General features: G+C 48.3%; 5 protein-coding genes and 1 non-coding gene across 7 annotated transcripts; 4 read left to right on the forward strand and 2 right to left on the reverse strand.

The window, feature by feature from the left end:
- The first annotated feature begins 13,606 nt into the window (after positions 1–13,606).
- col1a1b (collagen, type I, alpha 1b) lies at positions 13,607–26,557 on the forward strand. Its single transcript, XM_029134603.3, has 51 exons — positions 13,607–13,823; positions 14,964–15,161; positions 15,639–15,664; positions 15,832–15,867; positions 16,499–16,591; positions 16,897–16,965; positions 17,062–17,106; positions 17,196–17,249; positions 17,431–17,484; positions 17,590–17,643; positions 17,739–17,792; positions 17,873–17,926; positions 18,041–18,085; positions 18,176–18,229; positions 18,330–18,374; positions 18,489–18,542; positions 18,856–18,954; positions 19,058–19,102; positions 19,188–19,286; positions 19,395–19,448; positions 19,549–19,656; positions 19,821–19,874; positions 20,002–20,100; positions 20,225–20,278; positions 20,385–20,483; positions 20,586–20,639; positions 20,729–20,782; positions 20,865–20,918; positions 21,038–21,091; positions 21,222–21,266; positions 21,357–21,455; positions 21,554–21,661; positions 21,914–22,021; positions 22,173–22,226; positions 22,335–22,388; positions 22,520–22,627; positions 22,745–22,798; positions 22,898–22,951; positions 23,074–23,235; positions 23,349–23,456; positions 23,541–23,648; positions 23,795–23,848; positions 23,969–24,076; positions 24,163–24,216; positions 24,315–24,422; positions 24,519–24,572; positions 24,766–24,873; positions 24,971–25,250; positions 25,339–25,529; positions 25,633–25,875; positions 25,992–26,557. Exons 1-51 carry the CDS (start codon positions 13,742–13,744, stop codon positions 26,136–26,138), a joined length of 4,353 nt encoding a protein of 1,450 aa, XP_028990436.1. The 5' UTR covers positions 13,607–13,741; the 3' UTR covers positions 26,139–26,557.
- A 1,413-nt stretch (positions 26,558–27,970) lies between these two features.
- On the reverse strand, positions 27,971–30,735 carry sgca (sarcoglycan, alpha). Its single transcript, XM_029133536.3, has 10 exons — positions 30,480–30,735; positions 30,170–30,298; positions 29,934–30,085; positions 29,766–29,832; positions 29,480–29,678; positions 29,240–29,408; positions 28,946–29,154; positions 28,834–28,860; positions 28,532–28,711; positions 27,971–28,310 (listed from the first exon to the last, which is right to left on the reverse strand). The coding sequence occupies exons 1-10, from the start codon at positions 30,574–30,576 to the stop codon at positions 28,280–28,282; spliced, it is 1,260 nt and encodes a 419-aa protein (XP_028989369.1). The 5' UTR covers positions 30,577–30,735; the 3' UTR covers positions 27,971–28,279.
- A 1,061-nt stretch (positions 30,736–31,796) lies between these two features.
- Positions 31,797–45,526, forward strand: LOC114845479 (neurabin-2-like). The gene is made up of 11 exons (XM_029133534.3): positions 31,797–32,132; positions 32,361–33,783; positions 40,083–40,215; positions 40,810–40,930; positions 41,237–41,341; positions 42,399–42,531; positions 43,291–43,443; positions 43,541–43,594; positions 43,717–43,946; positions 44,024–44,120; positions 44,199–45,526. The coding sequence occupies exons 2-11, from the start codon at positions 32,479–32,481 to the stop codon at positions 44,247–44,249; spliced, it is 2,382 nt and encodes a 793-aa protein (XP_028989367.1). The 5' UTR covers positions 31,797–32,132; positions 32,361–32,478; the 3' UTR covers positions 44,250–45,526.
- A 2-nt stretch (positions 45,527–45,528) lies between these two features.
- LOC114845477 (histone-lysine N-methyltransferase PRDM9-like) lies at positions 45,529–50,090 on the reverse strand. Of its 2 annotated transcripts, none has more exons than XM_055504249.1 (7): positions 50,072–50,090; positions 48,938–49,043; positions 48,778–48,867; positions 48,321–48,598; positions 48,162–48,229; positions 47,886–48,076; positions 45,529–47,795 (listed from the first exon to the last, which is right to left on the reverse strand). In XM_055504249.1, exons 2-7 carry the CDS (start codon positions 49,032–49,034, stop codon positions 45,733–45,735), a joined length of 2,787 nt encoding a protein of 928 aa, XP_055360224.1. In that variant the 5' UTR covers positions 49,035–49,043; positions 50,072–50,090; the 3' UTR covers positions 45,529–45,732. The 2 variants fall into 2 exon arrangements, with proteins under 2 accessions (XP_055360224.1, XP_028989365.1); XM_029133532.3 differs by lacking the exon at positions 50,072–50,090 and adding an exon at positions 49,313–49,440.
- trnag-ccc (transfer RNA glycine (anticodon CCC)) lies at positions 49,665–49,735 on the forward strand. The gene has a single exon. It is a non-coding gene; the product is annotated as a tRNA-Gly (tRNA).
- On the forward strand, positions 49,744–56,725 carry fbxw10 (F-box and WD repeat domain containing 10). Its single transcript, XM_029133533.3, is given in 13 exon segments — positions 49,744–50,268; positions 50,270–50,459; positions 50,655–50,801; positions 50,947–51,077; positions 51,166–51,267; positions 51,354–51,460; positions 51,539–51,742; positions 54,853–54,974; positions 55,045–55,199; positions 55,278–55,420; positions 55,495–55,653; positions 55,724–55,950; positions 56,018–56,725. Coding segments are annotated over 13 exon segments (2,577 nt in total). The 5' UTR covers positions 49,744–49,881; the 3' UTR covers positions 56,521–56,725.
- Positions 56,726–60,948: the final 4,223 nt, after the last annotated feature.

Consider the following 60,948-nt stretch of genomic DNA (forward strand, 5'->3'; position numbering starts at 1 on the left):
AGTATTAGTATTAGTATTAGTATTATTATTATTAGTATTATTATTATTATTGTTGTTGTTATTTACATTACATTACATTAAATGTATGTAGAGAAGCGAAGGAAGAGAGAGCAAGCAGTCCACTGCCTTTGCTCATCTACAGAGATCACAGCGTCAGCATGAATGTTCACCCTCAATGCTTTTACATTTGCAACGAGACAAAACAAGTAGTCGCCAGGTGCTAAACCACAAAGCCACAACACTGTATGATGGTTTACAGTGTTGCAGAGGATAAAGATCTAGCTCTAATCTGTGTTTAGATGGTTTTTTAAGATATCTGCATCATGCGCATCATGCATTACTGGACTGAAACCTACGCACAGTACTACTACAACCTAAAAATAACCGTATACGACAGTTTGCTGTCTTCGGCCTTTCACATTCATGTGCACTGTGTCTGGAGCTCCTCCTTCCCAGCAAATGCTTCAGACATGACACACGGTCTCACGTTTCAGGCCTGGAACCACCCTCCCCCTAGCGCCGGCCCGGCCTCCTGAGGCGTCAGCAAAGTGGAGCATCTGCAGTCGTCATCACTGCCGCGTCTGACCTGGACCTACACGCAGGGTCACTGTGTGGAGTGGGGGGGCCTAAACGGGGGAGTCAGCACTAGAGGGGGCTCTCGTGTGGCTGCATTCAGGAATGACATGATTTGTGTGCAAACACTAACAACAAACCCGCCGCTTGTCGTTCTAACGTCCTGCTTACACCACTTCTCAGGGTGAGACCGGGTTCACACTTTGCTGACATGTAGTCAGGTCCAGATCTGCGTTTACCATCAAGCTTAGCACAGATACAAGAAACATTTAGCTGAAAGGTGACAACACTGGAGAACTCAGTTCATGTAAAAGCATGGCATTTTATATCAGCTGAACAAATAGACCCTGATGAACTTTAACATCACAATTGTTTTTATTCTGAGATAAACCCACAGACTCCATTGTTCGATCTTGTCCAGCTGACTGACACTAACGCCTCAGTTCTCAACGCCTGTGAAATCTCAACTGTGGCTTTTTCTTTCTCTTCGGGGGGAGGGTGTTTTTTATGGCCTCGGTGGGACACGCTCTCACAGGGTGATGAACCCAGAGGTTCCTACTTCTATGTCCTTCTGTCAGCTGAGGAAGGTGGTAGGTGGTAATATCTTTCTGTATTGATCAATGGAATATTTGCCCATGACAACATAATTTAGACTTGTGTCCTGTCTATTCAACACACAATGTGAGATTAAAACAGGTAGTTGTTTCTGAGTGGGGATGATTCATCCTCTCTGCCCTTTCATTTCCCAGCAGACTAAATGTGAATAAAGTCCCCTGAGTGAAAATGTGTCACACACACACACACACACACACACACACACACACACACACACACACACACACACACACACACACACACACACACACACACACACACACACACACACACACACACACACACCTTTATTTATTTTATTCCTACAACAAAAGCTGCCAAATCAAGCTTCTGTGACTTCTATCTCATCAGCTTTGATGATGATGGGACGTCTTATTGCATGAAGACTGTCCATTTAGTTCAGTAGCTCCAGGTGAAGGAGTCTACATGCTGTGACCTGTGCTGCCTTAAAGGTACAAGAGGAACAAACACAATCACTTTCTCTCTCAACTATAAAACCGAACATCAGACTTTTTTAACATTTTCTGTGACTAACCAAAAAACAGTTTCAGGTCTGTTTTCATTTTTCCTCCTTCAGGGTTTGTTTCCGAGGCTGAAGTCACAGACTTGAGTCTAATGCAGCGAGCAGCACAACTTAAAGTGATTCCAGATGTTGGGAACTGAACTTGTCCAGGAACAGAACAAAAGATGTTCCCTTTTGACGATTTATCAAACTTGTTCCCTGTTTCCTGACGCCGTATACTTCTTTTGCGTTTGAGGTGGGATCAGGGCATTAAATGTTAAAAAAGGGTCTTCCCCCAAGCCGCCATAGTGGATTTCACAGATATAGCTCAGAAAAGTCTGAAACAAAGGCAGCTAGAAGTGGGAGGAGCATCTCAGGCCTATAATATTCTCTTATACTTTACTGCTGTGAACTAGACAATAAAAAGCCTCTGCATGCGACACAAAAACTGCACTGAGTCGCTTTAACCAGTGTGTCAATATGTGATGGTCTGAGGAGAAAGGCTCATGGCGCTGCATTTGTCCCCCTTCTGTGGGAGCGTCTGGGTGGGACACGGGCGGGGGAGGCACGTGGGAGGAGGTGGAGTCCACACTCCCACCCTCTGAACGCTCCCGTCGCCCCGGGGCGGCTGCTCCTTTTAGCGCCGCTACAGGGGGGGGGGGGGGGGGGGAGGACACGAAGAACTCCAGCAATGCACGAGACAGGTAGCGACAGGACAGAAGCAAAAGGCAGAGAGAGCGGAAGAGTCAGTGAGAGTGAAGATGTGGCAGGAAAAGATAAACAGATGAAGCATGAGCGGCTTTGGAGTCAGTTTGCTCATCTGTAATAAAGTAAATGTACAAATATGTTTCTACCGCTCTGCTGGTTCATAACCTCATTGTTTCAAATCTATAGTCTGAGAAAATGCAACCTTTTCATTATCTACATGTTCTAAAGTCAGGACAGGGCCAGTAGTCCAGGTGGTTCTGCAGCTCAAGTGCAGTCATTAGAGTCACAGGAGGCTGAAGCTGTGGCTGTGGGTGGTTACTGTCATTATCAGGTCAAGTGCAGCCATTAAACCCAATGAGAAGCCTCACCTCCCAACCAGCCGCACGCGCTGAACCAGGATCTGTGTGGAGAAACACTCACTGCACCCAGGTGTGGACGACAGTGATGGAGGACGCGAGCGTACAGGATGCGGGAGAGGGAGCGTGAAAGTCTGTCAGTGCAGCTCACACCACCTTCAAATTCCTTCCTGTGCTCGATCATGTGTTGGAACTGAGAACATCTGTTTGAAATGAACTCAGATATTTGATGCAAGATGATTCAGTACGAGCAGATTCTGCATCACGAAAAACATCAGGAACAATTCAGTACATGTTCGTGAATAAAACCGCTTGTTTCAGATTCTGTCTTTATCCTAAATGTTTTCAAACACCTAATCTGAGAAAAGTTTTCTTAAATGTAAGTCAGAACCAAGGCCCGGTGGTGATGTCAGCACAAAGCGGCTCCTTCCCTCCTGTGGACGCGTCCCGCGTTCTCCGTCCTGACACCGGTTTGTTCCTCCTCTCTGCACTTTGCCAAGTCGACTCCCTCTGTTGATGTGGCAGCCCTGGGAAATGAGAAGTTTAGGCTTCATGTTAAGCAGCAAAACGCGCCTCCTCTTCTTCTCTCCTTTTTTTTTTTTTTTACATGAACTTGTAAACGTGGACAGAAAAGAAAAAAAGCATCTGTGAAGACGAGATAAAGAAGACGTCCAGGCACAGAATCAGCTCAGACTCATGACTGCTTTGTTTTACACTAACATGCCTGTTTCTATCTGTCATGAGGAGAAACGTGAGGGTACGATTTGGTCCCATTTCCCAAACATTGTTTTTGCTACAAGGACAAACAAACTCCTGCTGATAAATGATCTGCTTTCCTTCTACTTGAGCAGCTGTGACTTTCGTGGTCCAACGGGGAGGCAGCTCATAAACGGCTTCAGCCGGTGAACAAGATCTCCCAACGAGTTTCCATGATGTGATGTGGACACAAAGCGCCACCAGACATCTTGCCTTTCATTCCAAAGCACAGCTGAACACAACCCAGGGCGGGCGGGACGCAAATCTAAATATGGGCAACTGGCCGGAGCCAATCAGAACCCGAGCACCCGTTGGTGCCGCCCACTCAGCATCTCACTCTCAACTCTTTGCCAAGTGCTTATTGAAGTTAAACATGTGACGTGGAGACCTCAAAGGCTGCTCTCTTTTCTTACCAGCTTTAACCCGCTGGGTCCCTGTCTCTGTATCTTTCATGGCACTTCCTCTGACGACTCAGGATCAGAATCTGTGTCGCATCTGAAACACTGAGTCTCTGCTACGATGCACAAGGTCCGTAAAAGCTGCTGACAGCTACCTAATAAAACCAGCCTGGTTCTGTATGAGCTGCAGTGCTCAGAGACATGCAATGATCAGTAATAGTCCGATGGCCTGTTTGATACCGATACCAGAGCGCTCCGTCCTCCTAAGCTGTGACGTGGAAACCTAACCCAGAATGCAGAGTTCCAAGTCTGACTGGAGCCCAAGACCTCGGCCTTGCATACGAACGTCTGGCTTCAAAGGTGGGGTTTTTCAACAGCAGGAGGAGTTCCACAGTCCGGGATGCGGCTGTCACCTGTGATGGGTGGACTTCAGAGTCACGGTTGGTGGACACATGCACACATCTGGACATGTGTGTAGTCCTGTCAAGGCCCCTGCTCACGATTCTCTACTTGCTCTAATGAATACTTTCAATAGCAGAGTTTACAAAATACAGGTTTAAGGCAAGAGATAACAACCGTGACTTGTTCAGCAGCCACTGAATGTTGTACATTTGCCTTCAGTGGGGAAGATTTCCAACCAAAACCTTGTTTCAGTCTATCGATCACATAGTTGGCGGCTGCAGAGACAATGTTCGCTCAGGTTGCAGCTCCAGCATCCAAAAACATCTGGTTTTGTCGCTTTTGGACAGATTCAGGGCTCAGCCATTAAAGGTGTTTTACTAGGATGTGACTGCTGAAGAGTTTAAGGAGAAGGCAGCGTTTGACAGGGTCCTGGGTGATTTCTGTACATGCATTTCACTGATGTTCCAGTGACCAGTATTGATTTATTGGGTTGATATTGTTAAATAAAAAGCAGAAACAACTCAGAAACCTGAGCTTAATATGAATGTATATTCATTATTATCTCCCTAGTTTCCTACTCTGTCATTCAGCTTTTTATTTAAACACTGGTCTGATCAGAGAGAGGAAAAAGCCAGTCTGCTCTTTATCCGTCCCCTGCCATCGCCTCCGTCTTCCTCTGTCCTCTTTGACTGCCACTATCTTAACTCTGTCTCTTCCTTCTCATTCTTTTTGTCTGTCCCCCCCGAACCAACCTCCTTTGACTCATCCAGGCAAAAGACCAGAAATAATAGGAGACAGGAAAGAAAGCTCTGCAGCAGCTGAGTGCGTGGGGCCAAGAACCAAGCCCAGTTCTCCATAGTAGAACCCTCTAATTTTGTACTTATTTTGGGATGCGAGTTTACTGAGATCGAGTCTCAGTCCACTGCCAGAAGCCAGAAGCCAGGCACTCGCAGCGATAATCAGCCATGCCTCCTCCACTCGCGTCCTGCACATTTGGTGCTAAATATCAGAGTTGTGTTAAACAACGGTATCTAATTTTATGACTTAATACATTTTTGTCTCTATTTTAATGGAAATGAAAGAACACATTATATAATATTTCTTCAGTAACTGAGATTTATTTGACAAGATCTGCTTAAATACACAGGAGGCAAAGCTCCTGTTGCTGCGAGACATGATAGAAATAAGAGAATCTTAACATGGAGCAGCAAATTCACCTGCTTTTAGAACTGCATGCAGAGGAGCGTAGAGTGAAGCATTGAAGCATGCCTGTGGTTTCCAAGCACGGCCTGGTCCCTTACTGGCACTGAAGGTGTTTTTTGTGTCGTCTAAATAGTCAAGTGCAAGATTTTATATATTTTCTGTGAAATGAAATAAAACGTTGGACGAGATATGTTGGTTCATCTTTGTGTGTTGGAGGGAGCGGCAACACAGCGTTATCATATACGTATGTCGGCTTGGCCCCAACAAGGCTGAGAAGTCATCAGTTCTATATATTAAACAGCAATATATAGAACTGTATGACTGTATTGTCTTCAATCACTACAGACTTTCCCTGCAACGTAGCACTGCTCCTCACTGTAAATGTGAATGTGTACAATTCCATAAGTTTATATCATTACTATAGCTATGACACAGTGACATACTCATCCATCCTTCCTCTCTACAACATCTGAAAGCTGCTAGTAGCTTCAGGGTCACAGAAAACGTAGGCATAAATCTGAATTCCTCCTCCGGCACAAGGAGTCCTCTTTAGTATGCAAAATTCTTAAAGGGTTTTTGCTTAAACCTCTATGGAGCAAACTTAACACAACAAAGACAAGACGGAGAACAGAAACACCATGGACACTCATTATGTCCAAGAACATTGACTTAAAAGTGATATCTGAGCAAAATGAAGAAGAAAACAGGGAAATATTCTCTGTGCTGGTGTCAACTACAACACAGTGACTAGTGTGTGTTTATGCTGAAGACGTCTGCCAGCAGCAGTGACAACAATCGCAAAGGGATAAAGAGGAGGCCTTTAACGTGGCAACTTTACTCACATCCTCCCTGTGAAAAGAGGAGGTGAAAATAAGGGAGCAGGGAGAGTTAGGAGAGAGAAGAAGGCGGCTGTGGCCATTTAAATGGCTCGCCTCGTATACACTCCCTCTGCTAAACAGCGGGTTGAGAGGAGTCATTTTTGCCCGTGCTGGATGTTAGGGGAGGGAAAACAGACCACACATTCTTTTGTATTGAGGTCACTTTTCCTTCTCAACTGTTCTGAAGCACTCAGCAAACCTCGGGCTGGACTTCAAGCTAGATCTAATGGATTACTGAGGGATCCACTGCACATGCTCAGTAGCAACACTGCTTAGCTCTACCCAGAACAGACAGACGTCTCCAAAAAACACAGCAAAGTAATTTACCAATTCCTACTGATCATCACCCCATTATTCCTTAGATTCCCTGCTTGGTCTTGAAGGCACCAGGCACCTTCTGTCCTTTACTACCATGTGCTGATTGATACATCAAGCAGTGATGTCCTGACAAAGCATGGGCACAAATGAGTCTCTCTCAATGAATTGAGAGATCGCTATCGGTGATTCAAACCTTGTAAGCGGATGAGAGACATACGTAGAAACAAAGGATTTAATAAATATTATATATATGAATAAAGTAGCCAATGTGTAGTAGAACCTGATGAGGAGACTTCTCAACTTTCAAGTACTATGTAGTTATGCATAAAATTCTCCATATAGTTCATGTCTCCCACATATGGTGCACAGATGAATACTGGTGCTGGACTGTGTGTCCTCCTCGAGCAGAGGAAAAACTAAAGTACTGGAAAACGTTTATCCTTTTTAAACGTTGATCTTCCATCCAATGTTATTGTGAAAGACCTCTAAATATATATATGTATATGCATATATATTTATATATGTATATGTACACACACACACACACTGTTGTGGCCTCTAATGTTGATAAAACATGCGTGCTAAAACAAGGACAATGTTACTGTAGCAAAATGAGTATGTGTCAATAAGTAAAGTGTCATTGGACGAATTAAGCAGTAGTGACAGAACCACCCCCTCTAGCTATGATGCCAGAAAATAGTTAAGATGTACAAGAACTATACTAACTAACTGATTACACGAATTACTGCAGCCTAACATTTGATTAATGTATTAACTAATAAGCATAGCTAGTAAATAATAGTAACTAATTACGAGTATTGGTATTAACTAATACTATTGTTAATATAATTAACATCGTAAAATGTTACTGTATTTAGAATAAAATAATAAAGCTTCTACTTACAGGAAACAAGTCCTTTATGTCCTTCAGCTAATCTGAATATTTGTGTATAATTGACCATATTTACCATTTTAAAATTATATTGTATATATATTGTTGTTTACTATTTACCTATAATGTATTACTTTCTGTGAAAACACACAAAAATAGAATTTAAGTATTTAGGTAAGAATCTGAATTCCAAAGGAGTCAGGGGCCATAATAGACCTTATAAATGTTATTTATAACATTATATAGTGTATTGAAATGATATATCATAATATCATTGTCCCAGCAGAACAAAAACTAGGACGCCGTTCATTCTGTTTTTTAGCTCAGGGGAGAGTATGACTCATCCGACAGATGGGAATGTTTTCCCTGCATAGTTACAGGCTTCCCTGCTCCCATTTCCAGGCTGCTTCAGTTTGAGGTTACCTGTTGTCCATATTCCTGCTGTTTTAGACCTTCTGTGTGGATACTAAACTTCTACCTCTGCTTTTCTACCTCTGAGGATCTGCGCCTCCTACTTTCCCCAGCGTTTCCTCACGTGTGAACATCTCTGCGCTGTCGTATTTATGAGAGGGGGCGGCTTCAGCAACAACATTTCCAGACGGCTTCTCTGAGCTCATTTGCCCTCAAACCTTTCCTCGCAAACTTGCCGTCTTTAGCCTGGAATCATGGCTTTTAGACACCACTCACAAGCAACAGCTTAAAACCGGTGGCGTAAATGGGAAATCAAAGAGCTGAGTAGAAAAGCCTGGGATTGTTCATAAACTGCCTGATGCTTCAGCGTTAGTAGAATAAGCCTCACTAATGTGCTAAACAAACTAGGGATAAACGGGCAAAAGTAGTAACTTTCCCAGATGTTACAAAGCACTGACCTGTAACCACCCTGAAGAGGTCAACTGGGAAAACTGGGATAGGAGTGGGTGAAGAAATAGATGCATGTCTCCTTCGATGAGACAACAAACCAGAACCTTAAAATACAACACATTTTACAAGCAATTGGAGATTAATAAGAAAAAAATCTATCCATTTCCACAGACACTCTTTTTTTGTTTTGTCAATAATGGACATAAATGTAGTCAGTCTTAGTCTCAGCGGTCTCATGGTTGGACATTAGCAGAGGTGTTGAACTTCTCACTATCCTCCCCCCTACCCCCTGCTTTTAGTTGTGCCAGCAGCCTTGCATATTATCTGAAGTCAGGGAAGGATCCAGTCATATTTTCCACCCGAGCTCTGTGTCTGACTGGATGTCTGCACTGGAGGGGAGTGGACGGACGAGAGGAGAGAGAGCGGGAGGATGGAGAACTGGAGTCTGCATGGGGGGCTGGGGGGTGGAGAGAAGAAAAGCAGAACAAGAAACAAGGAAGAGGGGCCCTTCGCTGAAGTGACAAAGCCAGCAGCAGGAAGAGGAAGCGAACCATCTGCCTTGACAAGTATTTAACCATGAAGTTGGGCTTGAGTTTGTAGCGTTGCCATCATTTTCTCTCACGCCCCAAACTGAAGGTGACCGGTCGTGGGTGGGACTCAGTGGGCTGGATTTGTTACACAGCTGAACTGAAAGAAAACGTTCCTAAATGTTGTGGAATACTGCACACCCTGTGAATATTTTATATTCTAATGCTTTTATAATCCAGACTTCCACCTTCAAGAGCACTAAAAATGACAGTCCTCTCCGTAAATGACTAGTGTAGTGGTGAGAGTGCTCAGGCAGCACACAGCAGCCTTATGAGATGATCACCGCTCACACAGGGCTCTGCTTCAAGCAACAGTCAGATCGGGCTCAGGCGCTCCCTGTAATTGTACATTACCCATAATGCCGCAGGGGAGTCGCTCTTTACTGATGCTGCTCCTGTAAATGAATGTGCAGCGACTGGGCCGGAGGCGACTCCATGGTGGAGTCACAGCAGTCACCCCCGTAAACTGTGGCTTTACTGACTATGAATGAGCAACTGGATTCATGAACAACTGAGCAACCGCAGTAATAACTGCAGGGCCAGAAAACGGCTTCTGCACCAGGAGTCAGTAATTCATTTCTGTCATGGTTATTCCCTTAATGAGTGCTTATCGTTTTGGAACGCTGTGAAGGTGAAGCATGACGCTTGCACATGATCACTATTTAGTATGTAAAGGTTCCCTGTACTGTGACCAATATTATTCTACATACTGTACAATTTTCCTCCTCAGACCCTGTCATTTGTCTGAAGAAGGTCTGCGATGGGCTTCTACCTAAACAACACGTGAAACGTCTGCACAAAGACCGTAATTGAAAACAATGAACAAACATCAGAATGTTTGATGGCACATAATAGTGGTTTTATTGCATAGTTTACAGTCAGTGAGTCAAAAGAAGAGTAGTTATTTATTATATATACAGCAAATAAAGTGTATTTTAAACTAATAAAACATTAATAATATAACTGAGAAAAGACTAATGAGAGCGTTTGATTGGAGAAGCAACAGCTCAGAAGCACACAGGTAGAAACACAAAGAGCTTTAATTGACATATGACTGACTAGTTCTTTGTGAGAGAGTTTGTGGTAGTGTGTTGATGTGTGACTATGTGTCTGTGTATGTGTGAGTACGTATGCGTGTGGTGCTGTTGGTTTGTTGGGGGTCCTGTTTTCTGCTGGGTGGTCTCTTTTCTGTTGACCCCCACCGCGGGGGGGGGGGGGGGGGGGGGGGGGGGGGGGGGGGTACGGGGGGATATGGTCAGTCAGGCCTCGCTCTGCTCGTGTAGGACTGGTGGATTGGGAGTGGTGGACTGGGAGTGGTGGACTGGGAGTGGTGGACTGGGGGTGGTGGACTGGGGGTGGTGGACTGGGAGTGGTGGACTGGGAGTGGTGGACTGGGGGTGGTGGACTGGGGGTGGTGGACTGGGAGTGGTGGACTGGGGGTGGTGGACTGGGGCTGGTGGACTGGGAGTGGTGGACTGGGAGTGGTGGACTGGGAGTGGTGGACTGGGGGTGGTGGACTGGGAGTGGTGGACTGGGAGTGGTGGACTGGGAGTGGTGGACTGGGGGTGGGCCCCACTCTGGGCGCCGGGGCATCTCCTGTCAGGCTCCCTACGGACCGTGGGTCCTCGGGCTCCACTCTTTCAGGCCGACCCTCCCAGTGGGGGGAGTGTTTGCCCCTGGTTCTCATGGGGTGGACAGCGTTGACCCACGGTGGCCCACTCTGACCTCGGGTGCTGTTTCTGTGGCTGCTGCAGCTCTGTGGGGGGCTCTGTGTGGGCGGCTTGGGCTTATCACCACCAATATCAATAATGTGTGAATATGGTTGCTATGATGTGGAACGTCATGGCTATTATAATGTAGTATGAGATATGTATAACAATGCATATGTGTATGTATATGATATATGTATATGTTTGTATGAGTGTGTGCACATACATGAACACTATTGTTAGTATTAGTATATTAATCGCCACACGGACAGCTGTGTTCTGCAGACGTTCTCTGATGAGTCTTCGATCGTCAGACTGATCACTGATGATGACGATGCAGAGTACAGACGACTCACTTAGGTCTTTGTGGACTGGTGCCAGCGGAACCACCTCCTGATCAATGCAGGGAAAACGAAGGAGATGGTGGTGGATTTCCGCAGACAGCAGCCTGCTGTCATTCCACCGATGCACATCCAGGGAAGGGACATTGAGAGAGTGGACTCTTACAAGTACCTGGGAGTGCATCTGAACAATAAACTGGACTGGACTCATAACACGGATGCACTGTACAGGAAGGGTCAGACAGACTCTACCTGCTGAGGAGACTGCGGTCTTTTGGAGTGAGGGGCCACTCCTGAAGACCTTCTATGATTCTGTGGTGGCATCAGCCGTCCTGTACGTGAGGTCTGATGGAGCAGCAGCATCACAGTGAGGGACAGGAAGAGACTGGACAGGATCATCAAGAGGTCCAGCTCTGTCCTGGGCTGCACTCTGGACACGCTGCAGGAGGTGGTGAGAGAACTCACATCCATCCTGGACCAGGACTCTGAGCCACCGGAGGAGGAGCACTCACTGTCTGCTCTGGAGCAGCTTCAGTAGCAGACTGATCCACCCTCACTGTGTGAAGGAGAGATGTCGTAGATCTTTCCTACCTGCTGCATCAGACTGTACAATGAACACTGTTAACTACCTTCCACAACTGATAACTCACTCACTGCATCAGTGGTTATGTAGAAAATGTACACTGTGCAATAGTTATATTATGTTTAAACAATATACAATAACCCTTCCTATGACTTTATAGTCACTCATACATTTTTTGTACTGAGCCTAAACTCAACTTAATTTCCCCACTGTGGGACTATTAAGAGTTTTCTTATTTGCATTCTTCTTATTAGAAATGGATGCTTGTGAACATGAGTTTGTCAAAATGCTTATTTCAGCCTCTGTCCAGTGCTGTTCTTCCACTGGAGGCCTGTGAGGATGCATTTGTAAAACAGGTTAACTTCACTGACAGGGGAAAAGCAGATAAAACCGTGGAGACACCTTTTCCCACAACTCCTTACATCCCGGGCTGATGCACATCCATAAGCTGCCAATGACAACGGCGGAGTTTCCTCCCTCAGGTCTGAAGTGCTTTGGTTCTTAAAGACATGACAAGGGTGGATTTCTCGTGATTACCTTCGCTGGCCTGTTTCAAATTCACTTGGCTGGAGAACCTGGAGTCTCTCTGCAGAAATATGCTGAATATCTTCTCCAGCAGAGGGGAAACATGCAGCCTCACGCTGCGACTCAAAGGACATCTGAATGCAGCTAAAAGGCCATCGGCTCTGAGAGCTTCCACCCAAACCACCAGTCTGAACCCTCACACACTTGCCACAAAGAAAATATATTATACATTGCAGCAAATGGAGTCCAAGGCAAACACCAGCAAATTACCGGTTCTATTTAAACACAGGCCTGTGAGCTTCGGCTTCATTTCACTCATGGAAAAGTCTGTGCAAGTCACAGCCTCTAAGTCTGAGTCCATTTTCATCTGCCAATCAAAGATGCAACTTCCTCACTGTGCATCTGACACAAGTTAAAGTACTTTTACGTGCCTCGAGTCGCTGCTGCTTGAACCTGAATATATTCCACTGCAGTGGATGTTAAACAGCCTCATTCTGACTCCAGCTACTGACGGCTGGACGCACACTTTGGGTCAAAGGCAAATGAAGAGTAAATGAGAGGTCAAACTGGGCCACGCTGCAGTTGCAGAAGCTGCAACGTGTCCACAGTGCAACCAGACGGTTTTGTGCATCTGCCACATTTCTTCTTCCTCCCTCCCTGTCTCTAACATCACCAGATGGAAACGCCTCTTTTGGAGAGGATCCCTGGCTGTTACACACGCACAGACCTTTAACGTCTAACACAATAATACACCGATGCATTATTAATGAGACATTTAATTAGACTAAACATGACAGTGGAGGTGAACGAAGCTGAATCCTTGCACTATTTCTTAATTCTATGTTACTACACGTAGCATGATGTAGTGGGAGTCTCTGAGGTGCTTATTCGTTTGCAAACTGTAGATGCCTGAAACTGAAGAACAGATCACGAGCTCATGACGTTGGAGCGTTAAAATCTACGTTTTCCTGTGCGTAAACGGCGCGCGTAATGGTTCCTATGAACAAATCAGACATCATATTAACCATTAAACCCACGAAGTCCCAGATCAATAGTCCTGGACTCTACGCGTCTGTAACGGATCTGATCCTAAAATAATCATCCGGTCCAAACGACTACATTCACAGCGACTGCGCCTCGGGTCGGTGGTCGGAACTCATACGTCCACGGCGCGCGGGAGCGCGGCGAAAGGAGCCGGCGCGACGGGGAGCCGCGGCGGCACTCGCGAGCCTCCTCATCCTCCACGTTTGAGCTGAAACGTGAACTTGCCTGACATGTTTTAAGACGGCCCCTCGTTCCCGACGAAGGAGGGGACTCCGCGTCTCGAACATGCACAAGTTCTGCTCTGCGCCGCAGGACCTCCCCGAATGTTTGGCGTATAAAAGCCGAGCCAAGGCATTTATTTAGGCAGTAGGGAGTTTCTGCTGGGGTCTGGATTGGAGTGAGACACAGACCGGACCCTACCGTGTATGAGTGGTGTCTGAGGAAAAAGAGGATCCCTGCCGCAAAGAATCTACATGTCTAATATTTAGACATGTTCAGCTTTGTGGATATTCGGTTAGCGCTTTTGCTCAGCGCAGCAGCGCTTTTGGTCAGAGGTCAAGGCGAGGATGATAGTAAGTATCCCTTTGAAACGTTGGTTTGAGTTGTTTTGGGATTGTGGAAGCGTCGGGATGCGGACAGCCCGCAAGGATGCTGAGCCCTGACTCCAGAGGGCAGAGATGGGGAGAGGTGTGACACAGGCGGGAGTGCTTCGCTTTTTACGGATCTCCGGAAACGAATAGGACTTCAGGAGATGGACTTTCTTTGTTGGCTGCCGCTCCCGCACAGGCGCACATTCTGTTCTTGCGCAGCGTGCGTCGTCCAGGTGCGGCGCAAAGCTGAGAGGCGCAGCTGCCCGGTCTCATGTGCGCGAGGTTCAAATAAAGTTAAAGCAGACAGGGATCCAGGAACCCATAGAAAGAAGTACGTTTTGGGTTTGGAAAGTACTTTTTCTGCATCAGAGGTGAGAACACAGGAACGTGTTTAAGGATATAATAAGAGGAGACCGTTTTAGTTGCACGCTTTTATTCCAGCTGCATAAGACGTTCTCCACGTTTAATTCAGTTTGTGCAAAACTAAATTGGGGCAATGGAAAAAATTAATCCTGACGTCGTCAGTGAAACAGTCTAGACTTGAGTTAATTGCCAAACAGAACAGGGTGCGGAAGGCCTCGCTCTGTGGGTCCACAGCGCCGCCTCGTGGCGAGTCTTGGGAGCGTCTCTCACCCTCCTCCCACCGCCTCCGCCGAGGCCCAACCTCACGTCCAACAGCTTGAATTGTGATTAGGCGCAGCTGAATTTTCCACTCAGTCTGAGGGGAAAATCCTGTAACTGCGTAGGAATGTTGTGATTTGTGATGCGTTTGCTTTACATGCACGACTAAAACAGATGTATAGAGTTATATAACGCAGCCCTCCTGGATGCTCTCATGTTCTAATCCTCAAAATTCAGTGACCACAGACCAGATTTCTTAACACTGCACTTCACAGAGAGCTGATTTTCATGGCGTCCAGGTGAAGCCCAAATGTGGCATAGATAATAGTCAATTAAGCAGCAGAAAGGTCAACGTCCTCTGCCAGAGGTCAAAGGGAACACCTGACACACCTGCGCAGGTGTAGCCACAGATAAACAACACTTCCTCCTACGTGCACGTTGTAACTGCGTCCACCTCTCTTTCTTACTGTACGAAGCTCACCTTTGTCTCTTTGCTCCCAGGGACATTCGGCAGCTGCACATTAGACGGACAGTTGTACAATGACAAGGACGTGTGGAAACCAGAGCCCTGCCAGATCTGCGTGTGTGACAGTGGAAACGTCATGTGCGACGACGTGATCTGCGAGGACTCGTCCGACTGCGCCGACCCCATCATCCCGGAGGGAGAGTGCTGCCCCATCTGCCCCGACTCCGATGATGGTACTCCACCCTGATCCCAGCTCAGATTATGAGCTTAATTAGCTTCGCGACGCCACCTGGCGCCTCGCTCCTCGTGGTTTCTCCTGCGCGGCTCCTCTGGCCACAAATGGACACCAGGCCTTAAAGGATTTCACTTTGGATTATTTTTGGCCTTTTCCGTTTCAATTTGCATTCCGTTAATGTGGATTACACCCACCCTCTGACGACCAAAGAATATGTTCACACCTGGGCTGTGACGCTGCACACACGTCCCAAAACAACATTTATAAAACTAATTTCTCAGCATTTTCCATAAAAGATTTGCTTAACAGTACGTTTATGTATACAACAACTAGGCAAACCACCTTTCATCAAAAACTGACCGGACGATGACTAAACCACAGCCTAGAACTTAAAGCTTTAACTGTTTGCATCATGAACAAATGTGTCAGAAATGCGGAATTGTTGACTTTCTCTTTTTCTCCGTTGGTTCCGTAGGAGCCGTGACTCCAGATTACCAGGAGGTATTTGGCCCTTTTATCTTTTATTAATACTGGACATCATGTGTAACTGAGGCCTGAGGCCAGGATTTAGTGACGATGAAACTGCATGGTGTAGTTTTTCATCAGGCCTGTTTATTCTCAGGTTGATGTGTGAAAGCCGTCTAACTTCCATTTCTGTCCATCCTTAGCCAACAAAGGGAGAAAATGGCCCCAAGGGAGACCAGGTACGTTCTACTCATTCACACTGTTTATGATACCTCCTCTGTCCTGCACTGCAAACCACACCTAGATTTTTAAAATCATATTTATTCCAATTATTTCATGTCAGAGACATGTTAGTAGCATTTTCAATGACTTCTTGGTGTTTCTGGCTTGTTTAAGTTATTTTTTAAATAAATAATAATAATTATTTTTTGGTGTGAGTAACAGCTCACAAATCATGTATCTACTCAATAACTCTAGCTCAATTAAAAATACACATTATATTTCCCCCATAAATTTGCTATGTATATGTGTATTTGTGCATTTGCCCTTTGATCTAAATTTGTGATTAATGGTGCTTCAGTCACTGATGACCTTTGATAATTAGGTCACAAGGTCTATGGGTCACTAAAAGTTTATAGGTCACACATGTAAAATCAAATTATGTTTCAGAACAGGAAGAAGAGAAACACCAACATAGAACCTTACCTACCTTCTGTTTTAAAAAGGAAATGCATAATGAATTAAAAAACACATGCGATGATGTGATGTGATCCAAACCGATTGTGCTATGAATTATATACGCTCTATTAATTTAGGTGAAATATCGAGTCAGCAACGCCAACGGCCATGTCTGCTTGACTTTTCCTTCAGGGTCCTCCTGGTGTTCCTGGCAACGATGGACTCCCTGGACAGAATGGCCTTCCTGGGCCCCCTGGCCCCCCTGGCCCCCCTGGCCTTGGCGGAGTACGTATCACCAACATCAACATATGTTGGAATCTGTTTTTAAGCAATCGAGTCCTAAATGTTGATTGATTCTGCAACTTTGCATTATTCAGTTACTTTTTGACAGCTAAAAACCAGACAGCTCAGTGATTCTTTGAGTACCGGGAATGCAGACATCTTTCCTGGTCTCAAGATTATGTCTACAAATTACGTAGAACCTGAGATCTGAGACATAGCAGTAGTAGGAGGAGGTGACAGTGAGAAGATACAGTTTAGGCCCATCTCTGTGAGTTTGGTGACTTATTCTTTTTTTTGTCCCTTTACAGAACTACTCTCCTCAGATGAGCTATTCTGACCCATCCAAATCCAGCGGCCCACCTGTTCCTGGCCCAATGGTACAAATCTTAACACATATAATAAGCAGTAAGTTTCTGCTTTAGAGTTTTAGATTTTTGAAAAATTAAAATGTCCTTTTTATCCTTCTTCAACAGGGTCCTATGGGTCCCCGCGGTACTCCTGGCCCCTCTGGTCCCTCTGTAAGTCTTCTCTTTTCATTTGCATGTAATAATGAGTCTTTATCTTATATGTATCAGAAATGTGATCTTTTTCTTTTGTTGTCCCTCAGGGTCCTCAGGGATTCACTGGACCTCCTGGAGAGCCCGGTGAGCCTGGAGCAGCTGTGAGTATACAAAATGTTTTTCTTTGCTCGGGTTCTGTCATTTATCCTAGATTATAACCTAGATCACTGCATTTCTACTTTCTGCCTCTCATGCTCCTTTCGCCCCAACTACTTGGTCTTTATTCAAGACAATACAATCAGAGTTAGCAGATGTTATTTTAACATTATTTTGGTTATGCAGGGTCCCATGGGTTCCCGTGGTCCTGCTGGTCCCCCAGGAAAGAACGGAGATGATGTAAGTTATGGACTTACATAAATTGAAGCTGTAAACTCACTGTCGACTGTACAAGAGGCTTACTCATGTTTCCTTTCCCATGAACCACCTTTGTGTCGGTAACAGGGTGAGCCCGGCAAAGCTGGTCGCCCTGGTGAGCGTGGAGCTGCCGGCCCTCAGGTGAGTGTTGCAGCTCAGGAGATGGTTGACCAAGGCTGAACTTCATATTGATGTGTAATTTCTTTGCATGTTGCTGATTCTTTTTTTTTCTCCAGGGAGCTCGCGGATTCCCTGGAACTCCTGGACTCCCCGGCATCAAGGGACACAGAGTGAGTCTACCGTCAACATTATTTATAGTTGTATTGCGAGTGATAAGTGCGCTCATCATGCCCATTGACTTTGTCCACAGGGATTCAACGGTCTGGATGGAGCTAAGGGAGACACTGGACCTGCTGGACCTAAGGTAAGAAATCAGATATACTGATACACACCAACAGAAACATCCCACCAGTATTCCATTCTGCACCAGTATGCCACAACAATTCCAGTCTCTGTTTCTGTTTGCATTTATCTACAGGGAGAGCCTGGTGCCTCTGGTGAGAACGGTGTCCCTGGTGCCATGGTATGTTTACTGACTTTACACTTAATTTGTTGTAATTAAATAAATTCATAGAGCTATCAAACTAATGTTGTTCTTTCACCTTTTTATCAGGGTGCTCGTGGCCTTCCTGGTGAGAGAGGCCGCCCTGGACCTCCCGGACCCTCTGTAAGCCCTACCTTTACTTTTTACTATTTAACTTAAAACTCTTCTGTGTATAAAACATGTCTCTTTGATCTGATCCTGATGTGATGCTCCTGCTCTGCAGGGCGCTCGTGGTAATGACGGCAACACTGGTCCTGCTGGACCCCCAGTAAGTTCCCTTTTTCGCTCTGTTTAAAGCAACTCTGTTTACAGCAACTCTGTTTACAGCATTTAATTAATGGTTGTCTTAACCTAGATTTACACATGCATGTTTATTTTTCAGGGACCTACCGGACCTGCTGGTCCTCCTGGATTCCCCGGTGGTGCTGGTGCAAAGGTAAGTCACCTAAAACTGCACTACTTGGTGGCTATCACCTTGAAAAATGTATCTTGCTAATTAAATGAGTTGAACTACACTCCTCATGCTTTAGTCACTGTTGCATGTGACAAAGTACAAGGTAAGAAGTCAGATGAACACTGTAGCCACCAGATGGCATCAGTAGATATTTAGTAGGTGTAGCTAGTTATGCAGTGAGAAAACCTGTCCCACACACCTTCATGATTTTAGGAACGTCAAGTATTATAAACAAGACGTTTTCACCATCTTTATTGACATTTTATGTTTGAGAATTTTGTGTTTGCCTTTACAGGGAGAGACTGGTGCTCAGGGAGGCCGTGGAGCCGAGGGACCTCAGGGAGCCCGTGGTGAGCCTGGCAACCCCGGACCCGCCGGTCCTGCTGGAGCTGCTGTGAGTGGATACTGGTATCTACTGGTACCACTATGAGCACATATACCTGTCTCTTCATCTTGCCATTCAATGCTGACACATTTCATGTATGTTCTCTCAACAGGGCGCCCCTGGATCTGATGGCTCTCCTGGTGCTAAGGGTAGTACTGTAAGTATCATTTACCGTGCCTGGTTTTACTCCACTGGAATTGTGAACTTGATTTGGTTATAAACCTCAGCTATCCTTTCTGTAGGGTACTGTTGGTAATGCTGGTGCTCCTGGTTTCCCTGGTGCTCGTGGTCCTGCTGGAGCTCAGGGAGCTGTTGGTGCTCCTGGACCCAAGGGTAACAATGTAAGTGGATCATTAATTCTATTAATGGGGACTTGTCATGTCACTTTTCTTTTCATTGTTAAAGCCACAATCAGTAAAATTAAATAAGTTATGTGTCTCTGCTAATAGGGTGACCATGGCCCCTCTGGTCCTAAGGGAGAGCCTGGTGCCAAGGGAGAGCCTGTAAGTTTCAAAATACCCCGAACCTCACCAGGTTCCCTTAACTTCCTACTTCTTATGCATACTGTACAAATAACATTATTGATGCTTTTTACTTTTTCAGGGTCCCGCTGGAGTTCAGGGACTTCCTGGCCCCTCTGGTGAGGAAGGAAAGAGAGGTCCTCGTGGAGAGCCTGGTGGTGCTGGACCCCGTGGACCCCCTGGAGAGCGTGTATGTTACTACCACATCATACTGACACTTACAATGACCTTAACTTGGTTATAATGACAAACGTTTGATAATGTGCCTCTTAGCTTAGCCTAGCACGGCCAAGCACAGAAGAGTGGAGCTTACATCACAGTTAGTGACACGGTTGTTTTTGTTTGTTTTCCTAGGGTGCTCCTGGTCCTCGTGGTTTGCCTGGTTCTGATGGTGGTGCTGGTGGCAAGGTGAGTTACCATCGACCCAGTAAATATACTGTTTGTGATTTAACATGACCTTTCATTTGACTGAAATAATGAGCGTTGTCAACTTCATCCACTGTCCTGTGGGTATTTCTGAATATTTTCCTCACAGGGAGCCCCTGGTGAGCGTGGTGCCCCAGGCCCAATGGGTCCTCAGGGAGCCACTGGTGAGTCTGGAACCCCTGGTGGTCCAGGTGCACCTGGATCCAAGGTCAGTTCTGCTGTGTATCTCTACAAATGTGCATTTTCTGTCACTCTTTAATCCTAGGACTGTAGTAATTGTTGTTGTACATTATTGTTCTCACTGTTTCTGATGTGTGGCATGTTCTCCACAGGGTGTGACTGGTAGTCCTGGAAGCCCTGGCCCTGATGGCAAATCTGGACCTGCTGTAAGTACTGAAGAACTGAAATTGTTTCTCATATTGATCATGATGTTGTTTGCTTAGAAGAACAACATGCAACTGGGCAACATATATGTTTTCCTATGTTCCTTAGGGTGCTCCTGGACAAGATGGCCGTGCTGGACCTCCTGGCCCAGCAGGATCCAGAGGACAGCCTGGAGTTATGGGATTCCCTGGGCCCAAGGGACCTAATGTGAGTTAACTAACCTTCCTAACTAACAGTTTGTAGTGGAGTTTAGCTTAGGTTCAGATGATCTTTTGTAGTCAGTTACGCTGAAAGTCTTTTCTGCAACAGGGTGAGTCTGGTAAGCCTGGCGAGAGAGGTCCTGCTGGTGCCGCTGGCCCTGTTGTAAGTACTTGAGTATTATTAGCACTAAGCAAAATCACACTTTACTGGTAGACCTTTGTAATATGAAAATGTTTTATTGCTGTTCACAGGGTGCTCCTGGCAAAGATGGTGACGTTGGAGCTCCTGGACCCTCTGGTGTTGCTGTATGTATCTCTGCTCAGTTGTAACTAAACTCTTGTATTGTACAATCATGTCTCATATTTTAATTTTTTGTTTTTTGTTCAGGGACCTGCTGGAGAGAAGGGTGAGCAGGGACCTGCTGGTCCTCCTGGATTCCAGGTAAGCCTTTTAGCACACAGAGCCCTGAGTGCTGTTTCTTGTTATGTTGATTTACCTCTCAACAGTGTTACATTTCCATTTGATACCGCTAAAGATTTCTACCTTGCCTTCATGTTCAGGGTCTTCCCGGACCTCAAGGTGCTACTGGAGAGACTGGCAAGCCTGGTGAGCAGGTAAGAGTCACTTGGAGCTGTGAAAGGTTAACCTTTTTTTAACCAAGGCCTTAATGTGCGTTCTTTATTCTCGTTAAAACACACAACAAGTCATATCAGAAGTAATGTAATGTTTGTGCCTATTGTTTAGGGTGTTCCTGGTGAGGCTGGACCCAATGGCCCTTCTGGACCAAGAGTGAGTATTTTGTCATTATTCATTGCAAACACTATTCATCTTGTCACTTTGTCATAAGGACGTGTCTGATGTGTCCCTGTGATCTTTCAGGGTGACAGAGGTTTCCCTGGTGAGCGTGGTGCTCCAGGTGCCGGTGGCCCAATGGGACCTCGTGGTGCCCCTGGACCAGCTGGTAACGATGGTGTTAAGGTACGTTTCAGAGGAAGATGCTGAGGAGCCATTAATTGTTCACTTGCACTTGATTTCAAAAGATAAATAATTCATTTATTGGCTTTGTGTGTGTACAGGGAGAGCCTGGTGCTCCTGGTGGACCTGGTGCTCAGGGTTTGACTGGTATGCAGGGAATGCCTGGTGAGCGTGGACCTTCTGGTCTCCCCGGAACCAAGGGAGAGAGAGTAAGCATCACAGCAACACAACATTATAACTAGCATTTATTGAGTAAGCATAAGATAATTGAGGAAATATATTTTATATATTATAGTTTCCATGAAATCAATCATACACTGAATTAATAAATCAGGATGAAGGTATTTTACTTACTTAGTTCAGTTCAGGACATGGTCATTCATTGCAGTACTGGACTTTTACTAAATATGTAGCAGCAGGATACCATCACAATGGCTCTATTAACCTGTTTCTCTCCACAGGGAGACGGCGGTGGCAAGGGAGCTGATGGCGCCGCTGGCAAAGATGGTGTCCGTGGTCTGACTGGACCTATTGGACTACCTGGACCTCCTGGTCCTCAGGGTGAGAAGGTGAGACCCGACTTTATTGATATCCAAAAATGAATTTTTTCCATCTTTGGTTATCATAAACAAAATTTGTGCCAGGAGAGATATTCAGTGTTATGCTTGCTAACGTTAATGCTTGCCTTAGAATTAAATAAAGTTTCTTCTCTGGTTTTAGGGTGAGGGGGGCCCTGTTGGAGTTGCTGGACCCACTGGTCCTCGTGGTTCCCCTGTAAGTTCTTCTCTATAATCATCAGCATACAGTAGCGTACTATGTGTATTTTGTACATTTAGGCACAATTACTAACTAGAACTAAAATACTCTATTAAATTCCATCAGGGTGAGCGTGGAGAGACTGGCCCTGCTGGACCTGCTGGATTTGCTGGGCCTCCTGTAAGACCCTAAATGTTCAACACATTTACATTTTACTCTAGGCTAAACTTCCAGAGAACACTCAAATAAGTTTCAATCTGGTGCCAATGATCATGCCGTGAATTGTTCCTTCTGTTGCTCTTTAACCTTAGGGTGCTGATGGTCAGCCTGGCAACAAGGGAGAGACTGGTGACACTGGACCTAAGGGAGATGCTGGTCCCGCTGGACCTCCTGGACCTGTTGGATCTTCTGGTCCTCAGGTAAGTCTATGTTAGCAAATTAGCAATATGAAGTAAAATACTTGATCATATTTACCCCATTTTGTTAAACCAGTGACCGTTGGCTACTCTTTCATTTATAAATGTATCTGTTAACAGGGACCTGCTGGTGCTCCTGGACCCAAAGGTGCTCGTGGTGGTGCTGGTGCCCCTGTAAGCATCCTGTCAACATGGAAGACTTTGTAGCATAAGGTGACCCGTAAAGATAGTATAATCAGTGAAGTTGTACCTAATTTGTTTGTATCTTTGTAGGGTGCTGTTGGTTACCCTGGATCTGTTGGAAGAGTTGGACCCCCTGGCCCTGCTGTAAGTAGCATCACATACGATTAAACGTCTGCAATGACTAATAATAACTCATCTTGTTTTTAGTCGGGCTTTTAGCTTGGCATGATTCAATAGTATTTCCATTTGTTGTGCTTTGTTTCCAGGGAGTTGCTGGACCTCCTGGACCTGCTGGACCTGCTGGCAAAGATGGAGCAAGAGGAAACCGTGGTGAGACTGGCCCTGCTGGTCGCCCTGGTGAGGCTGGTGCTGCTGGACCTCCAGGACCCAGTGGAGAGAAGGGATCTCCTGGTGCTGATGGATCCCCAGTGAGTACCTGTTATCATTCATCAAAGCAAATCCTTTTCTGGGTTCTAAAAGAGACCAGAATGATATTGGTCATCATGTACAAGCTGAGTGACCTTTGTTTTCTTCTGTGCAGGGTCCCGCTGGTATCCTTGGACCCCCAGGTGTTTCTGGACAGCGTGGTATTGTAGGTCTCCCTGGACAGCGTGGAGAGCGTGGTTTCTCTGGTCTGCCTGGACCGGCTGTGAGTAATCAGACTACATCAGTAGTAACCTTTAGATTCTACCCCTAAACACACAGACAAATGACTTCTCTTGTTTGTTTTCAGGGTGAGCCTGGAAAGCAGGGACCTTCTGGACTTGTTGGTGAGCGTGGACCCCCTGGACCTGCTGGTCCCCCTGGACTGTCTGGTGCTACTGGAGAGGCTGGTCGTGAGGTATGCTGCTTTAGTCTTTGGTCCGTCGATTCTAAATCAGAGAGCCTTTGTCTAGCATGGTCTCAAATGCACCTTGGGTTCTCAGTTCTCACAGATTTGTTACCACTGATACATGGGCTTTTACTGTCCTTTCTGCTCCTTCTCAGGGATCTGCTGGTCACGATGGTGCCCCTGGTCGCGATGGACCTCCTGGCCCTAAGGTAGATCGTCCACTGATGTGTTATGCTTAAATATTTAAACTTTATTTGAACATAGCTTCTAAGTAGAAACACTACAGTTTGCCTGTCTAGCCCAATCTCACTGGTAATTTGCCTCTGCAGGGAGACCGTGGTGAGCCTGGCCAGTCTGGACCCCCTGGACCTCCTGGTGCACCCGGTGCCCCTGGATTTGTTGGACCGTCTGGCAAGAATGGTGACCGTGGAGAGACTGTAAGCCTGCTTCATGCTTATTTTGATCCTGTCGAAATTACATTAAGTAATGACTAACTCAAATTTTGATTTTTTGTTTGGTTTAGGGTCCCGCTGGTCCTGCTGGTCCTGCAGGCCCTGCTGGTGTCCGTGGACCTGCTGTATGTTCATTACCTCATAACATGCATTATTAACATTAATAGTCAAGTGACTGGATGACACTAAGATGGCAAGTTGTTGTCCTGTTGCTTGTATTCAGGGCCCTGCTGGTGCCAAGGGAGACAGAGGTGAGACTGGTGAGGCTGGAGAGAGAGGCCACAAGGGACACAGAGGATTCAGTGGCATGCAGGGTCTGCCTGGAACTGCTGTAAGTAACTGTTCCAGGATGATATAGACATGAACAATGGTTATGTTGAGTTATTGAGATTACTTATTTGATTGTAACATCTTTTTCTGCTTCTAGGGACCTGCTGGAGAGAGAGGACCTGCTGGTGCCTCTGGACCTGCCGGACCTAGAGTAAGTGGGGTTTTTTACAATTTGCCATTTACGTGTAGTTATTCTTTCCATAAGCTTCTTGCAAAATAATCCTGAAAGTGGTAAAATGGTCTTAATCATCTTCAGGACATAAAATGTTGGTTAAATGGTGAATCTGTTATAAATTTGCAGCACCTGTTATTAAGTAAGCTGACTTAGTAGCTTTGGTCTACAGGGACCTGCTGGATCTAATGGTTCCCCTGGTAAGGATGGTGTGAACGGCCTGCCCGGACCCATTGGACCTCCTGGACCTCGTGGTCGCAATGGAGAGATGGGACCTGCTGTAAGTTGTAATAAAATATGTAGTTTATTTATGTATTGACATTTTCTGATACTTAAACTATAGCTGCAGTCTGTAAACTACTCGTTCCTCACAACAGGGTCCTCCAGGACCTCCTGGACCCGCTGGACTCCCTGGAGCTCCTGGCGCAGCATTTGAGTTCAACATCCAGCCTGCTCAGGAGAAGGCCCCCGATCCCCTGCGCGGAGGCTACCGTGCTGATGACCCCAACATGATGCGCGACCGCGACATGGAGGTTGACACCACCCTCAAGACTCTGACCCAGAGGGTTGAGAAGATCCGTAGCCCCGATGGCACCCAGAAGAACCCTGCTCGCATGTGCCGTGACCTGAGAATGTGCCAGCCTGAGTGGAAGAGCGGTAAGTGCAGATCTGCAAAGCCTTTAGATAAAGGACGACACGTAGAATCTTATAAACCTAAACTGAATGTCATGTTCCTATGTCGCAGGCACCTACTGGGTCGATCCCAACCAGGGCTCTCCTCTGGATGCCATCAAGGTCCACTGCAACATGGAGACTGGTGAGACCTGCATCTACCCCAGCCAGTCCAGCATCCCCATGAAGAACTGGTACCTCAGCAAGAACATCAGAGAGAAGAAGCACATCTGGTTCAGCGAGTCCATGACCGGTGGATTCCAGGTGAGAAGCCGGGAAACATCCTCACTGATTAGAGCACATGTTACAGTGCTGTTAAACCAGAGCCGGTAAAACTCATGCATTCTTCTCTTCTTACACCATGTAGTTCCAGTATGGCAGCGATGGAGCTGATGCTGAGGACGTCAACATCCAGATGACCTTCATGCGCCTGATGTCCAACCAGGCCTCTCAGAACGTCACGTACCACTGCAAGAACAGCATCGCCTACATGGACTCCGCCACTGGCAACCTGAAGAAGGCCCTGCTCCTCCAGGGATCCAACGACATCGAGATCAGAGCCGAGGGCAACAGCCGCTTCACATACAGCGTCAACGAGGATGGCTGCACGGTGGGTCCTGATTCTGTTCATCGTCCAACTGGGATTGTTGAGAATAGGGATTATATCTGTTCAACATTTGTGTTAAAACCTCTCACTGACCTTTCCTGCGTTCTCCCTCTCCACAGACACACACTGGCTCATGGGGCAAGACAGTCATCGACTACAAGACATCAAAAACAAGCCGCCTGCCCATCATTGACATTGCTCCTATGGATGTTGGTGCACCTGATCAGGAATTTGGCGTTGAAGTGGGCCCTGTTTGCTTCTTGTAAAAAGTTAAGAAATATGGACATGACATTGTTGTTTTTTTTCTAGCAGTCATCTCTAAATCCTTTTTCTATGCATTCAAAAACTCATTCGGCTGCCATTGGTCCACATGCTTAAAACCACTCTACTGAAGACAGTGTTTGTACTTTTTACAACCATGAGACGTTCTTTTTTTGGGACTGCTACTACAACTGAAACCAACCAAACGGAGACTTTAAAAAGAATCATTTGTTTCCACTGGCAACAAGAAAATAATATATAACTTGTGTAAAATTTTCCCCTGGAGATTGAGAAAAAAAAATCGATCCACGCGACGCAATGAAACACAGGTGACGTTTGCCATTTTCCACCACTGCGGAAGGACACTGAAAACAACAAATGATATGTACCATTTTTCCTGGTGTTAAATAAATTGTAAAAAGTGTCAAGCGTCTTCTTGTTATAAATTCTTGACAGAAAAAAACACCTGACTGCTGCTCAGACTAATGTAATCAGAGCAAAGCGAGAAGCTCGGCTTTCTGAGGTCGCCTCATAACAAGAAGTCCCGTTTTTTTTCTTCAATGAAAAGGGTTTGTTTTACACGAGTTACGGAGGGATTCCAAAACAAACGGTGCTATTACCATTCGAATGAGGTCCAGTTATTGGTGCCTGACGGTGAAACGCTCACTGTCAAACCTTTTGCCACTAATGCCTGTAGAACCTGTGGTGCTACCAGACTGACTCATTGCCTTGTTGTCTATGCAGTGCAATTGTTTTCTTCTTAAGTGTTGGTTTGATGACAGACGTTGTCGCTGCAGATGTATTGCATGCAATCATGTCTTTGTAGATAAAAGCAAGTGACTGGTTCAATATCTCCTTCCTGCCCATGTGTCCTGTGTTGATCCTTCTGTCTGTTTGCCCCTGTGGAAAACTGCTCTTGACTAAAAACAAAACAGCACATCATCTCCCACCCTGTTGTTTATGTTGTTTGTTGATGTCTTTTTCGCGAAGGGTTTCTTAAAAAAAATTTGAAGCAGACCCACTTTCATGGTTTAAAACAGAGATTCTGTACTTATGTTGTACATGTATAATAAATCAAGATGTTTTTAATTATTTTGGGTGCTGAAATAAAGCATGTGAAGTGGTCTACTCAGTGGCGGAGTTTTCACTGTCCTGTTTTGCAACTGTTGTGAAACTGAAATCAGGTGTTAGGGATTGGGAAAGCCTGCACACAGCAAAGATGCATTTGGGATTTTTTAAATTGGGATACGATGCACATCACAACTCTGGTAATGAAGCAGAGTTGATGTAGGTTCAGAAATTAACTGTTCCACAACAGCTGCACTGAATATGTTTCTATTCTCTACAAGCAGTGAAAACAAGGCCAATAAAGACTCCAACCTGGCAGTTTGAGTCACTACAATCACAATAGCTATAAATGATTGACTCTCCCTTGGAATTGAGAACTGAGACCTTAATATGGCAAATTAGTGGATTACATAGAGGGCATGTAGATATTATAGTTCATGCGACTTAAAAACAATGAACCTGCATGAGAATGAAGTTTCAGGTTGTTCACAGAACAGAAGATGTGCATCAAACTCAACGCTCCCAAATCAAATGGAGATACATGAGCGCCCCCTTCTGGAGAAAAGGTGCAACAAAAGGTCAACAATCATGCACGATCAGTGAACCACTGCTTGACTGCTCTTTGAACGTCTGAGAGGCTTCGGTGAAGAGTCAGAATAAATTCAAATGAATTGGTCGACGGCTGGATGATGTTTTCATCTAAATATTAAAAAGATGAGTTTCTGCTTTGGACAAAAGAATGAGATTTATGATGTCACAGCAATACAGATTACAGGTGTTTTGATTTTTTTATTGGTGTTTAAATATAGTTAGGTACAGGAAACAATATAATAACACAAATTATTATTAAACAGCAAACTATTAATTTATTTTAATGTCACCTAAAGAATCAGCCTCGGCTATTACTGAATCCAAACAGCAAATATATCACTAGCACTTCACCCATCGTTGTTTTTACCTCCTGAAAAATCAGACAATGTGATGAATCTGTGTTTTCTGAATCATAAATAATACATGAACAAACACCTAAACATGAACCAGAATGAAGGCAGCGCTGCAGCAGGAATCCTCCAGCAGGTTATCTGGGCAGCGTGTCAGTGTAGGGATCACTGGGGGAAAAAACAGATCTGCATCAGCGAAGTAACCACTGACTAAGAGTTCAAAATACACTTGTTAGGTAAAAAGTGCAGTTAATGCCTCTGACCAGTAGTGAAATGAACAATTAAACACTCCAGCACTGCAGGTACACACAGGTACCCTGAAGCTGCACTGGCCTGCAGCACTAGTGCTGGTAGCTGGGTTCTAATCAGAAGCTGGGTGGGGGTCTTACTGCTGGGCCCGGATCAGGGGCACGGTGGGGCTGTCCGACTGCAGAGGCGGAGCCCTCTCGCCGGTCCGGCTGTTGAACATGGGCAGCGTGGACAAAGGCGGGGTGGCGCTCCGGTCCCCGGCCATCCTCCTCAGCTCGTCCGTGTTGCCGTGGATGGTGTGGTGGTGGTGCAGCTGGATTCTGGGTCGAACAGAACACTGTGCTTTATCGTTTTACAAACACTCTGATTCCTCGAAGATGCTGGTTGGCTTCACCGCTAATATAAGGAAGAATACTCCCATGCACCTACTCATGTTACTTACTGGTTTGTCTTTGCATCTCTTTTCTCACTAGAAAAAATAGAGAACCTTTATGGAAAACACTTGACTTTGAATACATGTATTCATATTGGGCACAATCAGACTCGATACATACACTCCCTCCCGTCTCCCAAACATGATGTAGGCCAACAGGAGACACAGGATGATGATAATTATCAGGGGCACCAGCACTGTCACAATGTAGTCTGGGAAGTAGTCTCTGCTGGGGGGGGACTCGAGGGGGGTGAAGTCGCCTCCACCCTCCAGGACCCCTGACCCCATGGTGGGAGCAGGGGGGGCCGGCTCCTGCTTCGTCAGATCGAACTAGAGGGAAGAAAGGGGCCCCGTGGGTTTTCACAGCCACACATGGATAACTTCACTGAGCGGAACCAAACTCTGGAGCTCTCACCAGCTCCGTTCTGCACCAGGTGATGCAGTTGCCAGGAATCCTGCAGAAGTTACACCCCCCGGGGACCTTGATTCTGGCCCCCGCCTGGCACTGCCTCGTGTGTTCAGCTGTCAGCACCTTCAGGAGGCATTCTGAGAAGTAGCGCTCCGAGCCCACCTTCACGTACACACTGGCACCATCACATGTCAATAAGCACTACTGCAGTTTATCAGACGTGGAAGCGTGAAGGAAGCCGTTTACCCTTCGTAGTGTCCTGCCAGAGGGAGAGGGACGCGGCCGCCGCGGTCCAGGGCGTTGGTGATATTGACCACCTCCAGCGTGTCCGTCTCCCACAGCCTCTGTAAATCAGCCTTTATCTCATCCTGGACAGAAGAGGGCAGCACCTTCTCAATCTCCCTCAGCTGGATGAAGAACTCGGCTTGAAAAGGCAGCATCTTCTCTGAGAGCGACAGCACGCGCTGCTTTCAGGGACAGTTCACTGCTTCGTTATTCACATTGTTGAGCTCATGCACTTGTTTCATCTTACCTGCAACCATTTTGATCACTAGTATGTGTCTGGTTGTTTCATAGCTGCGTTTGTTGACGGCATAAATCTGTAAAAAGCACGTGTGTCCAACAGTCAGCATCACATAAGCAGCAATAACTGGACTTCAGACGCAGTCTGTGGACGTGTTGTGTTCCGGTGACGTCGTACCTCAACGATGGTTTTCCCTGGAGCTGTCGGCGTTCCGTACAGGAAGCCGTTATCGTACGGGTGCCGCTGGGTGAAGCGCAGCCACTCCGGGAGGTCGGGGAAGTTCTGCCGGTTGCACTTAAATATCATGGGGTCGTCGTACAAATGTCCAGCTTCACCGAGCAGGGAGCAGAAATGTAAGAGCTGTGTTTACAGGTACAACACACAGAACAGGGTTCAAGGACCCGGGCTCCTACCATAGATTCGTGACAAAGGCTCAAAATCATTTTGGAAAGTCTCTCTCATCAGCTCGTACGTGAAGAACCTCCCGACAGGAATGGTGACCTTGATCTCTGCAGTGGCCCCAAACACACTGACAGCACAAACTGCTGTGAAACACAGGTAGAACCAAACTATGCTCAGGCGTGAACGTACACACGACAGCTGCTGCTGTAGTTTAACAGCCGCTTCCCCTCACATCACAACCCAACACGACACAGACACACACTGGAGGCTGACAGGACGCGTGCATTTGCTTAAAGTTGAAGCATTTAGGAGTAAACCTGCCTGTGAAGCAGAGGATCCAGCTCCTGCAGCCGGCCATCTTGTTCTGTGCTGTGATTGACAGAACCAAGCGGAGCCGGGCTCGCTCAGTGCAACACATGTCAGAGCTATTTGTGGCCCACGCCTAACGACATCCTCAGGGGTCTGTGAGTCTAAGTGTGGAGGACTTTATTGCTTCTGGTCGCACACATTAAGCTTGAAGGTGGTAACTAAACATGTGAATTAATGTGTTTCCATTGCTTTTACTTTACTATTACCAGAAATTGTCCTACAGAACTACAAAAGAAAAGTAACTCAATGGTTCCTTAACAGGGATTAAATGACCAGAGGAAAACACATGTCCAATTAATTAGAGTAATCGATTATCCAATTGATTGAAAGTGGCTTATTTGTCTGATGTGTGTCTGTTCCACACATTCATAAGAATGGAGCCCATTTCCAGTGTTTTTGCAGACACTGATGGAGAAGCTAGGTGGCACTCCATCCTCACTGAACCGTCCAGAACAGAACCTCTCTGGTTTCCTGTCTGGTTGTCCTTCAGAATGGACCTCCAGCTGCTCCCATTATGATGAAAGGAAAATCATCTCTGTTCGCTGTGTGAGACTGCGTTGGCCCATGAACCAAACCAGCCCCCGTGAAAATACAGAACCCGAGACGGCGTGGGCAGAATCCAACCCAGCTCTGAGCAAAAGAAGCGCTGGTCCACCTGCGGTGATCACACGTCTGTCCTGGATGCTCAGCGCAGGAAGCAGGAACGGCAGGTCTGATTCTCTGGGTCCTAATGGGAGAGCGCTGCCTTCACAGCAGGGGGTCCCGCCTTCACACCTGCACCAGCTGTTTGTTCCACTTTACCTCCACGACTGTGGACGTAGCGGCTGAACTGTACACGAGTTTCTTTTTTCAAGCTAAAGCGGCATTATTTTCTATTTTTATTACCTCTCATCTGTTTTGTCTTCAGTGTTCGTCTTTTTAACCACTGGCTGTTTTAACTGTTGCTTTTAGAAGCTGAAGCGCTAGTTAGCCACCAGTGCTAGTTCATTACTCCTGGCTGCTTTCACTAATTAACTATGCAATACGATTAACTAGTAACTATTTAAACTGTTTTAGGTGACATTTGTCTTAGACTGCTGTTTCATCAGGTTTTATTACTTAAGCTTTTTCAAGCAGTTACTCTTCTACCTGTTTTAACTAATGGCTAATTTTGCTAATTGTTTAACCGTTTACTCTTCAGCATTTTCACCAAAGCAGCTTCGCCACATTTGGTTTTATTTATCGTTTCCACTGTTTTTATATTTATTTTATATTTATGCTATTTGACCTCTGTGGGCACCTAATTTTACCTTTAGCTAGCTAACTAGCTGCTTTAACTGTTAGCTAATTAACGCATTAAGCCAATTGTAAAACTATTCGTAATTACTAGCGCTCGTTGCTTGTGACTTTAAGTCATTTTATTCATATATTTTTATTTCTCCGGAGTTTGAACACATGGTGCGGTTCATGCTGAGACCCAGACGGGCTGCGGGCGCTAGGACCCCGCCGCCGCCGCCGCCGCCTCCTCCGCCTCCATGCTGCAGCTCCGTCGCTACGAGGACCAGAAATCTGCAGCTCGCAGAATGAAGAGATCAAAATGATCCTGCCTGTAAAAAGGGATTAAACGTAAGCGCTCTGTCGTCAGCTGCGGCGCATCCGTGCTCCGTCTCCGCGCTAGCGTCCCACAGACCTGTGCAGACACCCGTGCGTTGCATCGGCTTTGTTGCAGCTGCATGCGAGCTAATGACAGATGCATCGTGCTCACTTTCTCCGTTCCACTGGACGCGCGTTGCAGCGGATGCAGGCAGGCCTTTAATGCGCTCTGTTTTTGTTTGTCCCCATCTGCCGGTCTAGTTCGGGCGCCGCCTCGCTGGCATCGGCTCGGCTGCTGGTGGATTGGACAGATTTGCCGCCGGGGCTCGACGAGGGAGACATGCCGTCGCTGAGCATCCGTCGCGACGCGTGACCGACCATGATGAAGACCGAACCCACATCCAAGAGCGCCGGCTCCGGCTCCACGCTCCGGAGCCCGTCCCCGCACCGGAACGCGTACGAGGCGGGGATGCAGGCCCTGAAGCCCGTCAAAGACAATGCCGCCAACGGGGACCTGCAGGAGGGCCCCCGGGGCCGCAGGTACGGCTCCAACGTGCACCGCATCAAGAACATGTTCCAGCAGATGCAGAGCGCACCCCCCGCGGACGCGGAGGCGGACGACTGCGCCCGGAGCGCCGACAAGGCGGTGCGCCTCTCCCTCCCGAGAGCCGGCAGCCTGAACGAAAACGTGGACCACAGCGCGCTGCTGAAGCTCGGCTCGTCCGTGTCCGAGCGCGTCAGCAAGTTCGACCCCAAGCCGGAGAACGGGCACCCGCGCGCCTCGTCGCCCAGCTACTCCAAGCTGCAGGAGACGCGCCGCATCTTCGAGCAGCCGCAGCAGGAGAAGCTGGCCACCACGCGCGTGCTGCTGAAGAGCGACAAGGCCGCGGGCCTGCAGGACGGCCGCCTGGACGTGGTGGCCCGCTTCAACGGCAGCACCGAGTCCCTGGACAGCCTGGACACCAGCGAGGCGGTGTCGCCCACCGTCAGCCAGCTCAGCGCCGTGTTCGAGAGGGCGGCGGAGCTGCGGAACAACCTGCACCGCCTGTCGTCCACGCCGCCGCTCCCGTCCCGGGGCGTCAGCGCCAAGGTGGGCGTGCTGAACTCCAAGATCATCACCAAGCGGGTGTGTGGCTTTGCAACAGGCCACCAAGGGGAGGACGGAGGCCAGGAAGGGCCTCAGAGGGGCCCGAAGGGGAGGGGGCCCCCCGCGTCCGACAGCATCAACGGGGGCCAAGGTGTCGCACAAGGCGCTCCAGCCGCCGACCTCTCCTCTGCGCCCAGTGAGGAGAAGGAGAAGAGCGTCGCGGACGCGGGCGTGGAGGCCAAAGCGGAGGCCAGAGCCCAGCATCCGCCCCGAGGCGCGGCGACGGAGAACGGAGAGGCGGCGTCCGAGGAGGAGAGCTCGTCCCGGCGGGAGGAGGGGGCGGCGGCCGAGGGCGCCCGCGAGGACGACAGGACTCTGAGGGAGGAGCAGTCGGGCCGCGATTCTGTGGACATCAGCGCCTACAGCGCAGTGGGCGACGACTTTGGAGGAAGCCAGGCGGACGAGGACGAGGAGGATGAGGATGAGGCGGACGACCGCTACGAGCCCGAGTCCAGCTGCATGGAGATCGCAGGGCTGCCTGCGGAGGAGGACCCGCCCCCGTCCAGGAAGATCCGCTTCAGCTCAGACCCCATCAAGGTGAGGAAAGAGGAGCAGGAAACGGTGCTTCTGATGAGCGATGATAGAACAGGAACCCTGGAACCTTATGGGCCCATTTCTGCTTTGTCTACATTCAAACGTGGGCTTGTTTCGTGTTTTTTCATGTCGAGAGGCTTGTTGAACTTGACCTTACAGCTTATCTGCGGTGCAGTCGGCGCCACTGCTCCTGTCAGCTGTTTTAATGAACTCACTTGGCTCCTGTTGGTGTCAGAACGATGCTGACATTTTCATTTCAGCCTGTCTCAACATGGGGCTTTGCACTCACCCTCCCTCCACATGACTTAGCCAGTTGCTGATGGATGGTACTGCGTTCTTACAGTGCAGCTAACACGGGCCCATAAAGAGCCGTGATCCCGGTGCTCGCAGTTCAATGCAGTGAAAGTTGGTTCTGTAAATAATTGTAGGGGAAACAGTCCTAAAAGGCCTGGATAATTAACCCTGTTTTAGACAGTGGATGCTCTGTCATGTGGAGCTGAGTGTTTTGTGTGTGTGTGTGAGAGGGAGGACGAGCGAAAGGCGGCTGTGATGTCTTCTTGGACCAGTGAGATGAGAAAAGAGAGACGAGGAGGAGGCCGAGCTGATTTAAAGTGTCTCTCTGTGTCTGGGGGTGGTGTAATGATCCAGAGAAGAGCATCAGATCCTCTGCAGCTCCGTCTCACTGCTCCGCTCTGCCTCGAGGTCTGAGGGATGCGGAGACTCTAAAAGCTAAAGTGGGCCCTGACTCTGCATCACACACGCACTGAGACGTTGCTGTGACCGAGGGCTCCTGTCCCGAATCATGACCAGTCAAGTTGAAACTTTCCCCCACTTTGTCCCCGCGGCTGCACACTCATAAGGGTATGTTAGCTTAGCATAGCACAAACCCAGCAGGGCACACACCTGACAGGTCCCCGGTTTAATACATGCTCACAATCACTCACACGTGAATGAAATCGACATCAAACTGTTCCTCTGAGCAGCAGCTGTTAGCGGTGGTGGCGTTTGGTAACTTTCCAGCTAAAGCTAGTGACGGAGAACACTGTACCAGATGCTGTGAATCTACATGTAAACAACATGGGTTACAACATGAGGAGGGAAATGCATTTGATATTTGTTGGTGAGGCCTCAGAGACGGTTCAGAATACAGACTATGACGCTAACACCCTTTCCTCCTGGTCCTCATTAGAATAAATGCAAATAGAATACTTTAATATTTAATTGAAAGGAAGATTTGCAGCTCGTGTGGAGCCAGTCTGGGTGGAAATGAACCTCTCTGCCATAATGCTCATATTAATGAAGGCTGAACTGTTGCAGCAGGAGAAGTAAAACATGGCCGACGGTGGTGATAGTATATCCTCCACAGATTAGATAAGTAGCAGGAACCATTATGAGCGCCGTGATGAAGAAGCGAGAACCAGACTGTGATGAAAGCCAGAATTCGGTTGTGACTCTGCAGTCATCATCAGTGAATAACCTCCTACTGGGCCCTTTCACACTGTATCACAGTGCCCTTTGTTATGGAGATTGATGCAGGGGGCCTGAGATGGGAGGGACACTCAGTATAAAGCCCAAATGTCATGCGACTGTAACTGCCAGATCTCCTCCAAACAGGAAGCGCCTGCTTTTACGGCATATTTCCTCCTTGTTTGCAGCAAGGCTTTGGACACCTTGCGGTGGAGGCAGCCACACGTCTGGGCCCTCGTCGTCCTTTACTCCCATTTACACCCATTTTACTGCCTCTCTGCCTCGCTGTCTGTCTGTCTGTGCTCCCAAACTGGCAAAAATAGCAGATCAGCTCTGGGTAGAGTTCACACTAGAGCCTTTGTTTGCTCCTTCTGACACTCTCTCTCACACTCCTTGGTTTCTCCCTCTTGCTCTTTGTCACCAGTCTGCTACTGTTAGTAAAAATAGCAGCATTGTTATCGTCACAGACGCGCCTCGCTTCTCGGGGCGGCCGCCTCAACCAGTGCAGGAAGCCGCTTCTCACGTCTCATTTACTGCTGTAGTTTTTTTGTTTTGGCTGAATTCTGCATGGCTGTATTGGGATACTGCAGTTCATGGTGTTGTCTCCTGGCATGTAGTGATTTTATTAAATTATTTATCACATTGTTGGAGGACAGTAAAAAAAAAGTAAGATAATCCACTGGATTTGCACAGTGTACCCTCCCAACGAGGAATAATCAGATTGATTTTCCCTGCACCAGAGTCACCTCGCTCAGTCCACACACACACACACACACACACACACACACACACACACACACACACACACACACACACACACACACACACACACTGTTCTTGTGGGTTCCTGCTGCCTACGCAACTGAACAGCAATTCTGCCGGCTCAAAGAACACCTATGATTTTCTCTCTGTATCATTAAGGCAAACAAAGACTGTTCTCATATTGTAATAGAGTTTTGGAGTTTTTAATTTCCAAACAGAAGAAGAACTGCATTCTTCAATGTTGCTGCCACAAACTGCAACTCATACATGTATCATAGTCTATGAGAGCTGTCCATTACACAGACTCTGGACCTGCAGCATCATACAGTGCATTACTCTGCAGGTCCAGACAGATTATGAGCAGTCGCTCTGTTCCACCCCGTGGTCCTGCAGGGTGGTGGGTTGCAAGCGTTTGCAGTACTTGATGTGCCGACTCCCCTCAGGTTACTGCCACAAGGCATGTTATGTAATCACTCGCCATCATCTTGTCAGACTATCATAAAACCATAGATGGTGGTTATAGTGATGCCTGACTTTCACACTGTGATGTATGTATTTCTCTTGGAGTGGCATCAAGTAATGAGCTAATCTGCTCAGATATTCGATAAAGTACCATATGTACAAAATGTGGAATGTATCAAACTTCACACAACGCAGAAGTTGTTGTGTCCAGCCACATTCAGTCCTCGTTGACCTTATTCTCGTGATGCCGTGTCTTTCCAGAGGGTCAGCGTTAAGCCTGTATGTACGCGGCTGCTGACTAAAGACTGACCTGCCAAAATAGATGGGCTGGTGCCATGCGACCGTTGCTGTGACACAGGGTGAGGCCTTATCGCCTGGGGGGGGGTCTCCTCAGCGCCGCTGGAGCCGCATCTTATCTTCTGTCTGCGTGCTTCACGTCAGGGATCTGGGTTCAATCCCAGTTTTAGGAGGATTTAGGTGCAATTACCTGTCACTTCTAGACTTGTTTAAGCTGCAGAGATTGAGAAAACAATTCACGGTGCTGTCATTAAAGTTCGTGCTTTGGGTCCACATATGCTTGACTTCATTCACTTCGCTGCAGAAGGGAACGGAGCTGCAGCGATGCAGACATTCCTGAAAAGCCCTGAAATAATGGCTCGATGAGTGTGAGTTATGAAATGATGGAAAGTTGGGTGTTACAGCGCGGAGACTGAGCGGAAACGCACTATTTTTGTTGTGGCACCACCTACACACATTCTAAGCCCAAATTAGACGTGTTTTCTGAGACAAGGAGCAAAGCACAGCGGCTGAGCTGCTGTGAGGAGGACCGGGGCCGAGCGTTAGCCGCACCGCAGGAGGCGAGAAGCCCCTCTGACAGCAACTGGGTTGTAAAATACCTGCTACAGCCCCTGTGGGTTTCTCCACACACACCATAGCACAGCATAGTGTGGCTGAGTGGCCCAGCTAGCCGTCCTCGGCCTTTGTAGGACATCCCAGGCGGGAGGGAGGGAGGAAGGGAGTTTCCTGGCCATCTGTTAGCTCCTCTGACCTACTCTCTGCCACAACTGGAACAGCGTCATTCTCAAGCCCTGCCCACCCACCACCCCCCACCCCCCACTCTCCCCCGGGCGCCCTGCCTCTAATCCCAATGTTTGTCTACCAAAGAAAGCCAGCTCACTGTTTGAGGAGTGGTCTGCATGCGTGGGGCCGGGGCCAGAGTCTGCATTAGTCCGTCTGCCCACGACGAGGGAGGAAGGCGTCCTCTCGGCAGTGAATGTGTTAATTGCGTGCAGTGAAGGCAAGATTGTAGCTTCGCTTGCGTCATGGAACCAGCCATGAACGTGTTCACCGCCGCTCTGCCCACTCAAAGACCGCGGCGGCTTCTTCAGGGCCTCGTTTAGCGCCGCTGCACCTCCTCGTTTGAAGTCCTGCAGCGTCGTGGGTGTAAAACGAGGGCACCGTGAGCCACCAGCTGTGGCCTTTTGGGCCGAAGCTGTGCCACATGCACAGTGGGCACGCGGGCCTGCAGTCCACCGTTGTTGTTTTATTCTCTTACTTTGAATGCAAACAGTGTAATTTGGGTTTCTGTAATCCACATTCTGCTAATCCCTCTAAATACAAAGGTAACCTAAATCAAAATCCATTAGCCTCCAGCGCTGCCTCCCATGCTAACTGTCTGCCACAGGGTCAACAGGGTTCAGCCTGGTTCACTTCATGCAAACTAAGATACAGCATTGATAGAAAACAAAGCTCTGTGGTCCTCACATCCGAGTAGCAGTAACCAGCACATGTTTTTTCAATTCTATTAATATCTATATCTATTAATATGTCTGGTATAGTCTTAACTGTGATGTCTCGCAGTAACCAGGGCCTGTTCTTTCTCTCTTTGTGATTTGATTAACTGACTAATTAAGTGCCTTTGGTATTTATTATAGTTTTATTACATAATTGAATGGGTTGTTTGTTCCCAGCTGGATGTGTCAAAAACATGGGCACCGTCCGTACTGGTGTGAGAATACAGTGATAGCAAGAGATGAGATCATGTTAAACTCTGTTTGTACGACTAAGCAGACGCTTGTGTGTTCAGTCGCACATGGAAATACTAATAATAATAAATCGGAGAGGACGGGATTTCATTTCAAAGGCATTGTCTGATTTGACAGGCTCTTGGTTCCGGGGTTGCCACGGAGACGGGGCCCAGATAAGTGAAGCGTAGCTCAGAAGCTGAGAGAGCTGACTTTGTTACGCAGATGGACTAACTAAACGGCCGAGAGACAGAAAGTGAGAAGAAAGTAAACAAGGATTTAAGAACGAAGTGTTAAAATGTTTCAGCAGAGGGAACAAAAGATTCCTGAAAGGAAACGCGTGGAACTGGAACAAAATGCATGAAGGAATGTGTGAAAGAAGACAGCTCAGGCCTGAATTAGTGTGGCTAGTGGACCATGCAAGGCGGTGCATGCATAATCACCTTGGAAGACTGAAAGTGAGGCTTTTAAAGATTGAGCTTACGAACAGCAGCTGCAGGAGACCTCCATTAGCATGCTGGAGGTGCTTATGGAAACCAGAGTGAATGTGGGAAGTCGGACCCTGAGAGAGGCCTCTGTCTTCAGTGGTTCTGATCGATTTTCTCCCGGAGCGTTTGATCCTGTGCGTGTTACCAGTGTGAGGTGACAGCGAGAGAAGCCCCGTGGTCCCTGATCTGCATCAACAGCCCCGGTCAGTGGGTATCGCACCACCGCCACACGTCACAGCTCAGACTGCAATTGCTTTTGCTATCTCAAAAATGTACAGTATTCCTAAAGACACAATAAACAACTGTGCTTCTGTGATGAGTCCTTGAACTGCTGCCAAACTAAAGGATAGAAACTAGTTGCTGACAAGTTAAACTGAGTTTAGTAACTTTATTTCAGGAGGAGAACTGGTATCCTTTCAACCTTTTGTAGTTAAATTCCAGGTAATGCACATTGAGGATGCACTTGCATTCACCTGTTGTTATCCACACCAGTGATTCAGCACTCACTCTTCTCCCCAGGGTGCACAGGAAGTGACGGGTTTCAGTAGCACTTACTAAATTTAGAGCGATGCAGGGATAACTGGGGGGTGTGAGGAACCACATGAGCTGCAACAAAGAGGAAGGGGCTCCTAAAGTAAAGCTTGTTGGCTCAGGGAGACATGTCACCACTGGAACAACACTGATTATTTGTGCAGAGAGGATTAGTTCTGATCATTAAAGGATGTACACATTTGTCAGTGAACACATTCGTGTCACATTTAGAGATAAATAATTTATCTTGGGATGAGGTCCATCTAGGTGTCCCCCCTTTCCTGTCTTTGTGCTAAGATGTCTGTCTCCTGGCTCAGGTTTCACGCACTTGACACGTCTGAGACGTTAATCCTCTTATCTCCTTCGCAAGGAGGCAGAAAATAAGTGTCTTTCCCCCAAATGTCTCACTATTCCTTTTTAAGCATATAAGGAATCACCCGGTTACCACCTGAGAATGACTCTCCAGGAGTCTGAACAAATCCTGGAACAAGCATCCCTTGGTCTTCTTTAATCTCTAACACAGATGCTGGAGAGTCTGAGTCTGCGTCCGTCTGTTTTCTCTCTGCAGGTTTTCGCCACCTACCCCAACGAGGACTATGACAGGCGCAACGAAGATGTGGACCCCATGGCAGCATCTGCTGAGTATGAGTTGGAGAAGAGGGTGGAGAGGCTGGACCTGTTCCCCGTGGAGCTAGAAAAGGGTACCGGACATTTTGAAGACTCATTTAGTCATTGTTTAAAAACCCTGGACGTATGAGACATTTCCAGCCAGTTCCAGCCGCGCCTCAGAAAGCTCAGCTATGCAGCTTTATCCTCCACCTCCTGCCAGTGGGCCACACTCAAAACATCCTTCCAACATCGTAGTGCAATAATATATTTATAGGGGTCTATATTTGGAATCTTGTACAGGGCAACTTACACAAGACACCGTATGGACCATGTTTTGTATAAATGATGCATTCCTTTGTATGCTTGTATGCTAATATTAATTTAGTCAGAATTAAAAGCATTTTTTTATTTTATGATTATGTAAAAGTCAGAGTGGATGATGCAACTTTCAAGTCTGTTACAGCTTATATGAAACAAGCTCATTATCTCTAATTACTTTTTTGAAGATGGTGAACTGCTGTCAGTGACTTTCCCGACTGTGGTTGCACAATTCAAAATATAAAAAAAAAACTTTGTGGAGGTTTATGAGGAAGAAAAGGCATCTTCAGTTTGGTGCATTTGGTGAGATGGTTGTGGTCACATAAATTACATTAACAACTGGTCTGGTTTCCCACACTCTCCTTCAGACGGTGATGGCCTGGGCATCAGTATCATCGGGATGGGGGCAGGCGCTGACATGGGCCTGGAGAAGCTGGGCATCTTTGTGAAGACAGTAACAGAAGGAGGAGCTGCGCACAGAGACGGCAGGCAAGTTGCTTTCCTCTAGTTCGGATGCGTGCTGTGTAGCTGAGGCCTCCCATGCTTACGGAGCCCTACAGTAAGTCAACACGAGCTTAGAAGCTGGGATTTGACTTCCACCAGTGGATGCCTTACTGTCTAACTCGCTTATTTTGGTCCCTGGCAACTGCAAACAGGTTTTGCTGCCAAGAATGACGACTTCCAGTATAAATGGAGTCTGACTTGTGTGGGCTTAAGTATAGCGATGATGAACAGAGGCCACAGCTGAGCTAATACTGCAAATCCAACGTTTCCTCTCCTAACTGTCTCCTGCAGGATCCAGGTGAACGATCTGATTGTGGAGGTGGACGGGACCAGTTTAGTGGGCGTCACCCAGAGCTTTGCCGCCTCTGTACTCAGGAACACCTCAGGAACCGTCAAGTAAGACTTCAGTGTCGATTGTGGTAGAAACTAGATGAGTTGTGAATCGGTGAAGAGTTAAACAGAACACCTGCTTCCGTTCTGCTTCTGTGCTGCTGAGCCTTTGAGCTGGAACGTCAGGGTTGAAGGTCTGACGCTCCTGATGTTACCAGATGTTGCTCTGCGTAGCTTTAAGCAGGCACACATTCGTAAATGTCTGGCATGTCGTCTTGTCCTCGGGACAGGGACCGTGACATTGTTTGTGCCACCGCTGCCACAGCTCGCTGTGACATACGACATTCTGGCTTGAGGAAATGGTTTCCTCGTGATATATATACCCACAGCCAGTCTCTCACGCTGCACCACATCCTGCCCATTCAGCTCACTAGACTGTAGAGCGGCTCTTGATTATAGCCTTCAGGGCTGAAAAGTTCCTTTTTGAGACATTTTGAATAAAGACTCCACAACTAGAGCTCCAGGAAGCGCCGCTACCAGGAACAAATGCGTTTGGCATCAGACGTATTATTTTGATGCGGCATCAGAATGTTTTGTGTGCTCCTATTTGTCATCTGAGCTCATTCATAATTCAGGGTTTGGTCAGCATTGTTGCCGTAATTGTTAGTGTTGTGTGTTGTGAAGATCAGAGACGTCCATATATAGTTCATACATTATGGATCAACTGCTGCGATGGCAAAGGCCACTGGAGCCCTGACCCGTCCATAAAACAGCATCGGGCAGATGAATAGACGGGGGGCAGGAGGGGTGTCTGTGAGCATTTAATTACCTGTTAGTGCTGCAGAAATTGAAAGGCTGCAGTGGTTGACTTAATCACCATGTGCAGCTCCGTCATGATTCACTGTGCGTTTCCTGTGCACTGTTTACTCACTGGCTTTAATTGGACAAAGTGCTGGGAGCCTCAATCAGGAAACCTATATCCTACATAATGATCTGTACTATGAACCAGCAGAGAATGTAGATGCTAATCATGTAAGAGACCAGCACCACAGCACAGTTCTACTGGAAGCTGGATATGACATGGTTTTCTTGAGTGTGATCTGGATTTCTGATGGAAACGCAGGTTCGTGATCGGGCGAGAGAAGCCGGGTGAACAGAGTGAGGTTGCCCAGCTCATCCAGCAGACCCTGGAGCAGGAGCGCTGGCAGAGGGAGATGATGGAGCAGCGCTACAACCAGTACATGGACGAACAGGAGGTCAGTCCCTGAGGAGCCGCTGGAGGAGGCATCTGACCACACAGACCGACTCCACCAGCGGAGGACAGCCGAACCCACCATGCGCATGGTGCCGTTCGGCTCAGTTTGAAACAGATGGAACAAAAGCAGTCACACAAAGGCGGTTGATAAGAGCTAAAGACATTTAAATACATAACCTTTGCAGCTTGATAAGAAACAAAATGCTGCCTGAAAATGAAAAACAAGTCGGCCTGTTGGGCCGTGTGTCCCTGGTTCCCCTTCAGGATTATGGACAGCATCATGACCAACACAGGCACCTCTCTCTGCTGTGGCTGTGCTGTAGCTTTTGGCCAAAATCCACCCTTTCGTATCCAGCATCAGTCTGATCAAACGATAAGCTCAGCACCAAAACGGGGACAGATCAGGATCACTCGAATTTTGTGACCCAGGACGTCCTTTGTACGTTGTTAATCTGTGTGCATCAGATTTTCTGTGGGCTTCAGGTTTACATAAACAGAGTGTGAGTAAAACATTGTCTACAGTTTTATTGTAATAACTGAGAGGAGGTTTCCTCATTCATGCAAGGGTGATGGTGGCTGGTTCATGAAAGGAGTCTGAATGGAAAAAGAGTTTTGCGCCATCTAGTGGCTGCTTGGTGTCCCAGCACAGAACTGTAGCTACAACCACAGAAACTAGTATAAACTAGTAAAACCCAAGTCTGTCAAATTCCATTTTTAGTTGCATAGAGCATCCCTGTAAACGTTTAATTTACACCTGCAGGGTGGGGAATATGGCACAGACGAGGAAGAGGATGACGACGAGGAAGTCAGTCCTCCGTATCCTAGCGCCATCGAGGTGTTCGACCTGGCAGAGAACGAGGACATGTCCCCTCTGGAGACGGACCCGGAGAAACTGGCCCATAAATACAAAGAGGTGCTTAATTAGAGCATTTGCTGTGTAATCACAGATGAGCTAATGTACCTGATATTAATACATGTATTTAAAATTGTTATCCTTTTTTGCACTGAAGCTGCAAATAAAGCATGCAGTGACTCAAGCTGAGATCCAGCAGCTGAAAAGAAAGGTGAGTCATATAATTAAGAGTAAACTGAATCATTGTTTTATAGTAAATGAAATGATAAGTAATTAATTTAGAGGTCAGAATTGTCCGTGTGCATGTATTTAATTCTTTGTCTCTCCTTCCAGCTGCACCACACGGAGCAGGAGAAGCAGCGCTGGCGCATGGACAAGGTCCAGCTGGAACAAACCCTACAGGAGAACAAGGAGCGAATGGAGAAACTGGAGGGCTACTGGATGGAGGCTCAGAGCCTGTGCCAGGCAGTGGACGAGCACCTGAAGGAGACGCAGGCTCAGTACCAGGCACTGGAGCGCAAGTACAGCAAAGCCAAGCGCCTCATCAAGGAGTATCAGCAGAAGTAAGAGGGCAGAAGCTCAATGAACCGCGCTGCCATGCATCTGAGCCAGCGTCACACTGTGATCTGCTGTTTAACAGGGAGATCGAGTATCTGAAGAAGGAGACCCAGCGTTGTGCACAGGTCGGAGCCGAAGCCACTCTCCTAAAGGAGGAGTCTGGACAACTCCAAGAACAGGTGAGAACAGATTTACCATCAGGCATTTGTTGTTTCCCATCTTATGAATCTCACATGCGTTCTCCGGTGTCTCCTCAGGTGGCCGACCTGGAGTGCAGGGTGGAGGAGCTGAAATCTGAACCTTTATAAAAAGCCTTCTTTCCTTCTCCGTATCTCAGACACCAGAACTGGTGTTTAATGTTCTCGCCATGAACTGCAGGGTCTTTTCTCGTGTCCAGCCTGAGCTTGGCTTCTGGTCGCATACTGTATGTGTCCTCAGGCTTCGTATTTCTGCCACATCACCCTTTTAACCACGTTTTTCTGTTGACGTTTTCTGGGAACACAAAGAGCATCTTCATCACGACAGACGGGACTGTTGATCTGCAGATGTGCTGTTCCTTTTTAAGTTCAAGATCTCCGTATTTAACCCTTTCTTTGTGGTTGTGACAGACCAGGCCGTTGCTTTTAATTGCCAAAAACAGATTCCTTTCTTTCCTTTGCTTAGTTTTGTGACCTTTTTGTCTGAGTTTGTACAGATGTGAAACTGTGTGGTTTAACAATCATTTTGGTTTGTAAAAATTTTAATGTGTATAACATTCAGCATAATATAAACGAATGGGATGGAGGGTCGTTGTATATTTAATGTGAGGAAGGAGTTTGCACAGAGGACATCATCCAGGTGCTTCGCTTGTATGGAGCCAATGGGAGTGTGAGGAGTCTTTGAAGATGTACAAACAGTAACCTGACCTTCGTAGGGGTCACGTCATTAACCTTGAGAACCACCTACTGCCTACCTTACAGACGTGTATGTGTTTTTTACACATTAGGACTCTATGAGCCGCTCATCCATCCTCCACCGCCCACCCCTCGCTTCTTTCCGAACAAGGAGCACAGAAACAAGCCTCCAACTGCTGTGCCACAAATCTAAATGGACCTTTTCCCCTCGAAGAGTTGTGTAACTGGTTTTAGTTAGGACTACTGATATAAGAAACATTACTGGACTGAAAGAAGTTGAAGACGTGTCTCGAACCAGCAGCTGCACGTGACACCGCTGTGTGTAGCACATGGAAAACACTGCCAGGTTTTTACCTGTTTCAATTTACGCACAGTTTCAATGAGTCTTCTTGTGTCAACTTGTGTCATACCAGTAGGTTTGTATAGTTCAGGTAAGACTAAGATATTTTAATTTTACTTAATATTTATAATCTAGTCAAGGTGGAAACTCGAGGAAAGACCGACGAAAGCAATGCAAAAAGCAACGTTCACTAGTGTCATGTTAAAAAGCAGAACTGGGCGACGACAAAAACCAGATGAATGATCTGAAAACTAAAAAAACAGGCATGTTATGAATATTTTCATAATATTAAGGCTTGTACAGTGCACATGCTTTGCATTGTATGTTTTGTGGAATAAATGGTGAACAGTGACGCCCAAGCAGTTTTTTTTTATTTTCAGAGGGATGACATGAACGATGAGTCGTTTCTGTAACGTGAAAGATTTTACTTTCTACAAACGTAGGAAAAATAACTTCCAAACAATGTTGTGCACAAGTCATTTAAACTTCTCTTGAACTTCACTAATCAATCCCATTTAGTGCAATTCAGCTTAAAGTTTTCTCCAAACAAACATATGACTACAGATGCATCTTCTGATGGTGTCTCTTGAGGTGGTAGTTTCTTGAAAAGCTCTTTCCACACTGGGTGCATTTGAACATTCTCTGTCCTCGGTGAAGCATCTGATGAGCTTTGAGACTCTGCGGGCGGCTGAAGCTCTTGCAGCACTCGGGGCAGCTGTAGGGCCTCACCCCCGTGTGCTTCTGCTCGTGCCTCTTCAGATCCCCCGACTGGCGAAAGCTCTCCCCGCAGTGGGTGCACAGGTAGGGTTTCTCTCCGGTGTGGGTCCGGAGGTGCACGTTGAGCTGGCCCGTGTACGAGAAGCTCTTGGAGCAGTGGGGGCAGCTGTACGGCTTCTCGCCTGTGTGGATGCGCTGGTGCTGCTTGAGGCCGTAGTGATTCATGAAGCCTTTTCCACAGTCGGTGCACAAGTAGAGAACCTTGACCTGCTGGAAGCACGCGTGCGATTTGAAAGCTTTGGCAGAAGCACAGCTCTTTCCACAGTGTGGGCATTTATATTCCTTGTCACCCTCCTCCTGCTCCTCCTGCTCCAGTGTGAGCATGCTGCCATCTGCATCACACTGGGACACATACTCCACAGGGTGGTGCCTCCTGATGTGTTTGATAAGGTAGCTCTTCATGGTGAAGGAGAACTGGCAGTAGGAACACGGGAAGAGCTCAGACGTGCAGTGATACTTGGAGCACAGGTTGCTCTTCTGATGCTGTTTGAGGTTTCCAGGAGAGGTGAAGACTTTATCACAGTGCTCGCAGCTGTAGGACTTTGCATCCTCGTGCACCGTCTGCTCGTGTCTCTTCAGGAAACCCGACTTATTAAAGGTTGCCCCACACTGACCGCACCTGTGCTGCCTCAACGCACACTTGTGTCCTTTGAGATCGTCAGAGTTTCCGTATGTCCGTTTGCAGCGATTGCAGCTGAACCACTTGTATTTTCTCAGCTTTGCGGTTTGTTCTGTGGACGCCTCTGGTTCGTTGGAGTCCTGCTCACTGGTTAATGGCTTCTTGCAGTTGTCCGCCCTTCTCTTTGGTGCTATAAGCTTTGTTATGGCAGAAATTTTCGATCTGGCTCCAAGTCGCTGAGGCCGCTGATAGGGGAGATTCTGGGTGCATTTCACAGTTTCTGCCTCTGAGGGTTCTGGAATGAAGTCAGGATCGTGGCTGCGATCATCTTCAGCCGCCGGCATTGGACCTTCCTCATTTTCTACTGTGGTGTCCTGTGAGTGCTGATCACTAATGTGCTGCTCAATTAAGTCCACGGAAGGAAAAGCCAGCGAGCACTCGGCGCAGCCAAAGGGCAGAGTGTTTGGTTCATCTGGAGCAGGCTCGACTTTCCTCTTCTTCTGCTTCTGGTGACTGCGTAGGTGCCTGGCCAGGTCGTTGAATTGGCCGAAGCACTTCTGACACACGGAGCAGACATACGGACGTAACCTCTCATGAACAGACACCTTGTGCTTTTTCAGGGAAACTTCATTTGTGAAGCTCTTACTACAGTTTAAACAGTTGTACGGAGATGTTTCTGCTTCTCCTGCAGGAGGTGACTCAGCTTCAGTTACATCTGCTGCTGCTTCCTGTAGTTTCTCACTTGCGCCTGTTTCACCAGTTACATGGCCATCTACATTTGCATTATTCTCACAGGGGATTTGGTTCTGATCAGGAACTTCAGTCAGATCCTGCTTTCTGTGAACGACTTGGTGTCTGATTAAGCCGGACGCTTGGCTAAATGTTCTTCTGCACTGTGGGCAGCAGTAGGGACGCTTGTTTGAGTGGACGCACAGCTTGTGCCTCCTGAGATGAGGCATTTGTTTGAAAGTCTTGCCACAGTCATTGCAAGTGTTGGCCTCCATGGAATCCACAGATGACACCACCAGGGAGGCTGCCGACTGGCCTGTGTCAGCAGTGGATGTGCAATCTCCTGCTGCAGCCTCCTCAGTGGCAGGTGTTGAACAGTCCACTGCACAGTGTGTGTGGAAGTCGTCTGCATGTCGCTGAAGGAAGGCCTCTGTAGTAAAGGAGAGCTGACACTGGGAGCACAGGAAGATCTGAGAGGTTGCAGCTGAAATACTCTCTGCAATTGAAAACAGAGAGATTAAAATTACAAAAGCAAAGCAGCAAATAGAAAAACATGGGACTAGTGTAACTCAGGCTGTGGTTGTACCTGCTGCATTTAACTTAATAAGCCATATCTGGGACCATGCGTCACTGAAATGGGCAAGAGATTTGCTGCTGGGCCAGACCATGAGCTCGTCCCCAGCGTGTATGGTGCGGCAGCAGTGGAAAAGGATGCTGCCCTTATACTGGACCGCCAGGAGATTGGTCTCCTCTTTATTACGAGCACAGTTGATATATCTTTGAGCAAGGAAAGGAAGAAAGTCAGTAAATCCACTTTTAGAACCACATTTTATGCCTGCAATATCCGAATGGAAAGCGTTACCTCATCCAGTTGGAGTGTGTTTCTCTGGAAGCATCGATGTATTCGTACTCATCTTTTCCTCTGTAAATCTGCACAAAATGACAGAATGTGCACAAGAATTTCAAAAGGCCAGGACGTAAGCGATGCAATGACCCAACTGACTGATCTATCTGTGCCTACCTCCCAGGAGAAGCTGCTTGCCACGGCAGCTTCCCGTGTGCTCACCTCCCCCTCGTAGGGCCCAAAGTGCATTCCCGGGGACACATTTGGCCCATGATTTATGACCCCGACCCCCCTCCCAGGAATACTAGATCTGCCTATGAGCAGGCCAAAGGGAAGCGTCAGCAGGGCCCTCTGAGGGACCCCAGAGCCCGATGGAAAGTCGAGAATGAACGACGGGCCATTTATGTTTGAGGGATCGCTCTGATCCTGGAAAAGAGTCAAACACTCCTCACAATCTGGAAAATATCAGAGGCAGAAAACGAGAAAAATGAGCGTATTCCCTTTGTGGCTGTATTATTAGCATGCAGGTGAGTCTGTAGCTGATATTAAATGCTACCTCCTTCAGTAGCTTAATGAGGGTGAAACCTTAATAATGTGTGATTCACATATGCAGAAGATACACGACAGAGCTTACAGAACCCATCTCCGCCCTCGGAACCGTCTGTTCGTCCCACGTCGTCCAGTAACTTCTGGATGGGCGTTTCTGCCTCCAGGACCGGAACCACTACAACAGAACCGAACAGTGTTCACTGGCGTCCGCGTGAACATGGAGCCCAGCTGTTCGCACACTGTACCTGCAGAGGCGTCGTCCTCAGCGGCCACACACTCCTCTGTTATGACGACCTCCTCCGTGGCCTCAACCCACTCGACGCCGCTGCTTCTGTCTGACATTAGCGCAGACTGAGAGACGACGGGCACGTTAATCCTTAGCGAAGCCTCTCATGTACAGCCTGCGCTACGATAACTAGACAGCACGTTAAGCTAGCTAGCTATAGCAGTAAACAGTGCAGCTAGCTAACACTAGCTAGCTTTACACAGGAAAACTTCATGACAAAGTGGTGTTGACAAGTGTCTTAACGCTCTGCTAATAACACACTTTTAACGCAGCTATGCTATATGGCTAATGCGCCTGGGTTTTCGGTCATTTGACTTTAAATCAATGCACGTACACGTATATTAAACCTGCTATACAAGCGTTAACTAGCGTTCAAAACGAGTCCATCGACATACGGTCCCGAACCAGACTAGAACCCAGAAACAAAACTATCAGCCAACTAAGGAGCTGCCCCGGAAGTATATTTAATGTATTTCAGAATAAGGGTACTCGTTTCAAAACCAAAGTATGTACGAATGACCTGGGCAAAATAACTGCTATTGTGATATATGTAGTTAATTTGAAATTTTCTCAACGAGTAAATATTATCAACATATAACAGCTTAAAAATATTAAATACCACAACAAAACAGGGCAAAGCGTGACATAATCTATGTATATGCTATTGCAGAGGTACTGAATCGACGGCGCCGCTGGTGTAGTGGTATCATGCAAGATTCCCATTCTTGCGACCCGGGTTCGATTCCCGGGCGGCGCACGGCATTTTGTTGGTTACGGTATTTATACGTTTTTTATGTAAGCATACACATATAATGACATTAGTTACCACCGGGATGTCTGCACAACATAACTTCTGAACATATTACGTTTCCTGATGTCACTTGTTGCCTGGTGACCTGCTGAATGATGTCTAAATGTTTGTCTACGCTCTATAAAAGGACAACTGTTGCGTGGCAACGACGAAGCCAACAGAAAGCGCTGCAAACTCAAAGCATCCACATGAAGTCGGCAGAATTTGGTGGAATTTTGTCTGCGCGCGAGCTCGGCTCCGACGCGGCGGAGGGATGCCCCAACATGTGCGGCATGTGCGCACCGTGCGTCTTTGCGCCCACGCCACCGGGCTTCATCCAGTGCTCGTGGAAGGTGTCTGATGGGTTCAAGAGGAGATTCGTACTGGACCTCCTTTTACGGTGCAGCAGCGTCCAGGTGCTCGAACGCGTCCACAGCGTGCTCGGTGTTACGTCATGGGCTCTGTGCGCGAGCGCCCGCGCACGCAGCCGAGCGTCACCTCCAGACCCACCCGCCGTTTGGGGTGGACGTGAAAAGGATCTGGTTCTGGTTCCGCAGCAGTCCCAGCTGGATGCAAACGCGCTACCTCTGCCGCGTTTTGTCTCGCTGTGACCCAGAACTTTTACGCATGGCCTCCAACTTAATCAGCGTCCTCCTGATTAGACAAAAACGAAGATTTCTGCAATTCAGTAGTAAGAGCGCAGACAGAAATATATAAAGTCTGACAGTGACAATCATTACACTGTTTATTAGTGTTCATCTGTAAAAAAGTTAAAGTTAAGCTTATCTTCATTGAGTGCTGTGAGTTTGACGGGTGCACACTATTGAATGAATTATTATAACTAGAAATTTACTATAGTTTTATTTTCATGTATATTATATTTCAGCGAGTTTCTCCACTAATCGAGATCAGGACAGCGATGAGGATCCTGCTCTCATGGTTGTACCCGGATCCACAAACTCTGTGTGTGGAGTCAGCCGATACCGAGACTTCATCGGCTGCCTCCCCGTGGATCTGTCAAAGAGGATCCTGGGTAAGACAATACCCGCACGAAACACTAAACCTGCTGCAGGAAAACACAGTGTCCACAGTCTGGAAGACATCTGCTCTAAAAGCCCACATTCAGATTAACAGCGTCTTTTTACACAGTCCGTCTAACTTGCTGCTTCTTCCCGCAGGTCTGTTGAAGGAGTCCACTTTGAGGCGCTGCCAGAAGGTTTGCAGATACTGGCATCGACTCGCAAAGGAAACCATCGAGGAAATGAAGTTCAGAATAAGCTTACGGGAGCAAATGAAGACCATAATGGCCGTAAAGCAGCTGCATGTTTACACGGTTTAGCCACATGAACATTTAATGCTACACAAGGGTTCAAGCTGTGGAATGTTTTATCTTCTAGAGATGTAAATCTGTCGCTGTCAGTCCAACTTACGCCAACTTCGTGGACGTCTTCGTACCGGCGCAGGATGGAGAGACGCAGGACGAGCCGACTGTCCAGCAGGTCAAAAACCTTAACCTCACGTCCATGAGCGCGGACTTGGTGCCAGAAATGAACGGTCACTTTGAGATGGTTGATTTTCTTCACAGTTCACACCATTTGAAGCAGCTTATGCCAAAATCCAAACCAAAACAGTGCAAATGGAAGAACGGAATGTTTACTGTGGCGCATACTTCACCAAAGTCCTGCTGAACAGGTGGGTTTCATCCAGACCCACTGCAGCTGCTTGTGCCTGTTTAGCTGCAACAACTCATGCGTGGTGGCTCATTCACAGAGAAGACGCCCATCGCGTGGTGGACTACAGGGGCGGAGCGCTCATGGCCGCCGGCTCCAGGGATCGAGTGGTGCAGCTGTTTCACGTGGCGTGGGAAACCACAGCGCTGTCCACGATGAAGGGCCACGTGGCCGGCATCCGAGCGGTGCTGCTGTGTGAGGACAGAAACCTGGTGGCGACGGCGAGCGGCGATGCGAGCATCAGGTGAGGAGGACGTGAACCTGCGGTGAAGCGAGCGTCAGGTGAGGAGGACGTGAACGTGAGGTGATGCGAGCGTCAGGTGAGGAGGACGTGAACCTGCGGTGAAGCGAGCGTCAGGTGAGGAGGACGTGAACGTGAGGTGATGCGAGCGTCGGGTGAGGAGGACGTGAACCTGCGGTGAAGCGAGCGTCAGGTGAGGAGGACGTGAACCTGCGGTGAAGCGAGCGTCAGGTTTAGAGGACGTGAACGTGAGGTGATGCGAGCGTCAGGTGAGGAGGACGTGAACCTGCGGTGAAGCGAGCGTCAGGTGAGGAGGACGTAAACGTGAGGTGATGCGAGCGTCAGGTGAGGAGGACGTGAACCTGCAGTGAAGCAAGCGTCAGGTGAGGAGGACGTGAACCTGCGGTGAAGCGAGCGTCAGGTGAGGAGGACGTGAACCTGCGGTGAAGCGAGCGTCAGGTTTAGAGGACGTGAACGTGAGGTGATGCGAGCGTCAGGTGAGGAGGACGTGAACCTGCGGTGAAGCGAGCGTCAGGTGAGGAGGACGTGAACGTGAGGTGATGCGAGCGTCAGGTGAGGAGGACGTGAACCTGCGGTGAAGCAAGCGTCAGGTGAGGAGGACGTGAACCTGCGGTGAAGCGAGCGTCAGGTTTAGAGGACCTGAACCTGCGGTGATGCTAGCGTCAGGTTTAGCGGATGTGAACGTGAGGTGAAGCGAGCATCAGGTTTAGAGGACGTGAACGTGAGGTGATGCTAGCGTCAGGTTTAGAGGATGTGAACCTGCGGTGAAGCGAGCGTCAGGTGAGGAGGACCTGAACCTGCAGTGATGCTAGCGTCAGGTTTAGAGGATGTGAACGTGAGGTGATGCTAGCGTCAGGTTTAGAGGACCTGAACCTGCGGTGATGCTAGCGTCAGGTTTAGCGGATGTGAACGTGAGGTGAAGCGAGCATCAGGTTTAGAGGACCTGAACCTGCGGTGAAGCGAGCATCAGGTTTAGAGGACGTGAACGTGAGGTGATGCGAGCGTCAGGTGAGGAGGACGTGAACCTGCGGTGAAGCGAGCGTCAGGTGAGGAGGACGTGAACGTGAGGTGATGCGAGCGTCAGGTGAGGAGGACGTGAACCTGCGGTGAAGCGAGCGTCAGGTAAGGAGGACGTGAACGTGAGGTGATGCGAGCGTCAGGTGAGGAGGACGTGAACCTGCGGTGAAGCAAGCGTCAGGTGAGGAGGACGTGAACCTGCGGTGAAGCGAGCGTCAGGTTTAGAGGACGTGAACGTGAGGTGATGCGAGCGTCAGGTGAGGAGGACGTGAACCTGCGGTGAAGCGAGCGTCAGGTGAGGAGGACGTGAGCGTGAGGTGATGCGAGAGTCAGGTTTAGAGAATGTGAACGTGAGGTGATGCTAGCGTCAGGTTTAGGGGACCTGAACCTGCGGTGATGCTAGCGTCAGGTTTAAAGGGCGTGAACGTGAGGTGATGCTAGCGTCAGGTTTAGAGGATGTGAACCTGCGGTGAAGCGAGCATCAGGTTTAGAGGACCTGAACCTGCGGTGATGCTAGCGTCAGGTTTAGAGGATGTGAACGTGAGGTGAAGCGAGCGTCAGGTTTAGAGGATGTGAACGTGAGGTGATGCTAGCGTCAGGTTTAGAGGACGTGAACGTGAGGTGATGCTAGCGTCAGGTTTAGAGGATGTGAACCTGCGGTGAAGCGAGCGTCAGGTTTAGAGGACCTGAACCTGCGGTGATGCTAGCGTCAGGTTTAGAGGATGTGAACGTGAGGTGATGCTAGCGTCAGGTTTAGAGGACCTGAACCTGCGGTGATGCTAGCGTCAGGTTTAGCGGATGTGAACGTGAGGTGAAGCGAGCGTCAGGTTTAGAGGACGTGAACGTGAGGTGATGCTAGCGTCAGGTTTAGAGGACGTGAACGTGAGGTGATGCTAGCGTCAGGTTTAGAGGATGTGAACCTGCGGTGAAGCGAGCCTCAGGTTTAGAGGACCTGAACCTGCGGTAAAGCGAGCATCAGGTTTAGAGGATGTGAACCTGCGATGATGCGAGCATCAGGTTTAGAGGACCTGAACCTGCGGTGATGCTAGCGTCAGGTTTAGAGGATGTGAACGTGAGGTGAAGCGAGCGTCAGGTTTAGAGGACGTGAACGTGAGGTGATGCTAGCGTCAGGTTTAGAGGATGTGAACCTGCGGTGAAGCGAGCATCAGGTTTAGAGGACCTGAACCTGCGGTGATGCTAGCGTCAGGTTTAGAGGATGTAAACGTGAGGTGAAGCGAGCGTCAGGTTTAGAGGACGTGAACGTGAGGTGATGCTAGCGTCAGGTTTAGAGGATGTGAACCTGCGGTGAAGCGAGCATCAGGTTTAGAGGACCTGAACCTGCGGTGATGCTAGCGTCAGGTTTAGAGGATGTGAACGTGAGGTGATGCTAGCGTCAGGTTTAGAGGATGTGAACCTGCGGTGAAGCGAGCATCAGGTTTAGAGGATGTGAACCTGCGGTGATGCTAGCGTCAGGTTTAGAGGATGTGAACGTGAGGTGAAGCGAGCGTCAGGTTTAGAGGATGTGAACGTGAGGTGATGCTAGAGTCAGGTTTAGAGGACGTGAACGTGAGGTGATGCTAGCGTCAGGTTTATCGGATGTGAACCTGCGGTGAAGCAAGCGTCAGGTTTAGAGGACCTGAACCTGCGGTGATGCTAGCGTCAGGTTTAGAGGATGTGAACGTGAGGTGATGCTAGCGTCAGGTTTAGAGGACGTGAACGTGAGGTGATGCTAGCGTCAGGTTTAGAGGATGTGAACCTGCGGTGAAGCGAGCATCAGGTTTAGAGGACCTGAACCTTCGGTGATGCTAGCGTCAGGTTTAGAGGATGTGAACGTGAGGTGATGCTAGCGTCAGGTTTAGAGGATGTGAACCTGCGGTGAAGCGAGCTTCAGGTTTAGAGGACCTGAACCTGCGGTGATGCTAGCGTCAGGTTTAGAGGATGTGAACGTGAGGTGATGCTAGCGTCAGGTTTAGAGGATGTGAACCTGCGGTGAAGCGAGCTTCAGGTTTAGAGGATGTGAACCTGCGGTGATGCGAGCGTGAATGTCCTCACCTGGCTCCTGCTTTCGTCCGCAGGTGCTGGAGTCTGAAGACGGACCGGTGTGAGGCGGCTCTGTACGGCCACACCGGTGCCGTCACCTGCCTGGACGTCCACGGCGCCAGGCTGGTGTCCGGAGCCAAGGACTGCAGAGTGAAGGGTGAGCCTTGCGTCAGCGTGTAGACGTATGACACATTCTGGCTGTGACTAAATGTGACGCTCGCCTTCAGTGTGGGATCTGAACACAGCGACGCCTATGGAGGGCGTTGGTTTGAAGCACCCGGCCGCCGTCCGCTGTGTGAAGATCAGAGCTGCAAACATCTACAGCAGCTGTGACCGAGGCCTTGTGAAAGTGTGGGACGTGGAGCAGGCCTCTGTGGTCCGGGTGAGAGGACGTCAGCCTGTCATCTGTAACAGTGACGTGAAGGCATTCCTTCCACATTCTCTCCATTCTCCCTTAAAGGTGATCGACGCCCACAGGAGCTCGGTGAAGTGTCTGTTTGTGGACGAGTGGCACCTTCTCTCTGGGGACGTCAGCGGCCGCGTGATGTCCTGGAGCACCCGCTCTCAGGCTGAGGCCTGTCTCATCTCCTTCACCCACCCACAGTAAGCACGAAGCCGCCTCGCTGCCGCCGGCGGCCGGCTGGTGTCCGACAGGCTCACACTGCTTTGTCCTGCAGGGAGGTGAGGTCCCTGAGCCTCGTGTACCTGCGCGTCCTCACCGGCTGCATGGATGGAGTCATCCGTATCTTTAACTTTCTCACCGGAGACTGTTTGAGAAACATCACGGCCGAGAACGAAACGGGACGCTTGCTGTCTTTGCACTTCAGTGAAAACAGGTGAGACACTTGAATGGCTACACTTATTTATCTCGGATGCTCAGAGCTCTTAGACTCGTTCTCTCTTCAGTATTTTAGTGAACACGACGTCTGCTGTGAAGCTGTTCCAGTTTGGCAAAGTGTTCTGGGATTACGCCGAGTCAGCAGCTGAGGGATCACACAGGATCCCTCCCTGCAGCTCTGACCAGGTGGATCCCATGGCTTCAGCCAGTCGACCGATGGGTGGATGTGACAGGAGGAAACAAGCAGGAGCTGAGCTGCTTCACCACCAGCGCTTCCTGTCCGGCTCCACGCGAGGTGAGCAGGCAGACAGCGCAAAAACCAGCAAGGCCCTTGTTGTGAGCGAGGCTTTTCTCTGCTTTAGCCAGAGGTTCCTGTCAGAGCGACGCACAGTCACTGGTGCTGAGTGAGCGCTCGGCTCGTGAGCGGATTGAGAAGCGGGGCCCACATCACCCTGTGACGCGCGACTCCCTGCTGCTCAGGGTCGGTGCCCTCCAGAGGGCGCGGAGCAGGGACGAGGTCAGCCTCAACACGGAGCGGAACGCAGCCCTGCGAGACTCCTGGGGCCCGAACGCAAGCCAGGGGCCTGTGCAGCTCGCCCTCCGGGCCCCGAACCAGGGTCCACGCAGGGACGGACCCAGCAGGGCCAGGACCCGCGTCCCCGCAGTGAAGCCTGAAGAAGAAGCCACGGCTCCTGACAGCGTGAGGCGACACCAGCACGGAGGGCAGCTGCTCCACAGGCGCCCAGAGAGGGTCCGGGCTCGTCAGCTCTGCAGCTTCAGACCCGCTCAGAGATCAGGCTGGGTTCAAGCAGCTGAGAAGATCGGCTGGAACCTAGTTTACGAGGCCGCTTGTGGTGATTCATGAAGTGTCCGCTAGGGGTCAGTATTGCAACAACGCTTGCAGACTGGGCGAGACTCTAGTTCAGCTCCAACTATATTTATCTTTTAAAATCTGATCTGAACCAGTAGCTTGACTACGATTAGATATTTTTCTATTTATATTTTTCCTATAGTTTATGTTTTGTTATTTTTAATAGGGGGAGGATTAAACAGCTTCATTTTTAAACATATTGGATTTTTATTTAGGTTCAGCTCAAACTCTTTGAATCTTTGATTTCCAAAGCTTTGTGATAAGTAGCTATAATAGCTACTACTATTCCTCGGTTAATGAAGCAGCTTCAAACCTGCATTTGAGGCTTTAAAGCAGACGAGTGAGCATCCTCAGAGACCTTTCACCCGCCGCCTCGCCTCCAGCCTGCAGGGCATCATTAGGAGCGAGGAGGTTGAAGATCAGGGGGAGAAGGTCCTCGTCTTTGACAGCACCAGCGAACAGCTGGGCGGCTGTGAATAACAAAGGTTTATGAGGAGAACTAAGCGAGTAAGACGTCCCACTTTGAAGAATACCTTCTTTCAGCAACTCTCTGCTGCTAATTTGATTTGGTCTGCACTGGACTTGGAATAATGGCTTCTCCCCCTCTTCTCTCTATTGCGTCGGTGTGACAACGCAAGACAATGCCCCCTCCTGCCAACTGGAGCTTGGCTTAGCCTCATGAAGAGTCCCGGTCCTCCTCCCCCACGGCATCAGGTATGGAGTCTGTTGTCCAGGGCCGGCGGAGCTGCAGGGGGGTAACGAGCACAAAATCAAAGCAACGGTAGAAAAGGGAAAGTCTTCATGGAGAGATGCTCTCAGACCTTCTGCTCCCCAGAGAAGCGGAGGGAACAGGTCTGTTTATGCATGAAGAGTTAACCCCCTCGCCGTGAAAGCAGGTTTAGGCTGGAGGTTGGGAAGACGGCCACAAAAGGCGAGTTAGCGCGACCCCCCCCGACCTCTGCTCTGCATCCATCTCCATCTGCAAAGACGCATATTTGCATCATAGTTCATTTGTCAAATGAATTTTTCAGTTTTGTCATGCAGTGTCAGCATCTGGCTTCAACTCTGCAGCCAGGCCAGTCATGGTGGGCAACGAGATTAACGTGATATTTGCATGTCGCTCAGACGGGAGCAGGACTCGCCCCGGAGCGGTTCACGTGTCCCACCATTAGCAGGTCTGACGAGAGCGGAATCAGACGCACAGGCAATGAATATGCAGATGGCCTCCTTCTCACTGGGAACTCGCTCCGGACATTGTTCTGACGGTGTACGAGTACCTAGAACCTGTCAGAGAGCTGAGACCAGGCTCGTCATAAGAACGCCAGTCATTCACAGATAGAGGTCGAGAGTGAAAAGTGATGCAGCCACAATTAACAGGAACAGCGTCCACGTCTGTCCAGGATGAATAGATGAGAGGGGATCTGGGCCTCTGCACCGGACGGGTTCATGGAGCTGGACCTGGATGTGAACTCAGGTGATCCAGAGGCTCCTGGCAGGTGTTTGCTCGCATCTCCATCCACGCTGTTGTGTTTATCTCATCAGGTCTGGTCAAGTTTTCGTGAACCACCTCTGTGTCTGCACGGGGCCACGTCTGGTTTGAATTTTTATAATTGCATAAAGATGATTTTTATCCAGTGTTCCAAACAAAGGACCCCTGCATAAACAGAATTAAACACATCAGAGGCTACGGTACATATTACATGTAAGTGCTATTTAGTAGTTGTCCTCTGGGGGGCGCACGTCCACCACTTATGCACCCGCTAATGTTTGCTTTTAACTCTAATGCTGTATGTTTAGAATAATAATGCTTGACCTTAACTACTCTACGTGTTCATAACTAATGAGAGAAGGACTTAAACTGCTGTAGCAACAGTTCACAATCTAAGGAATGTCAGTGAATGCGTTCCATAGTGCTCCCTGTAATAAAGGAGAGAGACCCGTGGTCTCAATGGCCTCCAGTCTCCACAGATCAGCTCCAGACACACGCAGGCGACAGTGTTAAGTGTCATAATTTCACTGTTTTCTCAGACATAAATACGGAGACGTGCGAGTCAGAGGTGAGCTGCATAAAACCTCACGTTTAGAGGTCAGTGGATGCAAATGGTTTCAGGGGGGAGAGTGGCACAAAAGCCGATTCACAGCAGAACTTAGTGCCTGGCTCCACTTCCTGTCACAAAGGGAACAGAAAATGATTTGTCTTCACGAGCTGGAGGAGGAAATGAAGACGCAGGATTAGAGGCTTTTTCTGGACGTAGCGTTTTTCTCCTTTATGTAAAGTGCAGGACGGCGAATGCACGACTTCATCGACGCGTCCTCATACTTTGAGCCACGCACTTAATCACAGTCGGACAAACAATTAGCCACTGGCGCATGTCAAGGACAGATGTTTGCTGATGCCAGCGAGGCTCCTGCTGTGTGTGAGGTCACACCACCTGATGACATTAGGAGCCTCACACTGGCTCCAGACACCATAACACCCTCCATCAGCTCGACCCGGTCCAGGAAGAAGCTTTGTCGGGCAGAGAAGAACCAGTAGGCGTCCTAGCTCACATATTTCACAGCTCAGCAGGTGGTCTAGCATATTGATACAAGTGCACGTTTTTCTTTGGACACCTGGGGATGAAACCGGCCCGTATTAGCAGCAGATGTTTTGGGTCATGGAGTGGACATCGAAGCCACCAGAGACGGACGGCGGCTCCCAAAGCGAGTCCTCAGCGACGACGCTTCCAGGTTCAGTTAACGGAGCCAAACGCTGGGCTACCTGTCACCTGTCCACAGCGGCGTAAGACCTAAATGTGACCTTTGACCCCCAAAAGGCCTCAGCAGCAGGGTTCTACAGTCAGAAGTAGATCACTATTCACAGAAAGCCCCAGTCTGAGTTAAGTTACAGCAGCATTCGGTGGCTTTGTAACAGCTTCCTTCTCTCCTTTGCTCTCTTCCCTGAGTCAAGTGCTTCTACATATTGTGATAAGTCTCTCCTCCACGATTCATCCAGATCCTGCAGCCTCTCACCCGCCCTCCCCCCAGTCTACAGCTGTTAAAACACCCCGTATTATTCCCATAATTGCTTCAGTGTGTGGGCTGTTGTTTTAATGTGCCAAACTGGATGAGTCAGAAATTGAAAAGTACTGTGGTGGAGATGCGAGTATTTTCTGACTACTGACATTCCTCTGTACATTCTGACAAAGTTCTTACTGGAGTAGCTGCCTTATTACCATGCGATTACCATTTAATTGGGGAGTTTAAATCAAATAGAGCCTGACACGGGAGCCGTAATCGACTCGCAGGCGCTGTTCAGCGTTTCTGCAGCGTTACGTCGTGCAGCTTTTCCAGGAAGACGCGGTGCAACCAGCCAAGCTGCCGCGTCTGATACGCATTTGATTATGTGTGAAATGGATACGAACGGGAGACGTTAGTTACCGACAACAACAGGAAACTTTTTTATGGGCTGATACTAATTAACGGGTTCTCCAAGACACACAGGAGTTTCCTTTGGACTCGGCTAGCGGCAGAAACGCAACGTTGCCTAAAAAACCTCCTCCATCAGATTTGTGTGTATTTCTAAAGGTGTTTATGTTGCTTAATGAATAAATGGGGGCTAATGGTTTACCACAATATCCCAGAGGTCTCCCTGTTCTCTGCTGAGCACCAAGGCCTCACGCTCTTGGCCGCGTTCTCTGGAGTTTTATGTAAGTTCCCGTGCTGGCGTTTAATTATCACAAGCCTTTGTTCTTCCAGCGCCTGTTCAGAGTTGCGGGGAAATTAAGCGAAAAGCAGCACACGCCTGAAATATTTACGGCCCTCATTTGGAAAAGCTCCATAAGGTGAGATAAGGAATGTAAGCGATCCTCGTGCAGCTGCAGAGTGGAACCGTGGTGAATGCTTTAAAGGTGCTGTGCTGAGGCTCTGCGTCGCCTCAACAATAAAAGCCCTGAGCAGGACTGACACAGCTGGAGTTGTCTTTCCCACAGCCGGCGCTGGGTGTGTGTGGGCACGGGCGTCGCCAGGCTGCAGGAACGTCATGCTACGCGGTTTGGTGGAGCTCCTTCATCAGCCCGAGGCTGGAGCAGGGGAGCGTATCAGCGCGATCGCTGCCCGAACACCAGGCCACGGACGCACAAAGGAAAGCCGATAGCACGCGATTGGAAATGTCAGCCCTCAGCGTCTGCGTCTGCGTGTTGATGTGGCTGCATCGCACGTCTGCGCTGCCAGGCCACAGGCTGGGTCGAATCAGATGCTCGCTCCGCAGCTGATCCCAGATCTGAGCCGGGACGAAGGCACCACAGCAGCGGCCGCTGCGTCTGAGGACGTGATGCGGCGCGTTCGCAGCGTGACGCTGTGGGATTGTGATGGTCCGTTGGTGGTTATCAAGCTTTTCAGGCATCAGCAGACGAAACCGACAGCAGCACAAATCATTAGGCC

Source organism: Betta splendens, chromosome 19 (genome assembly GCF_900634795.4).
Source record: "Betta splendens chromosome 19, fBetSpl5.4, whole genome shotgun sequence".
Lineage (NCBI taxonomy): Eukaryota > Metazoa > Chordata > Actinopteri > Anabantiformes > Osphronemidae > Betta > Betta splendens.

Excerpts from the sequence above, each read along its gene's own strand:
- LOC114845479 (XM_029133534.3), top strand. The coding sequence starts at position 32,479 with ATGATGAAGACCGAACCCACATCCAAGAGCGCCGGCTCCGGCTCCACG. Across the intron at positions 43,947-44,023 it reads ATCAAGGAGTATCAGCAGAA|GGAGATCGAGTATCTGAAGA; the intron begins GTAAGAGGGCAG and ends GCTGTTTAACAG. Across the intron at positions 44,121-44,198 it reads CTGGACAACTCCAAGAACAG|GTGGCCGACCTGGAGTGCAG; the intron begins GTGAGAACAGAT and ends GTGTCTCCTCAG.
- sgca (XM_029133536.3), bottom strand. The coding sequence starts at position 30,576 with ATGTGTTGCACTGAGCGAGCCCGGCTCCGCTTGGTTCTGTCAATCACA. Across the intron at positions 29,833-29,933 it reads CAGGGAAAACCATCGTTGAG|ATTTATGCCGTCAACAAACG; the intron begins GTACGACGTCAC and ends TGCTTTTTACAG. Across the intron at positions 28,861-28,945 it reads TTTGGGAGACGGGAGGGAGT|TGAGAAAAGAGATGCAAAGA; the intron begins GTATGTATCGAG and ends TATTTTTTCTAG.
- LOC114845477 (XM_055504249.1), bottom strand. The coding sequence starts at position 49,034 with ATGTCAGACAGAAGCAGCGGCGTCGAGTGGGTTGAGGCCACGGAGGAG. Across the intron at positions 48,077-48,161 it reads ACACACTCCAACTGGATGAG|ATATATCAACTGTGCTCGTA; the intron begins GTAACGCTTTCC and ends CCTTGCTCAAAG. Across the intron at positions 47,796-47,885 it reads TATTAAGTTAAATGCAGCAG|AGAGTATTTCAGCTGCAACC; the intron begins GTACAACCACAG and ends TTTCAATTGCAG.
- col1a1b (XM_029134603.3), top strand. The coding sequence starts at position 13,742 with ATGTTCAGCTTTGTGGATATTCGGTTAGCGCTTTTGCTCAGCGCAGCA. Across the intron at positions 13,824-14,963 it reads AGGTCAAGGCGAGGATGATA|GGACATTCGGCAGCTGCACA; the intron begins GTAAGTATCCCT and ends CTTTGCTCCCAG. Across the intron at positions 17,793-17,872 it reads CCGGCATCAAGGGACACAGA|GGATTCAACGGTCTGGATGG; the intron begins GTGAGTCTACCG and ends CTTTGTCCACAG.